This window comes from Geospiza fortis, unplaced genomic scaffold, assembly GCF_000277835.1.
Source record: "Geospiza fortis unplaced genomic scaffold, GeoFor_1.0 scaffold333, whole genome shotgun sequence".
NCBI classification, from domain to species: domain Eukaryota; kingdom Metazoa; phylum Chordata; class Aves; order Passeriformes; family Thraupidae; genus Geospiza; species Geospiza fortis.
The window spans coordinates 743,419-794,266 of NW_005054347.1; the positions used below are offsets into that span (position 1 = coordinate 743,419).

Sequence of the window (50,848 nt, forward strand, 5' to 3'; positions counted from 1 at the left end):
GGAATTGCTGCTACTCCTAGCCTAGCCCAAACAAGAGCTTCAACTTTGATCTTACACATGCCACAATTATTTTGGTAATTAACCTCTGGATGGTATCATAAATAGGAGATAGAGATAGAGAGAGCCCCACCAGTACATTAATAAGGTACAGGAAGTGAAAGTTTCAAGAACAGACACTGCCAAAGAGAATATAAAGATTTCCAAGTCATCCCTGAGTCTTCAATATATAGTTGACTTAAATGTCTGATGTGCAGCCCTTGACTCTTGTGATGAAGCCATGATTCCTCATCTTCTTCAGAAGGTAATTTTTTGAGTCTTTCCTACTTTTCCATTTAAAAACCCAAGGGGAAAAAAAAAGCTGTAAAAGTGTTTACAAACTGGCCTATCTTCAAGCTACTAAAAGTTGTCCCTTATATGCCTGAGGTTAAATATGTACTAAATATCTGTGGGATTAGGGATTCAGGGAACTGCTGAATAGCTATAAAATTGTTTTAGAACTTAGTGAAAAATGAGCTTTAACAACAAGGTGTAAAAGAACATTCTAGATCACGGCTTGCATTTTTGAAATAAGAGAAGATATTTCCCATTTGGATGTTATGATGCAATTATCTGATTTTTGAGCAAGGGTTTGACATTCTAAATCTGCATCATAAAGTCTCACTGTTACGGCTGAGAATTTGTTTTCATTTCTTTTCCATTCACATGTTTTTTAAGAAGGATTCTTACTTTAGCAAAAGGACTGCAGTATAAAATTTTAAATGTTCAGCTATTAGACTGTTTTGACAGCAAGTCACCTTTTATCTTTTATTTTTTCCATGGAGCTGCAGTTTGATGGCTGCAGAATTTTTCTCGGGACATCTCAGAAGTACCAGTGGAAAGAATTACTGGATTCTTCAAGGGCTTAATAAATAACTTGTGAATTCAGTTTTTAAATGGTGATCTATCTAAACCAAGTGCTCCAGCTGAGACAAATTACATCTTCTTAGCCTAGTGGTGAACATTCAAGATTAAATTTGAACTCCATTATAATTATCCAATATTTTAATCTGTAAAATTCATGCTCTATTAAACAGAGCCATTTTAATAATGAATAGTTGCAAAACAATATACAGAGTACCTAATGCCATAAGTTAATGAAAGGTATTTTTACCAATATAAAAAATTAAATGTCTGATAGATTTGTGTAGATACATCCATTACACAAGTTTAGATGCAATTGAAATGTATTTCTGTAGTCAATTATTAACAAAAAGAAAACTAACAAACAAGAACATCAAATAAACAAACAAAAACAAACACCACAACAAAAAAAAACAGTGATTTGTCTGTCTAGGGAGCTGGTTAAGACAGTTGAGGATATTGCTCCAAGCTAGTCTCCATTCCAGCACATCCTGATCTGCCATAGCAGGGTGGGTGAGCATTTCTTACCTACTTCACTGGAAAGACACCTTACTGCTTAAACAACCTGAAGATGATCTTAAAGGCTGTGGAAGCAAATTTAAACAAAGCCAACTAAATTTGCACAGTACCAGATAAGAAGCTTTCACACAATCCCCTTGCCAAGATCCAGTTAATAAGTGCAGTGATCTCCATCTGGCCATGTTATACCATGGCAGATGCTTCTAAGCAATTGCTTTTTGTAGCTCCTTTACAAACTTACACCAAAATACTGTAACTACAGCAGCTATAATTTATACATTCTATTTTCCCAGTGCAAATCTGCAGATAAACATTTAATTCAGATTAACTTTTTCCAGTTCTTGTCCAGTTTAGTTTAGTGCATTCAAAAACTACATTATTATAGAATCAAACTGTATACACAAACTTAGCCCAAAATAAGAAAAAGAATTAATAATAATTAAATACATTAATAAAAGTTTTTTAAAGGACAATTACAAGCTTTTCAGACAGTGATGATCTTGAGAATAGCAAAACCAGACACTGTTTGAAAATATCAACCTATCAATTCTTCCTCAGAACTGAAAATTATAATTACACTTGTAGGAAACAGAACTGTTTGAGCATCATCCTCCTTCTCCTATCAGCTTACAATACCAGATACAGATTTACTGCAGATGAAGGGATAGGAAGAGTAAAGGCCAAACTAAGGAGAAAATAGTGAAATTCAGTATATTTTTAATAACATAGCTGCAGGCTGAACAGCTCATAGTAGACAACAAGCAGTGAACATGTAAGAAATAATTATCGCAGCAAAAGTAGAATGCAGTATAAAAATAGGCAACATGTGGTTCTCCACATAATAGTGTTGTTGTTGAAAAGAAAAATGCTTCAGAAGAGCATTTCCCCTCAATGGAGTTGAATTCAAACTTTCAGAATACACAGATCACAGCTGCAGACCTGATCCAGCCAGAAAAATGAAATTAATCATTGCAATAATAACTACTATAATCTCCTTTACGGAGTTGATGAAGTTCCAAAAACTGGGGTCTGATAATATTTTAAATAATGCTATTTTTAAAACTTCTGCTTCACTTGTATTAACCAGTGGCTTGCTTTTTCCTTACTCAACCATGTAGCTGAGATTGTTTCCAGTCTCTCAATTATCGCATAAACAAAACGCAATTATTTATACTCTCATTAGGAGTTGTACCTCTGACATCCTGCTGTGAGGCTCCCAGCATTTCACACCCAGACCTGTGACACCCAGGCTGTGTTCCTGTGGTTACAGAGGTGTAGGAAGGCAGAGGGTGGATGGCTCTCTGTGCACAGAGAATGTTCCCCAACACAGGGGCAGAGGCAACAAAACTGCACACACAAACCCAGGAAACAGAGGAAAGGACCAAGCCAGGCCTAACCATGTGTGCTTCCATGGACTTTTCTGAGCCTGTGGAGCCTTCTGAGCTTCAAGAAGCATTTGGACAGTGCTCTCAGGGTCATGGTGTAATTCCTGGGGTGTCCTGTGTAGGGCCAGGAGATGGACTTCGTGATCCTCATGCGTCCATTCCAATTTAGCATGTTCTGTGATTCTATGACTTCTTAATCAAAGCATCAAGTATATTTTAATTTTAAAACACAGTCAAAAAAAAGGCTCTACTTCAGTGAATTAAGTTTGTAGTACATAAAACGAGGTTTTGCTACACTGTTCCCCAAGTTTTCTGTCAAAAGTCCTTCCACAATCACGGAAAGAATGAGACCCATCAGAAGGGATCCAAACTAACCAGCGAACGATGAGACTGGCTTCTTGTGGAGCCAGGATGAGTTCTGGGAAAGAAAACCTCCCCACACATGGGTTGCATAATAAAATCCATTCAAAGGAAAGGAATTCCTAGCAACGGATGGTATTAAGATTCAGACATTTGGAAAAGAGTATGAGGAGATGCAAATGGATCCATCTCCTTTTAGAGCACCCCTATCTCTCTTCCAACACTTGCTGAGGACAAGGCACAACCAGGAGAGTTGTGTCAGGGCCCTGTGCAGGCTGTGACCATGAAAGAACAAGTCGTGTTGAGGAAGCAGAGACCTTCACACATTGAGGAGCAGGAGGTGCAGTAGGTGAAGGCAGAGGTGACTGCTGGTCAGAGGAGAACAGCACATGAGGTGCACACTCTTTTACACAGGCTCAGTTTTCTGTCAGACACCAGCTTTGGTAAATTCTCCCAGAAGCTGCCCCAGCTCAAATTCCAGGACACATCAGTAATGTCCTGCCTTTGATGCAGCCAAGGTCCCTTGGAGCCCTGCCCTGAAGTTACTCCACATGTTATCTATCTAGTTTCGTAACCTGGAGGAGAAACAGCACTACTTTATCCTTGGCTAATCAAACAAACTAGTTCCAGAAGTGGTGGTCACCAGAAACAGACCTAGTGAGGAACAGCCAATGGTTCCTGTCTGATCAACAAACCTGTGAAAGGAGGAAATAAAAAGATGTAGGTATAACCACCTGCAGGGTTCTGAAGAAGGCACTTCTATTCCACCTCAGTCACATTTTAGGAAGACAAGCCTCTGTGGAGACTCAGCTGTACTCCCTAAAAATCATCAGATATACATGATATTCCCAAAAAAGCTTAGCAGCAGTGTTCAGTCAGGCTTCTCCCAGACCAAAGCCAGCCATCCTCCTTTGGCAGGCTGAAAATGCTGAACACATTCATGGAAATTCTTCCCTTCAAGTCAGCACACTGCAGCCCCAGATAGTGAGCCTTGTCCAGATGTGTGAAAATATGAAGTATTTGCTACAACAACATCATCCTTCTGCATCCTCAACAGTGCTTTATAAAAACTCTAGTTTTATACATGTTTTTTCAGCAGAGCTTAGGTATGAATTGTACTACACCAGGACAATATGCACACTGATTTGGGACTGGTTTCCAACAGGCCATGAAATTACCAGAAGTACTATAATTCATCTCAAAGAAGGTGAAATCTCGATCACAAACATTACTTTAAACTGAAAGTCTCTAGGCAGAAATTTTACTGAACCTTGAAGCTTTCATGGGCAAACCTGCACAGTCTTTGTGATCCAGGTCAGTTACAGGTATTTAAAGCTGAACCCAGGCTCTCTCAGCCCCACAGCAGCACTCTGCCTCTCCCAGTAGCTCTTGGACTAGATCAGGTTCCAGCAGCTCTGAGCTTTTCAGATTGCAACATGGTGGCTGAGAAAATGCCAAAAATCTCCCTTACGCCCTTGGCTGGAGTGAAATCATGTCATAAATATGAAGGTCTAGCTGATGTGCTACCCACTCAAAATGGCAAGAACAACAGTACATTTTTTAACTAGATTCCAATTAATTTCTCTAATTGGAGGAGAGATGGGCTCTCTGAAAGGAGAGGATCCATCTGAATCTCCTTATCCTGTTTTCTAGAAGTTGGGGTTTGCCCCATATATTTAATTAACATTTTGCCTAGGCTGCTCTTCCCCAGACAAGTTTAATCTTTTCCTACCACTCAGATGCATTTATCACCTAAGATAGCATCTGAGTTTTACAGCAGAATGTTGCAACATCACTGAGGTCACAGCTGATGGAAACCCCTGCTTGTTCATTGAAGGTCTCTGTGTTGGCCTCAGAGTATAAGTCCAGAAATGTATTTTAATTCTAAGTTTAAAGAATTTTAAAAATGCAGAGGTTATTCTGATAAAGCTGCCTCTCAAGAATAACTTGTTTACTTTCTTCAGCAATCTATTTTCTTCTCAAAGCAAACCTCAAGATTAAAGGAAGAGTAAAGTAAAATACAGTTTGGAATGAGTAGGTTTTACTAGGCTTTTTTCCTAAGATCTAAGGAAAAATTAGGAAAAAAATCTCAACACAGCAAGTTTAGTAATTTACCTTGCTCAGGATACTGACAGAGACCAGCCACCTCTGCTGTAACTTCTATATTATGTGAAGCCCAAAGTGCCATGACAATGGAATTTAACAACTGTTATGGTAGTGCAGTGACAGAAAGCCACTGCAAATATTCTTTAATTATTCTGATTTTTAAACTTTGAATTTTACAGTGTTATCTACTTGCTGCTGTCATTATTAGCCCATCTGAACAGCTTTTATACCCCTTTGTTAGAAATTTATTACAACTCATCCATCTGTCATTGCAATGGTCCCTGTGCTTTTTGAGAATTCTGCAGCATGGCCATTCTATAATTTTCAATACACAGTTACATTTTGGTCTGAGCATTTTAACATGAACTTGCTTTTCATATTTTATTGGGACTCGCAAAGCTTTCATCAGACTCATCTGAACGCAGTTTGAGGTCTAAAAAATGGACCAATCCTTGGGCTAGCACATCTTTTAGCTGTACACAGTAGGAGTGATTTGGAAGAAAGGGACAAACTTCCTTAGAGAAGCATGGTATAATCAGCCATAAGATAGTATTAAGCTATCATCATAACAAATAAACCAAGTTTTTTCTCCCTTTGAGATAGTCCAACAAGGACTGCAGTAGCCAAGGCTCAGAGCAGCCCACACTGGACTGCAGAGCACTGTCACTCTCTATGGGTTAAACAAGGCTGGAAATTCACTTAGTTCCTTGTACAGTGCCAGTCGTGGCTCCAAAGGCAAAGGGATGAGGAAGACTAGAAAGTCTGCTGACTACAGAGGTAGTGGACAAGAAAAGGAATAGTCCAGCCATGAATCTGGAGCACTGACTTTACCACAGCCCCAAGTTCTGATCCTTCCTGCAGTTCCTCCTCTGCTGGGTAACCCACAGCCCCAGGCAGGGCTCTTCCTCAGCACTGGGCTCTGACCGTGAATACCAGCACAGCTTTAAATCTCCACTCTCCTGCCCATCTCTGTCCTACAAGGAGCTCATTTCCCACAACACAGACTATGTCCCCAGAGGGAAGGAGGAAAGATTTTCCCTTGTGAATAGACTCCCTACAAGTTATCCTCTTGCTGAAAATATGTCCCTTTCTTCATTCCCAGACACCCCACATATGCAATTCAATTGGAAAAAAAAAAAAAGGCAACAACCTACTACATTTCACATTTCTGACCTGTTTTTTTCTTTAAAAAAATTAAAAAGCACATACTGCAGCTTTCAGGATTGGAGGATACTGTCAGTGTGACTGTCAGACACATGCACAGTTTTATATCCAAGTATTAGCCTATTTGAGGCTTTATCAGGAAACTACATGATAATTAATTGGCCACAATGTGGAGCTTTGAAACATGGGTTGGGCCATGTTACAAGAAGGAAAGCTGAGTTAGTTACTACTCCAGAGAGCTCTTAAGTCAGTAGGAGACTTTAGATCCTTATCCCTATAACATAAAATTGATTTCCCACAAGTTGTACATGAAGACTGCTCTGTGAAATTGGCAGACAGTATTTATGTGCTGCACTAATATTTTCCAGATGTAGATTTTGATATTTCAAAGTAAAAAAACCCAAAACCGAGCTAGTTTAGGGGATCCTCAAAGTAAACCTCAGTGCTGTTTATTTTCTCTCATCATTTTCCTTTTGGCAATGCTGACTTGAGCTCATAAACAACAGGGCTGTAACCCAAAGAATGCAGCAGGCCCTCAACCACAACCGAAAGCAAGAGGAGTGGAGCCCACTGAGCACCTGGCAAGGAAGTCCTTCATTAGCACCACTTGGAAAGTCTTACATGAGATCACTCACTCCTGGCCCTTAACAAAGAACATGAGGTGGTCCAGAGCAGAAAATGCACCCAAATCAAACACATGTGTTGGCACATACATTTACCCTCTGGTTTTAATAAAAAGGCAAAGAATTCATGTTGCGGTTGAGACAGGCACAATATACAGAGTCACACCACTTCAGAAGGCTGCAAACCTCTGCCCTCCTTGTTTTTTAACCCAAATTTTTATGTTCTTCATCTTACATGCTTTACCCCTGGGTGCCCTCTGTTCCCTTTGGTGGACCTGGGCACTCCATGGCTCATTGCTGTCAATGCTGCTCACCTGCTTCTCAAGCTGTACCCACTGGGGATGAGGCTCGGCCTCAGCCACACTCCCAGTCACCACACACTGTGCCCACAAATTTGTTCTTAAAACCATTCTAGAGTTGCCCTGTATTTTGGGTATAGTTGACCACTTGTGTTTGGTCGAATGGATTAGAACCGTGATAAAAACCTGTACCTCAGTCTTGTCCTAAAAAACCCACAGTTGATTTGGCATGACTGCCCTTTTAAAGTTAATGGCACTGCTTATGCTCCTATGCAAATAAAAGCAAGAAATAAATAATCATTTGCAGAGTCACTCTTTGCATAAATTAAACTACCCTTTCTTTTTTTAAAAAAGACAAGGATAATTTGAAGGAAGAAGCAGTTTGAAGTAAACCATAAACAGACAATGTCTAGAATTTCTTCCTCATAATCAGTTTGTAATTGAAAGCTTTACAAACAGGACAGTCTGCCTTTATTTTGAAGAAAATGCCAACTTCTCTTTAGTGCACGGCATATAATTCAGTGAAAGAAGATACCTTTGACAGTCTCAGATGCTTTCTTCTATCACTTCATCTTTGGTTGCGTTTTATTTGCGTTGAGTAACCACTTTCCATCCATTTGCTGAGGCCTTTTATTTCTCCTTTTACTCAGAGCTCAAATTCCCTGCCAGGAATGCAGCACACCACTCAGAAGTTATGCACCACTTTAAGTGTCCAGTGTTCAGTTCTAGCTGGGAAATTCCCACCATTCATTGAACTTATTAGTGCACATATGTTGTATAAAAAAAAAGTTACCATTTCTTCCAGGCTAACAAAACTTACATGATTCTAAGACCCTGGAATAGAAAGAAAGAATGCTGTAATTGCTTACAGCTTTTAAAAACAGCTCATCTGAAGTATTTGTAATTAATAACACCTCTCACTGGCCAGGGTTTTTTAAGAAAAAAAAGGTAATTTTTTCAATTACATTTTCTTAGAGGATATAGAGGACAAAACACAGTCACTCTAGTTGCAATTTTGTCTCCCTCAAACCTCCAATACAACCATTCTTCTGTGCCATGTTTCCGTTTTCTACTGTAACCACTATTATCACATGGATAATAAAACAATATTACTTGAAGTAATGGGGTAATTTTTTCAAGATGCTGCTTATTTGGACCAACAGACTGCAGTAAGGCCAGTTCCTCTATATGGTATGTGATGACTAGTTCTGTGCAATAATGAAATGATTCACTGTGACTCTCTTCCTGAAGCAGTTAAATAAATTAAAAAATAGAAAATAAATTTAAAACCCCGCTCATTTTCATGCATGTTTGTTTGCCAAAATAAACCTTTCTATGCCATAAATTATATTTTGCATTATCATATAATTTAAGACTATAAATCTGGCAAAGGGCATTGGCCATTTTTTGTAAATCCAGCCAAATCCTCCTGCTGAGAAATATTCTCTTACACCATCACACTCTGCAGCAGCATCAGCAGATCCAACCTCACACCTAAGCTCTTATCAGCTCTTTGCATTACAGCTGACCAGTGTCCATTTTGTTGGTAATACTATGAAAAAGCAGTAGAAATGCATACAGGGCCATTTAAAAAAAAAAAGACAAAAAACAAACAAACAAAAAAAACCTGTATGTAAGTCAGTTCAGCAAACAATAATTTCAAAATATAAAATGTAGCAATCTTAATAAGCAGCCCACTCCTGTAAAACTTGTGGTCTGTTAAAGCTTCAGGACATCACTAAAATTGCCACCCTAAAGATCCCAGCAGAGGCTCCACACTCCCAGTCGAAAGGGGTGTTTTGGTTTGTTTTAGTTTATGTTTGGTTCGGGGTTTTTTTGAAAGAAAATTGCCAATAATGGTACATTTTTATAATTACCAATTACCAAAATGTAGCATATTCCAGCTCCAATTAGGAATACTGTTGGCACAGTATTGTTGAATCCAGTCTGGGAAGTTATTTTTCATAAAAATACTTGAAACTTTATTTACCACTGCCTTACTCACTCAGTTGGCATCTATCGCATCAACTGCTGCAAAAGCAAGAGTAAAGCAGGACTGTCATCATCATCATCATCATCTTGGAAATTTCTGTACTGCTTCATCAATTTACTGTGAACAGCTAGTCACAAACCTACCTAAGAGTCAGATAAATACTGAACATCCCAGAAACAGCTGAGAGAACAGATTTAATTCTGAAGACTTTGTAAGGATGATAAAAAAAAGAGAATAGTACATATCAAATCTTACATCATGAAAGAAAAGAGTTACCAGATCCACAAACTGATGTTACTGTAGGAGCAAGGACACCCTGTATTCACTTGGTCTCTTCCACACAAAGAGTACACAGGAAACAGAGTAAATAACTGGTTTATAAGAATTTCTCACATTACACTGAAGTTAAAAAAAAAGTGGAAGAGATGAGAACAGTAGAGCAGTTTTGTGTGTCAGTTGTGCTGCTGGACAGCCGTGACTCACCCAGGACCCTCCAGGCTATTTACTGAGCAATCCATTGACCGCTGCTGATTTTCTTCTTGAGAGTCACTTATTTTCCTGTATGAAACAGGGAGGCAATTGTTCTTTTCACTGGCCAGTCTAACACACACACACACACACACACACTGGGCTCTGCTGGTGTTTTGCTGACGTGGCCCCCACGCCCTGGCACTGCTGTCCCAGCAGGGCTCTGCCAGCCCCCCAGCAGGAGCTCCCCGGGCTGTTCCCACCCCTGCCCGGCAGCTTTTCCCTCTCAGTTCCCCTCTCAGGCACCACAGAGGGGAATTACTGCAAAATTACTGCAGATGAGACCACAGAGCACAGCCACAGAGCCCTGCCAGCACTCCTGTGCTGCTGAGACAGCTCAGGCCAGGCTGGATGCTTCACATCCAGTGAGTGCCCACAGCTCAGCTGGCCAGATGTTTCATGATTGCTTCTGGATAAGCTCCCCAGTCAAACCTAAATAGCCAAAAAGAAGAAACCTTTTCTTTCCCTTGTTCTTCCTTTTTTATTCTTTAATAAGTAAAATGTCCTTTAACTGTGTATCCCTTTTCCTAACTGGCTTTCTAATTATGAAGGTAGCTGATTGTAGTGCATATTAACTGTGGGTGAAAGCATCCCATCTATTTTAACCAACTTGCTCCTCATATTCCTGCTCTGGAAATCTTAGTCAATCCTAGTCTTGTTGTTGATTATCAAATCATCTGATTTCCACCATTCCTGTGCCCAGAAAGAGGTTTCAGCCATTTCATCCTGCATGCTTTTCTTTTATTTATTTTGACTCAGCTGCTCTCCCACCTGCAATAACCTGTTCTGAAGCACTGGTGGCCCAGGTGTGAGGTGTGGAGAGAGCAGCGTTATTGCAGGGCAGTGCTCACCTTTGCAGCCCCAGTGGTCCTGCAGCTGCAGGTTTTGTGCCTCCCTGAGCCCTGACCCTTTGAGCCAGCTGCTCACCCATCACAGGATGTGTTTATCCAGCTGTGTGCTGGACATTTCATCCACAAGGATGCTGGGAGAGACAGTATTGAAAGCTTTACTTAAAAATGGACACATGGCAATTTATCCAGTTGAGAATTCACACTGTTAGTTTGTTACTTTGCATTCAATCTTCAGGACATGTGTTTTTAACACCAGTAGCAGAAATTAGCTGAGAGCACTGGAAGGAAATCAGCAGGGTAGATAAGAAAGAGGACAACACAGACACAAGCATTTTATGCTGGATATTACTGTAATTAACTTTTCTTTACTTCAGTTAGCTTTACTGGAAGGAACCCTGGACTTCATTCTGGTTAAACATCTGTTGTATCATAATTCTCTCCTTGTTAGGTGACAACAGGAGGTGGCCTACACACAGAGGTTGCAAACTCTCAAAAGTTAAGAAATGCCAGATTCAAGGTTGCCTAATACAGCTTCCGTATTGTGATACATGCTGTAACTATGCAACCGCATTTTTTTTTCCCCAGGCCCCATGCACATCACAGCACAGATAGTTCTTCTGTCAGAATTTCTTCAATAACATTTTTATACATATTTTTTCCAATATCTGACCTCGTGACTCCAAATATTTCATGAAATAACCTTTACTGGACTCTAAAAAGAAATGTCATTTTACAAAGACAGACACATTAAGAAAGAGGAAATATTAAACAAGAGACAGACCTGCAAAGCAATTTCACACATTTAAAGAAATAGGAATTTAAGCAAGTAAAGTAGGCAACTCAGAATTATAAAAAGAAAATATTTATTAAAGAACAGCAATGAAAACTTGAGTATTTGGGGACTTAAAAAATTAAAGTTAAAAACTATGCTGTTACTTAAGGTGTTTTATTCCAGCACATTTCTGGAAAATAAACCATGTTATCTTGTCTTTAAAAGAGATATATGAGAGCTGCTTTCCCAGTGCAATTCAGAGCTCAGAAGCAACATCAATAATTCTGTCTCTGGCCTGCTCTGAGCTCTGCTTCCTCTGCATTTTGTGAGATAAGAGACAAGTCTGAAGCATCAGGCAGGTTTCCCAAATGGCCCTGTGATAGAATAGAAACCATGCTGCCTTTGAGTTGGACTGGATTGTGAATTGGATTTTGAATTGTCTTTCTTTTTACCAGTGCTCAATGTAGCCATATCTTGAACAATGTTTTGTACCTTCAACATGTAAATCACAGCAGCCTTTCAAGAGACAGCCCAATTAAGCAGGAAGAGAGTCAATATCAGCATTTGTTGATCCAATGCTTCCAGCTGAGAGCAGCCCAGCTGGTCAAACACCGTAGGAAGTTGAGCCAGAGTGAGTGGGGATAAAGCAGCAAAGCATTTGTCTCCTGAAAATGCACATTAGATCCTGTCTCCACCCATCATTTTGAGATCCATCTTGCCCTTCCACTTAAAAAAAGCTTAGCAGAAGCAATTAAATACTATTATATTGAGCATTTATGGCCAAAAAATAACCCTTCAGAAAGTTATGCCACCTGCTGAGCTCTGATCTTTTTACTGGTCATGGAGGGTGAAGCAACAAAAGAAGTTTGTCTTCTCTGGAAGGTAAACAAATCATTTGCCTTACACAGCAGATGCTCCAAGGTAAATATATCTGCAGTTTTGCTTTCAGTTCTAAAACCTTTATATCTTATCAATAAATCAATGGAAATGAACAAAGCAAGAAAATGTAAGCTGGGAAATAACTTGGATGCATAGAATACAGCAATTTGTGGATATACTCTTCTTTAAAATAAATCAGAGGTAGTTTTGCCATTGCAGTACTGAATGCACAGGAAAAAATGAGAAGAAATCTTCTTGTAGTGAGTCAGCTCATCCACCATGTCCCTTTCTTTGCTCTTCAGGTAAGTAAAGTATATTTGCACACCTGACTAAATAGGAAGGTCTGATTTATTGACTTCATTGCTATCTGAATATATAGCACCATTAGAGGAGGAACTGAAGACAGTTATTAAAAGAAGAGCTATGATAAGACCAAGGAAGTTTCAGTGGTATAAACAGAGCCATTTTCTTTAGACTAGCAATTTTTTGTGCTGTATTTAAAGGATGTGACACTATGGTTCAGTATCATTGCCAAATTGGAATGATTATGCCTGTGAATCACCCATTTCAAAACATAATTCTTACTTACCTTGAAATGGAAAGAATGGAAAATCTAAACAAATAAAGGCATGTGGTTTCCTGGTGTTTGCTCCATAACGTGTAGTGCTTTGGTAATTAAAGGCATGGCAAATCACAGGAACACAGAATTTAACCCTGAGTCAAGTTTCAAATAGGCGTGTAGGGTGCAGTCTGCCAGCTGTAACCACTTAGGAGAGCAAAGATTCCTAACAGAATGCTTCCAAAATCACAACCTGATGCACTATTAATAATTCTACCAATTTGTTTTGCATGTTGTGGAGTTCTGCATGGATTTCAAGCACATAGGCAGAAGATGAGATACTCACTGTGAGCAGATCAGAGTATCTGCTCCCCTTGTACCAGGTATAGAAGGAAAAACCCCAAAAAACAACAATAACAAAAACAGTAGGGCTCGTAAGAAATGGGATAGCAAGAAAGAAATAGCTTTATTGGAGGAGAAATAAAGAGAACTCCCTCTAGGTGTGAAATGCCTGGCAGCAATGCCTCCTGCATGCTGACACATGTCTAGTTCAGAAAGTTCAGGATAATGCAAATGAGTGAGAATCATTAGTATTAAATATTAGTTCCTAAAGCAACATGGAATAATGCTGATCTTTCAGAGTTGCATTCAACTGTGCTTAGAGTATCAAATCAAATGTATTTCAAGTATTTATATATATTTTAGACATTAATTAGCCCATTCTAAATAAATTGCTCCAATTAAACGGTCCTTGACATTTATTTAGCATAACCATCTCTCTTCCAAATTTGCCACAGTGTCCTCTGTTTTGAGCAAGTTTCTCTAGTATCACTTCCATTTGAGCTCTGCAACAGCACAGCTTTATTTTAGTATCCACCTATTCTCTATATTCCAATAGAGAAACCAAGCAGAGAGGAGCACCAATGCATTAAGGAAGGGTGAAATACTCTGTACATCTGCATTCTGCCAGATAACCCACAGCAGCAGCAGCCTGTTCGTTCTCTATGACTTTGCAGTCAGGAAGAGCTCACAGACCAGCAATTAACTTTATTCACAAATCAGCTGTATGAAGCCTCATTTATATTGCCTCAAATCAAAAGCACAACAGTCCCACTGCTGTAGGTTTTTAAAATTTGAAAATAAAACTAGTAATTGCCTTTTTCATTATTCCCTCATGCTGGCTCAAGATACATGAGCAACATTAAACACATTAGCAGCTCTTGGTCTGATTAACTAACTCAAGGCAACAGAACCAAAGGAGTTATGGCCACCATCCCTTCTAGGACAAAAGCTAGAGTCCCAAAAGTGGACTTGAGAGCTCTCTGTTAAATTGATATAGTTTGGGTCTGCTAGAGAATTAATCCTTCATACAATGTTAGTGCACAGACCAACCACTGAACAATTTCTTTGCACAATAGAAGGATAAGACTGGATCATTACAATCCTCCAGTGTGATCCCTGGAATAAATTGTGCTATAAGACTTATGTATTCATCTTGTTTGAATTGGAGCATTTCCTTCCAAAAAGCATCCAGTTCAGATTTTAGAATGTCCAATAAGGGGAAATTTATTACAATCTTTATTAAATCATTCCACTGGCAAATCACTCACACTGTTTAAGATGTGCCTGCTTGGAATCTAAACTGCCTAGTCTTAAATTTAATTGCATGGCTCCCATTTTACCTCTTTCAGCCAGACAGGAGAGCTGCTGTTATCAAATCTATGCTGCACATAAGGGCAAACTGCTCCTTTTTATCTTCTCTTTAATAAACTTTGCTGAATCCTGCTGCAGAGAAAGGTTTCCAAATCTCAGAGTTCCTCTCTTACACCTCCCTGACTAAAAAACTTCCAGATCTGAATGTGGTATTCTGGTAACCTTTGTACCGTGGGTAATTACAGTTTGAACAATATTTCCTGCTCCTTTGTTCAGACAGGGAAGGAATCACCTTCATAACATTGCACTGGGAGCTCCCTCACCCCCAGAGCCCTTTTCTGAGTCATTGCTTCTCAAAACAGCTTTCCCTCACAGAAAATACATTCCCTGTTCAGTCCCCAGCAGCATGGGTTCAGCTCCAGCCATATCAAATAATGCCTGCCACGGGTTTATACACAAAGTCACAAGGGGATGGGACTGCTGGGAAACAGGTCCTGAGCTGTTTATTTTCCAGCATCAGTCTCATTACATGGTTATGACAATGGGAAGATGCCAGCAGCAGCTGAAGAACTCAATGTTACAACTCACTTTGAAAGGTTTTTGACCAATCACACAAGGCAAAAGCACGTTGACAGTAGCTCTATCCAACCACTATAAGCACAGGTACCTTTGGTTAAAACAATGCTTGCTTATTTTGAATACAATACCTGCTTGTAAGCCTGAAGATACAATGCACAGAGCTCCATTATTAAGCTTAGACCTCCCTAATATCTTGCTACTTATACTTTTCTGTAGCTTAGGGAGTTGTTCTAGCCAAGCACTAATATACAGACCATTGTTCTATTTGTCCTTACTTTTTACATCTCACAGAACATTTCTGCTGACCAATCTATGGCTACTGCTTAGCTCTAATCACAGTTTTTTCTGAGGCCTGCCTTCTGCAGCTTTCCCAAAACCCTCTGATTTTAAGGATTCCCACACCAAACACCAATTGTTTGGTGCCACACAGGGGCAAAACACAAGAATTTGGTGCCTGTGAAGGAGCAGCCCCATGCACATCAGCCCGGGCTGGGGGCACAGCTCACACTGGGCTGGGCAGGAGCTGCTCAGGGACACAGCCATGCCACCAGATACTCACATGGCTGCAGGAAACACAATTCCCAGTCCTTCTCTCACTCTTTGGTGGAGCCCCAGCAGAAGGGAAAGTTCAGAGGGCTCTCATGAGCACACAAGTGTAATTCAAACAGCATTTAGGACCATTGTTTTTCTGATACAAGATGATTTGGAATCTGCTGCAAAGTGTTTACTGAAGCTGATAGAAATAGGTAACTCAAGCTCAGCAATCTTTTTTCTCAATTACAATCTTAAAAATCTACTAGTTAATAAAAATGCATTTCTGCAAGAATGGGAAAAATTATGGGAGTGAGAAAAAGAATTTGGAAAGAAAATGCAGCATCTGCAGTAGAGACTCATTGGCATTTTTGTTAATTACTTACTAAATCTCAATTTATTTCAGTTTCAAATGTATTCTGATTATTGAATCAGCACATAGTCCTGATATATTTATGAAATAGCCAAATACCTAGCCCTTCCATTCAATTAACGGCCAGTATATTTGTCATTATAGATAAAGCTGCACAGCATGTTAATGTATTTATATGCTGTTTGGTGTATTAACGTTTCTTAAAAAAAAGAAGAGAAGAAAGAATTGAAAATAATAAAACAAGATTTATTGTCTTTAAACATTTAGGAAAGAGATATAAATGGGCTTAAGAAGTAATTGGAAATTCTACAGGATAAAAATGTCTGGAACATGAAGAGACTCTCAGTCTCCACTACCATTTAAATTAGCTTTTATATATTCATTGTTTTGTAGATATCCACAACATGATTTTAAGACCCGACAAACAAAGCCACTCTTCATGACTAATGGAAATCATTCTGTGGAAGACAAATACTCCTCCAATAATCATTTTAATGGTCTTTAAATTCTCTAAGTATTGCTCCTGAGAGAAAATATTTAAAATATTTTTAAATATTTTAAATCCTTCGTCTTTCAAATAATGTCCAGCTTTTACATATATAGTCTTGGGCTAAAAAATACCAGGGCTATACATATCTGTGAGTACTCCCTCCGAGGACAGAGGGTGATATCTATAGGAAACAGAACAGCTTGGCCTGGAAATGGTCACATCAAAATGAACAGCAGGACATTCATCCTCCCACAACAGAGCTTCCAGCGTGCCAGGAGCTGAGCAGCTGCTGAGCACCCTGCACCAGCATGCTGCTCACACTCAGGCACAGCCGGGCACACTCAGGCACACTTGCGCACACCCATGCACACCCGCTCACACCCATGCACACTCACACTCTTGCACATTTGCTCACACCCTTGCACACTCACACTCATTATCATTTCAGACAGGGTTCACTCCACACCTTAAGCCTGTTTCAGATATCTTTCCAAATAGCCGTTGCCTGTTAAGAATACAGGGAATTTCACTGGCGGTACACAGTAGTTACATGCATGCATTTTAAACGTTCTGCTGCCTTAACATTTATAATCCATTTATAACCTATTTTGCATTCATATTTCTAGAAATATGTTAATAATTTGGGAGTAAAAATTCATGTTTTATCTGTGTTTAGTAAAAGTTGCTTTGCCTCTGCTTCCTCCTGCTTGCCTCTGTGAGATTGTTAATAGACTATTCACTCCCTCACTGCCTGTTGCAGAATAATGAGTGTATAACAAGATTTCCTATAGAACAAGACCTTATAATGTAACCTCATGCTTTCAGGCTCACAACAGCCAAAACCACATTGTTTGGAACTCTCATTATGAATAAAAATGAAAAAAGTACTCAAAAGATCTGTGCAGATTGTGCAGATTAACCAAGTAGAGAAGACTTGAGACTTTTATTTTCTTCAGAAAAACAGATGTCATTGGCTTCTCAGTTTCATGAGCCATGCTGAAAACAGATTCAGGCAAAGAGGTAAAAAATTGTATTCTTGTGAGGATGAACTCCCAAAGAGTAAGTAAATGCACAGAGAAACTACAAGCAGGACTGATCTCAAGGAAAAGCAAGAAAGTGCAAATGAGGACACTGTGGAAAACACTGATGCTTCTTGCACTGAGCCTAGAGCTCAGGGGAAACATTCACACAGGGACATACCTTATTTTAGCCATTTTTGTACTTTTTCACACACACTTGTTGAAGAAAGAAGAAAGGCTTTTTTAAAAAAAAATTTATTTCCTTTTAATAATACTTTTTTATTCCTTTGCTCTGCCTGGTAGACAGACATTCCACTGCAAATAAAAGGACATAAAAATAAAAAAAAAAGAGAGGTGAGATCTCAGATCAAGGTTAAAATAAATGAGGAGAGTGGAGTCAGTGGAGAGACCAGCCAAGTGATAACTACAGATCAGTTCTAATGAGCTGAGATTTTTCCTGCAGGGTATGAGTTACTCTGTGAGTCAAAGGAATATTTTTAAGTGACAAATAAAATGCCACAGAGGAATTAATTTTGCATTGTTAACTACTGATTAGTCATACATATCACAATATGTGTCTGAGTGATGTCATCTTTTAAACTCCTATCCCACATGAACATAATTGGGAGATAATTGCAAGAAGCTGGTTGGAATTAATCCAAGGGAAGAAGCAGGAAGCAGAAACTGCTGAAAATCTTGTTTTAATCTTGAAAAGAGAAGTGTCATTCCACATTTTCCAGGACAAATCCTTCCCTGCCTCTCCACAGTCTCTGACAAAGCAGAGCTCATGTCTTTGTCCCCACATGCTTGTAGGCAAATACAAAACTTTTTTTCTTGTAAATCCTACCAAGAGTTGATCATACACATGACTTTGCCTATACTTAGCTAGTCCTTGCCTAGGTAAGATGCTTTTCAGGACAGATGCTTGAGCGTAGATTTAGATACTTCCTCAGACAGTGAAAACCTGCAATGAAAATCCAGGTTTATTAACTGCAGTCCATAAAGAATCCTTTTTCCAGACAAAGGAAATACATTCCTGTTCATAAATTGAAGTGTGTATAGAATTTTTTTTTTCTCCTTACTTAACCCTCTCAGCAGTCATAACCCCCTTCATTCACAGTGATGGGCTGGAGAAAGTAAACTTATTAAATTAATGAAATCTCCACTCTCTGTCTGCTTAAATGTATCACAGGACTTGTTTTCTATCTACCACAGTGACAGTATCAGGTAGAAATAATTCCAGTTTGTTTTTTAAGGCTTTTGAGCCAGTTGCCCTGGATTCTAAAGAACTTTCTGTGATGATTTTGAGGGTAATGTTTTGACAATTGTTTATGATGGATGAGGGTCCCTTGCAACAATTCTACACAAGTATTTCTCTTACCTGCCTGTTTGTTTGTGTTACCTGCTTCTGTTCCTGTGTAAATTAGCAAAGACCAATTTGGTAAAGCGGAAAGCCCAGGAGTCTTGGGTACGAGATCATGGGAGATAGAGCAGCATTGGGAAGAAAGATGGCAATCCTGCAAGGTTCACAATCCAACTGGTTCAAGGTTATTTATGATTTTATTCAGGTGTTCTTACTAATAGAAGATTAAAATCCTTCTGCAGTGAAACAATTCAATAAAAGGGGTTTAGTGCTATGAGTAAAACGACTGAATTATGCACATAACACTACTTGTCTCATACTAATCCTGGTGAGCTTATTATCTGTTAGGCTTTATTACTGGCTCTGGATAAGGGAATGAAGATATAGAGAACTTCTTAAACTCTTCTAAACTTGCTCTAGAAATGAAGTAAATAATATAGCAAGATGGTAATTCTGGTGGGTTTTTTTAATCAGTCAACTTCTATGCTACAAAGTCAAGGTGACTTTTGCCATTGCATTTGTTATGGTGGAAATATTAACAGACACCAGGCAGTCTATTACTCCCACATAAGGAACAACATCTGTAAAAAGAGTATGATAAGACCATTCTTTCAGACTCATAGGCAGGAAGATGAGGCCCCAGATACAAGATACAGCTGGAAAGAATGGAAGAATGAGCTGGAGTGCAAAGTCTGACAAAAGCTGAGCTGGCTGGAAAAGTGACTCCCTTATTGTTCAGTGTTGTTTGGCAAAGCTAACAGGCACAGAGAAGAATGTAAGCTGTAAGCAAACGAAACTGTCAAAGGCATCATTCTGACTTGGAGCAAAGTTGAAGAAAATAAAGCAGTTTGGAAACAATGAGGGAAGCAAATGCCCCCAACTCTCAAACCATCGGAATAAACCACGATTTTACACACTTCACTCATGCCATCAAAATTTCTTTTACAAATAACTCTGCAAAACTGTAAATATGCATTTAGGACCTTTTGCAAGCATTAACCATGTTCTTACTAAACCAGGCACTGACTCCAGACTTGTTCATCAAGTTATAAAGCTGGTATTTATGCGTTGAAAATTGTCGTCATTAAGAAGTGTTGCAAAGGGCTGATTATCACACATTCCACTTGCAAGCAATAAAGCAGCATGCTGGCAATTCCACTCTCATATTTCCAAATGCCATATTAAAAAAAGGCATAATAATGATTTGCTACAAATCTTGAAAAATATTCTTTTCCCTATAAATACTACTGAGACAGGCTATTTTCTTGCATATGTATTAATGCATTTAATTGAAAACCCAAGGCAGCTGTTACACTGCTATTCATTTTATTATAATCATAAAAATAATGGATGTTCAACACAGAGCTGAATACAGATTAATGCCAAAGCTATTTACTAATCCCTTTTCCCCTGATCATTCTAGAGACTAACCACAAATTTGAAAGGCCAGAAATACAGGAGAGCATTTTGTAGCAAGTTTAGCAGGGTACAAATCACAGGCATTTTTTAATTTACTAGGGACTAGAAATCTAGACAATGGAGAAAATAGTGTCCCAAGCAACAAGCAACAGTCTGCAGCATAACCCACAGACACCATTTTGTCTGCACCCTTTCTTCAGTCAAGCACAGCTAGCAGATGAACAGAGCTTACCTCTGCCCCCTCCTATGTCCTGGGCAACTCAGTGCCTACACCTAATTCTAGATGAAGACTACAACTTCTCTCACCTGTTCCTGGGGATAGGATGAAACCTTAGCAGCCTCCTTCCCCACATTCAAAAGTTGTGGTGATGGCTTTAAACACAGTTCAAAGATAGAAAAATTAGTGTAGCACACCAAATCCACACAAAAACCAACATCCATCTTTTAACACCAAAGGAAATGTCCAATAGCTGTGGATGGAAATTACTCTTCTTGACTTCCAGCAGCAGTAGCAAGCTCAGCATTCCAGAGACATCTCCTCCCCTGACACAGCTTCCATACATTTAGCACACAGAAGAAAAGCAAGAAAAGCCAACATTCAAAACCACCTACTCTGAAGAGAGACCTCGGGAGGGCTTTGGCATTGCATTTCAGTCAAAAAGGCAAGTTCCTGCATTCCAGTTTTAAAAAATTCTCTACCATCCTACCTGCCTTTTCCAAATCTGTCCACATTTGAATTCAAACTATGAGAGTTCAAAACACCTGGCAATTAAATACAGATAAAACAATTCTTGGGACCAAAAGGAACCTACTGGGGGATCACACCTCGTTTGCTGGTGCTCCAGCAACCATTTCATACAGCCTCTCTTCATAAGTTCTGCCCTAAAACCAGCCTGGTTTTTGTCCCCATACTCTTCCCTTGTACTGTTCCATTTGTGTTAGAAATCTTCCTTAGTGTTTCCAGACTGAAGGCAGCTTGTGGCCACACTTGTATTCTTGGCAGTGCAGTTGGCTGGCTTGAAAAACTCCTCTCTCCAAGATTCTTGCCATCCTAACTTTTTTTAGCTGTATTAAAGAACACAGGATCTTCAATCTGATGTTTAAAGGTTCTCATAATCATTTATTAGGCCTTTTTACCAAATCTGTCAAATGTTTAAACAACAGGGGAAGCCTGCACTGAGAACAGGGTTGAAAATAAAAATGTCACCATTGCTCTGGGTTGCATCATTACCTTCCAGTTTCTCCTGGTCTTCCTTCCTGTGATGCACACCAGTCACTTTTTCCCAGATGCAGCCCTCAGGTGGGTTAGTCATTCAATGAATGACTAGTGCATCAAGGTATTTTCCATGTAGCATCTCCAATTAAGAACTCCCCTCAGTCCTTAAAATTTGAAGTTATGACCTTTCATTTTAAAATATTGAACTATTAAAATACTATTGGTCAAGTTTTAAAGACAATCTTGTTGGACAATATTCCACTATTCTTTTTTGTCATGTGATCTTTCCCAGTTTGTGTCTTCAACAATTTCGTTAAGATAAGCCTATTTTTTTGTGCCATGGTCTTTTTTTTTTTGCCTCTTTAAAAAGAAATCATCCCCCAGGTCAATTCTTGAGAAAGTCTTCTGGTAAATTCACTAGCTGAATAGTGTGACAATTAGCACAGCTCAAGAAAAGAGCTGGTTCCCTCACAGGCGATGTATTATCTGTCTTGCACTTTATGAGCCAAACCACCAATCTGAGCTGAGTTTCATGAACCTTTCCCTCACAGCAATTCATTCCAACCAAGAACCCTGCCAAGAAAATTGCACATTCAGTTGGTACCACGGAATTCTAAAAGACAAATACTGCCATAGCTATATTCACTTATCCTTGACATTGAAGGGAATTAGCTTGTTCTTTACCAAAGGAGAAAGTAGTTATAGCATATTTATCTAGAGCTTCACCTCAATTCACAATGCTCCTATTCCTGGAAAGAGGTCATACTCATAACTCACTTTCTTTTCTGGTTTGCTTTATAGATAATGAAAACATATCAACTGTGAAACAACATGCACTTTTAGTTTGTTGACATAGAAAGGACAAGGTTAACCTCCACTTTTATAGTCCTGCAATTAGGATTTTGTCACTTTCAAATTTGTACATGCTAATGGGAAACATTCCATTGGGCATTTCAGGTATTGTTACCAACAGAGCTGAGATTTGTCATTCTGTTGATTGGTTTCTGTATCTGACATTAAAAATTTAGCTTACTTAGTTAGAGATGCTTCAAAAAAGGCTTACTGGTTTCAAAACTCAAGCTCAGCAAGTAAAATTATCTCTTAAAACACTCATTGGAAACAAAATCCACATTATAAAAATGAGAATGTTTGGAAAGTATGTGTGAAGGGTTTTAAAAGAGATTTCAATACTATGATATGAATGCCTGGAGACTGTGACTTGCAATGGATTTACCATGCTTGCTTTGCCATTTCAAGCCAGAGAGGGTTTAGATATATAAAGTACAACTTTGTGCCTTTACTGGAAGAGCTGTCAAGTGAAAGGATTACACAAATCGTTGTCAGGTCAGCTGTGTTACAAGCACAACTTGTAACACTAAGTCTGTCATTAAAAGCTTTTTCCACTAAACTAAGAGGTCTCCTCCCTCACTGTTCACCATTATTTCCTTGTTAAAAGCACAAAGTAAAGATTTAGGAAAACTTAAAAACCCAATCATTTCCGTAAGCAGAAACTTGCATTATTAGATATTGTGGTGCAATGTTTCTTCAGCTAGAACTCATCTAAAATTCAAATACCTTATTTCCTTCTTATAGTTAATTAATGCAGTTCATGCTAAAAAAAATTACAATAAAATATTTTATTATTAATCCCAAAAGAAGGCAATAATTTCTATACTACATTCATGAGCCCACATTCCTATCAAACATTAGCAGGGCAAGAGAGCTCCTTGGCAAACATGCCAAGAACCATAGCAGCAGTTCTGCTGACCAGAACCACTGGGGCCATGTACCCAACCTCCATACTGATCCTGTCAGGGATTTACATTGAACTGCCTCTAGTCTGACCTGCAGACTTCATTCAAAGAAAAGTAGACATTTATTTCTCCCTGATTTTGCCTCTCCTTCAAATACTCTAGTAAAATCAGTTTACAATAACTTGAAAATCTGCATTAGTTCTCAGGGGACTGGGAGAACCCCCCAAAATAATGATTCAGGTACAAAACCAACAGCTACATTTCTCTGAAAGAGCCCAAATATCACAATAGAGATTTAGGTAAGGAGTGCCATTAAAGAAAACTGAAAAAGCTGTTCCCAACCTCTCTGTTTACAAACAGCAGGAGAGATAAAGACAATATCAATATATCAGGAGATTGCTGCTGTTCAATCTACTGAAACTCTGTTGTTGTATTTAGACATTGTGTTCTATTTAATGACAATGCATGTTGCAATAGGTGGAAAAAAAAGATATTTTCTGTGCATTTATGCACTCTCAATCTATTTTAGTTGTCAGTGCCTGAATCTCACACATTAAACACACCTTTTCTGAGGACAAAGTCTGTACTGCAGGCTGCATACTTTTCATTCAAAGTGGTTACTATGTACAAGTATCATCGTGAAACATTGAGGATTTTCTCTTTGACTTCCAAGTCTGTAAATTTGTTCATATTTTCATAAACCAAACCAGAGATCTTTTAATGCATAACAACATCTAAATGCAAAATGCCTTACCAACATATTGAGTCAGAGAATTGGACAGGAAAACAATACTGAATATAAATTTCAGATGAAGCTCTTATTGCTAGAGTTGAGTTCTGAAATTCATGGCAAAGATGCCTTTTTTTCCAAAGGGGAAAGAGTCAAGGCTCTGATGTCTAATTGTTCTGAAATATCTTCTGGCAAAAAAAAATAGGAAAAATAAAAGCATAATATATCATCTTACTACAATACTCAGACTTTGGAAGAGACATTCTCAGAACTCTTTGTCAAAAACAATATTTAATTTGAAAAGTAGGATAAGTTCTCATTTAAAAGCAGGAAGAAAAAATCTAAAAAAATATTACAAATTAGCTTAAATTTAACATTAATATTGCACTTTCAAACTGACAAAAACCAAGGTTTTCAAAGCTTTATATTACATTTATCTCAAAAAAAAGAGAAATTAGACAAATTGTGATGAAAATTATATAAAGAAATAAGAGTATATGCATTATTCAAATCTGACTAGCAGACATGATTTTCCTAAATAGACTGATTATATTAATAGCTCTTTGAATAATAGCTGTATGAATAGGGTTGCATAAAATCAGGTTTAACTGAAGCATAATTTGGCATATTAAAGGTGTCACAAAAGATGTATCTGTAATTTGCAAAATTCGTTCCTTTAAAAGTGTAAAATATTCATCGCTCATCATATTTTTTAAATTATGAGCTCAGAACTTTATGAACACCAGCTTTCATTAAATCCCCTTGTTGCATCTAAAGACTACCTAATGACTCTGCAAAAATAGAAAAAAATAGAGCTGTGTATTCCATTGTCTTGAACATAACACTAAGTCTGGAAGCAAAGGCACAAATTGCATCTGTCTGCCAGCTCTCTGCTGGCTCTGCACCAAATTATAAAAGTAAGGAATCAGTCACTTTTAGAACAGCTGAGTTTGGGCTGAGTTACTGTTCTGGGCCATTCCACCTCAGATTTTGAGTGGATTATTCACCAGCATTTACCTCCATGTGCAGCACACACTAACAAGATGTTTATAGTCCCACTCTGATCAGCACTTAAATAGAATTAGAATTAGTTTGTCTAACTAACCTGGGAGACTTTTGTAGTGACATTTAATGACATTTTCACTGTGCAAAGCATTAGTGTCATTATTGGTTAGGTTTTATAAGCTGTATTTTATTAGTAAAAAAACATTAATTTGCTACACAAATCACTACAAAGAGAGAGAAGTATTTATCATGCTTTATAAGGCAGTGTGATTATCATTTGACAATTTATTCATGTATGGCTGGAAAATGTAAATAATCTACCAAATTAGGTAGTGGTACCTGTCTTATGTGCTAAAATAGTGAGTGCTTTGAGAATACTGAAAAAGGAAGATATATTGACATGCTTTATTGCAGTAAATGCTAGTAAAATTGCAATCTCTATTTAAATCTTAGGCCTGAAATAAATTCCACAAAAATAGGCCACTGTGACAAGAGGCAGCTCTCAGTAGAATGAGAGCTTCAGAGATTATATTTATCTTACTATTTTATCAGTGTAATGAGACAAATTATTCCCCGAGTATAAATTGATTGAACAACATTAATTTCTCAAAATAAAATGAATGGCCAAAACACAAGGGCTTATCTACTACAGGCAACATTTTGTGCATTATCCATAGTACTTTTTCTCTTTTTAAAAAGGAATTCTTCATTTTAATACATTTTATAACCAGTGCCATGCTGGTAACTAACAGTAGTGTACATAACCACTTCCAGAAAATCTGACATTTGAGTTTTTCGTTTTGAAACCAACAAGGAATTCTTGGCATTTCCTTTTTGCTTTTCACCTAGAAGTTTAAAGAACAAATTATATGGCCCACAACACTTTAACCCCTCATTACCATGAGTAAATCAGCTAAAGTAACCCTGTGCAAGGCAGAGTGTGCTCAACTGCAACAGAAGATTGTGGGCTCAGACTTGCAATTATTGAAAAAGAAGAAATGCTCAAATTCCTTTTGCAAAGTAATACATCCTTGAGGGCCCAAATGAGCAATGGGATGTACAAAATTTTACCATCTCCTTAGAGTTTCTTCAATTTTATTTTCAAGTTTTACAGAAATTTGCTGAAGTGGAGTTTAGAATCCTTCCTCAAGAGCCTAGTAATGAGAACAAGAACCTGTTCTCTCAATGGTACTTCAAAGTGTCATGGGTTTAGACAAAAAAAAAAAAACACTGACATAGAACATGTAAATTTATTGGCATAATCTTTATTTTAAAGAAATGTCTGCAATTCAGTGAAAGACATTTTCTTCAGGTAGTGATTTAGAAAAAACCTTTGTAGTAATTATTACTTTATATTCTTATGCAAATATAAAAATACTAAAAAGATATGACACCTTCCCAGGTCAGAACCCACATTCTCATTCAATTTCATTTGCAATAATCTCAGATTTATAAGTAAAAAATTAGTAGTCAAAATTAACATTTATGTACAATATAATTGGAAAACCTACCATCTAAGATTAGTTTGACATATTTTTCAGGGTCTAGGCATGCACTGTCATCCAAACTAAAATTCTTTGTGACTTTACAATAATATCTTTTGGGTTTGAACACCTTCAATATCTCTCTTGTGTTGTCATATTGAAAAAACACACAGACAAGAGGGGAACTCCATGGGATCTCAAGAAATCATTTAGCATATGCAAAGATCAATTAAGCACTTAGCAATACACTGTAGTCTCCAGTGCAGTCTCCAGACATTATTCAAATGCATTAATATTAATCAAAATTAACATTTATTTCTTTCTATGCAGCTCCTATTGCAATATTATGGCATCTGAATAAAGCAGCAGCTTCCTGGTTTAAGCATTTCTACTCTACTTATCTCAGTAATAACCCAGACAGACCATATTATGACTCAATTGCAAGCAAGCCTTTCTCATCCAAAGATCCTAGTTTTCATGTTTCAGAGGAAATTTTTCCCTGAATTTGGGTTCTAAAGAAACAGGGTAGCTTCTTCCCAGCTTTGCCTACAGTAAAAACAATGTCCAGGCCAAACTGTAAGAAAACATAAGGCTTTAGGTTAATACATAGGAACAGCAGAAAACCAGGGAACTGCAGCATGAAGCTAAGTAGTTTCTCGACAGCTTTATAAACCTCTCTAAAGAGATAAAATAATCCAAACTCCTAGTTCCGTATGTCTAACACTTTTCAGAACATTGGTATCAAAGTGTATGTACAATAAAAATTACCTAATTTTCATAGAATTTCTGTATAAATATATCACCTTGACACTCTCCTCACAGTGACTTCTATATGTAAATTAAATGTTTTTAATTGCAGTTGTCAGAAGTTTGGGTTTACCTTCATTTCTATTAGAAACCTTCCTTTGCAAAGGAAAATCTCAGGTCAGAATACTCTTGTGCAGAGCACTCTGAATTCACATCAATAAAATTATTAACATTCTGATGTATTTGCAAATCATTTTGTATTTCCAAACAGGGGTTGATAAACTGCACAGTTCTCATTCCAGTCGTCCTTGCTTAGCATCACCTATTGCTCCCCATACATCAAATACAAACTCATCTGGAAATGCAAAGTCTCCAAGAGTTTCATCCAAGGCCACTGCAAATTCATCTGGGTTTTTCTTGTCTCTTCCAGCTTCCACAATTGTTGCAGCTAAAAAGCAACAAAACAAAAGAATGTAAATATCACGAAAGTGACAGCTAACACATAGAGCCAAGATAGGGATGGATTGGATTTGGGATGTCTATTTTCAACAGCTGGTGAGGTCAGCTTAGGGAGATGCAAATTCTACCAGCTGAATTTAGGATTCAACGGGAAATTATGCACTTAAAGTTCATGCTTATGCCTCTAGAAAGTGAAAAAGTTATTTCTGAAAATCTCAGCCAGGTGGGTCAAATTGTGCCGAAGGAAGAGAAAGGCTTTGCTGCTGTGCACAATAAACTGGAGCCACCAAACACCAGGAAGATTTTGGTATCCAGGAGAATGAAAGCAAAGGAGTGATACAATGGAGTTAAACTGTGATACCTTGTATACCAGTATTGTCTAGCATTTTCTCTTCTTTACCACAAAAGTATCAGAATTTATCAAGCGTCAGAGCACACTTTTGAAATGGCTACACTGGGGCTGCTGCTTAGGATTGACTCCTTAGTTGCTGTGCTCATCTCTCAGCTTTTGCCACTGCAGTTTCTCAGACTCTAGGAGAACACAGAAGTCTATCCCAAACATTGGATGCTGACAACCCATGGATATTAGAGTGAATGAAAACCTCTCTTGATCATGACACCTGCACCTCCATAAAGGGTGAAAAGAGCCAGCACAGAAATTTCTCCTGGTTAAGCTGGGCCCAGAGAACCACAGGCAGCAAGCTACCATGGTTTGAGGGCAGAATGCTCTGTAAGACACATTCAGCACAAACAGCACTGCTGAATACAGTTTATTTTCTGAGCTGTATCTCTGCTGCACAGGCTCTCTTCACAGGAAAATGATGGTATAGCACAATAGATGAAACATGAAAGTCTGCTTCATTTTGTGATTACTTTACACCCCTGCCTTAACCTGCTAGGCGTCCTCCATCTTTTGTTAAACATCAAATACCTGCCACTTTCTTCACAAGCATATCAAATTCAAGTGTCAAAGTGAAGGATTTGATAGCTTCTAGCCTTTTCTTAGAGAAATGTCCAAATGTAAAAGACATAATATAGTGCCTGAGAAAGGGAAGGAAGCTTTGAAGCCACAGAAAACACCTTTACTGGGACAGTCTGCCATCTACCACCTGCATTGTATTGAATCAACACGGCAAAATCTCTCTGAGAAAAATTAAAATAAACATTCCCTGCTCTGAAGTTTTACTAAATTTAATTAATTTTATTTTGTTGACCTAAAACTCAGCTCAACTTTATTGACAGTTATTTCTGGCAAACAGCACTTGCTGTTGTGCAAACATGTAACAAGCTGTAAGCAAGCGTGAGCCATATTCCACACATTGTAAACGTCAACAACAGTAACTCTGAGGAAACTTGATGTTTTGGTTTTAACTGTGTTCAGCTGTGAGCTCCAAACACAATTACAGTGTGTCCAACTACACAAAGCTGTCCAAGGAAAATGCATGTAAATCTTGACAAACAAACTGCTGTGATGGAGACAGTTCCAGTATCCCCAGCTTCCCAGGCACCACTAGTGGTTCTCAAGGACCCTCAAGACCCTACCAGAGGAAACCCTATCCCTGTTGCACTGATTCTCTCTGTGTCCCCTGTGACGCTCCTCAGACTCTGAGTCAGTCAAGTCTGGATGGGAAATGGGCATTAAAGAGGGGACTCTTGTTCCTGGTAAGTGGAACACAAGGATTTGTTCTACAGCACCACCCTGTATTCCCTGACAATGGGGCACAAGAAGGCACTTACAGGGAAGCAAGCCTGGAGACAACGAGGTGAAGGGTATAACTGAAACTTCAGATTTCTGGATATGAAGCAGGATGTGAACTTACTTTTTATAGACACTGGGAGAAGGGTGGAGAGAAAAGAGCTGTGCAAGGTGGAGTAGGGTGGAGAGAAAAGAGCTGTGCAAGGTGGAGTAAGAACAAACACGTCAAGAGACTGTTACGTCAGATATTTAGAAATCAAAAGAGTAAGGATCTAGACAAGTGCTCAAGCAGGGTGGGAGCAGGAAGGCAGCCATTTTTAAGATAAATTGGCCAAGAGTTATGGAAGAACCATATGACACAGACAGCAGTAATAAAACAAGACAACAAGGCATTATATCACAGCCCAGCTGCCCTGGCTGGAGCTTCAGAATTGCACATAACAAACTGTCATTAACAGAAAGTGTAACTTCAAACACAACTTTCTTTAAAGATTGGCATTCCCAAATAACTAAATAGAATCTAAAAAACTGATTTATTATAGATTTACGAAACTTGAAAACAAAATCCACTAAAAACTTAGTAGATCAGCTTTCAACCCAATCAAGCAAGAATCAGATCATTGCCGTGCTAAAGCAGCCTCAAAAAACCCCGATTTTCATCTGTACTGAGTAAGCGTGACCAGCGCTGCAGGGCACATTTAATGCAGTATATTTACTGAAGCACACGGGCATCCCCAGATCTGCCGGGGCGCTTCGGCAGCGCGGTGCTGACCTCCAGCGCCGCCCGCCCGCACTGCCGGAGCATCCCCGAGCACAGCGGCTCCGCCACAGCGCCGAGCCCCCTGCACTGCCTTCCCGCGGGCCAGCTGCCCTGCCAGCCCCGGAGCTCAGCCCCCATTCCCTGCCTGATTCCCCAGGCAGCTGCCACAGCCGCGGGACGGCGCTCCCAGGGCGGAAGAACGCACGGTGACATGGGCGGAATTGATGCGGAATTCCCAGGGCAAATCAAAGCTCGCTGACGGCCAAGGCGTTCAGCAGATACTTGCCAGCTTGAAGGAAACTTTGCTCGTTCTCAGAAGGTGACAGCTTCGTGCCAAATTGTCTCCCCTCCCTTTTCCCCATGGTAATCACTTATAATCACTTATTGTGCAGCTCTTACAGGAATTTTGTTCCAATAGAATATTTTTCCACAGTCAAAAGAGCCTCAATTGTTCTCAGATTTTCCTTTTTTCAGTTCACTTCAGGCAATGTTAATGTCTGATTGATTTTTACATAAAATGTGAAAAGTTCACCAATCTTAAAAGTGGTGAAAGGAATTAGAAGTCTCATCAACTTTAACTGAGAAGTTAATGTCAAGCTTCCCAGAATATGAACAAAGTAATATGTTGGCTTTTCAAATACAGTTCCTTTAAAATAACCTCAATGATCTTTCACAAAATCCTTATTTTCATTTTTAATGGACACATGGAGCACAAGCCATGGAAGCTACCTTCTGCCTGCCATTGTTATTATCTACCTTACATAGTGGTTTTGCTACCTATATCCTATACTGTTAACTTCTGAAAAAGCTTTTTTCAGAAGTCCTGACAGGAGCCTCAATATTTATTTAGCTGTAATGCCATTAGAAGTTTTGCCTTCACAAAAAGGTAATAAATATTATTGTTCTGTCCTGTCACTCTAAAGCAGAAAATAAAGCATGTTATTGCAGTTTCCAGTATTTAATATTATTTGGTTTAAGTTTCATGTTGAACATTGTCAGATCTGGTACTCAATAACTATTAGAAATATTTCTGCTTGTTCCTTTTTCTTAAGTACTAATTCTTCTTGAAGTTTATTTTGTTTAACTGGACTTGCTGCCCTTCCTTTTATCAAAAAACTCCCATTATTCTTTCAGAGTAAATGAACAGCTGTAAACAATACACCCCTGGATGTATGCAATAAAATCCTTTGGGAAAGGAAGTCTGGTGACAGAAGAAGAAAACAACAGATTCAGGGAGAATATCACTTCAGTTAAAGCATTTAGAGATAAAAACATCTATTGAATATTGATGGGTTGGATTTGCGAGCCAAGAGAAAAAGCTTGGGTAACAAAAAAGGTTTAAACCTATTAAGATATTTTGACTAGATGGTAAGTTTGAAAAATGAAGTCAAAAATGGAGAAGTAGAGTCCATTTTTTTTTAAACAGAAAAGACAGAATATGCAAGGACATTTCAGCCTGATCTCAGTGATGGAAGGTTATGAAACAGACTATCTTGTGTATGATCACACTGCATGGACAGGACAAAAAGGGGGTCAGGCCCACCCAGCACGGGCTTAGGAAAGGCAGGTTCTGCCTGACCAACCTGATCTCCTTTTATGACCAGGTGAGCCACCCACAGGATGAGGGAAAGGCTGTGGATGTGCCCACCTGGAATTCAGCAAAGCCTTGGATACTGCTCCCCACACCTTTCTCCCAGAGAAGCTGGCAGCCCATGACTGCACCAGGGGATGTCCAGGTTGGACATTTCTTCACTGAAAGGGTGGTTAAGCATTGAATGGGCTGCACAGGGAAGTGGTGGAGTCACCACAGCTGGAAGTACCCAAGAAATGACTGGGTGTGATACTTAACCCATGTTTAGTTGGCATGGTGGTGTTTGGTCTCGGTGATATTGGAGCTCTTTTCCAACCCTAATGACACTGTGATACATCACGTCTGATAATGTTATAGAGAGCAACAGAATGGAAATAAACATCCAAAAGCAAAAAAAAACAGAACAAAGGCAACAAAATATTGATGGATGAAGCCAAAATGTGCTAAAAAAAATGTGGACAGGAAGCCCTTTTGCCATCATTTACCATCAGTAGCATTCTGGGATTAGATCCAGGCTTCCTCCCACCCAGAATTTTTGGGATTAAATACAGTGCATAACAATTCAAGTATTACTGATTAAAAAAAAAAAGCGCCAATACTTTAAACTAGCACTGTTTCCTGAGTAGCTCCTATTAATCAACTACTCAAATTCCTTTACCAGAAAGCACTCATAGAATTTATAATAATCTGAATTATCTCTCAGCTGTGTATTTATGTTTTAAAGAATACTGAAGTCAAGCCTTGGCCCAACTTCTAATATGCCCATAAAACGACTGAAGAATACATTTCCAGAGCCAACTGCCCCTTCTCTGGATTACATACAGTTTTCAGTACAAAGGGGTAAGGAAGTAAAAAGGTAAAAATACTTCCAAAAGCAGGTATGTAAATCTCAATAGCATTTAGATCTCTGAAAATAAAAATGAAAAACTGCCAGAAAAAAAGTGCATGCATTTTCTTTAACAATTTCCAAGTATTTTGGTCCAGCCCAGGGATTTGTGTGTAGATTTAGTCAGCCATTCTCGAAACTGTCAAGATACTTAACAAAGCAAAAATTAAGGGCTTTATCTCACCTTTAATTCTGTCTGTAATTTAACATTAGTTTTTCTTTCCTTTCTTTCTAACTTATGTCTTAAAACTGGGGCACTGTTTCAGAATTCAATCACACCATGGAAGTGTCATTTTAATGGAGATGAAAGAGTAACATTAACTGACATCCAAAGATTCTGACAAACAGAAGTGCACGGAAGTGAGCAATGATTGAGATCTTAATCACTTGTCAGCTGCACATTGAGATGACTTGCATTTTCAACTAATCTGGCTTGAGTAATGAGAGAAATTTTGAGCTAAGTGGTGATTGGCATTCTCTGAATGAATCTTTTCCTCATTTTTCATTTTCATGGGTGACTGATCACATCCAGTATGTGAAAAACTGACATGTGTTAATTGAACAGATTTGTGACAGGTGATTAGCTCTCCTTTCCTAAAGAATCCTAGAGCTGTTTAATTGTTTTAAAATTGTAAAGTTGGGGGATTTGAGTCATCAACACTGGTTGTTGACTCTTAGATTTGAACTTCAGGAAATGGCTTCAAAGGTGCAAACTAAAGCTACATGAACTCTACAGTCTTTGATTTCTGACAGCCTCTCTTGGTTTCACTACCTTCTGGGGAGGAAAAGAAGAGGTGAGGGACAAAACAACCACCCAGCTGGGAAGAAAAGAGCCTCTCTATGAACAAAGACCTCTTCCTTCTTTGAGTATTCTTTTAAGGCTTTTTTTTCAAGTTTCCAAACTACATAGTGAAAGATGAAGGGCATTAGATCTTTTGAGGGGAAAAAACATTCAAGGAATTCATGGGAAAACTCTACCAGGTGCTTGGCTATTAACTCAACCATATGTGTTGAAAGCTGAACTTCTCAGTCTAGTGTGCAAGAGCCATCCTGTTTACAGTACTGAGAGCCAAAAATACAGGGAACACCAGTTCCCACAGGGCTGCTCCCATGGACACCAGAAGCAGAGCACCCACAGCTGCTTATTCCTGTAGAGCAAGGAGCCTGAGGACCTTGGAAGTAACCTGCAAGGACAGGAGCTTCCAGAAGCCCAGGCTGAGCCAGGACTGCAACAGCTGCAGGACAAAAACAGCTCCCAGAGGGACAGCTGGCAGGGCACTCGAGCTTTGAAGCCTGAGCCAGACTGAGGCACAGAGGTTGCAGGAATGAGATGGGACATGGAATCCTCCCTAACCTAAACATGGCTCAGCAGCACACAGGCCTCCCAGGAGTGCACTGCATGGCAGCAGCATCACATATTGGAGTGGCTGGGAACAGAAATGTTGAGAACTTCTCGATTCCCGGGAATTGGAAAGTTTAGATAGAACCTACAAAAGAGAACTCGAGTTTTGGGCAGCTCTGCCCTCTCTTCTATGCCAGGAAGCCCACTTCTGCCTTAGACTGAAGAACAAACACTGTTTAACCTACATTTTTTCCTGTGAGAAAACTAGTGAATCTGCCAAACAGATGCTTGCTGGTAGGAGCACCCAACAAAGGCCTTTTTGCTATTGAGATAACCACCTTTTGTTCTCATTCCTCTGTGCTAACTGCTGCCCCTCCCACCCTGATGCTTCCCCCCTAGAGCTTCATGCCAGACCTATTTTCCCTTCTGCTTCGCCTTTTCCACTTTCTCTCATGAAAGGTTGCTTTTCAAGATCACTTTCCATTTAGCCAATTCTTTCCTTTTTCTTGGCTGGTTCTTTTAAGATATTACCATAATAATAAATACCTTCCTCTTTGTCTCAGTACCAGCAGCTCCACAAGATCCTAGGAGGATTACAGCAGCAACAGCAGGCTACAACAGCTAGACTGAAGCTTCTTCCCACACAAATAGAAATTCCTATTTAGTTGTTGTCAGAATAACAAAGAAAAGCAACAGCTGCAAGGACAAGTTTGGTGCATCTTTAAGGAACTTATGACACTGGGGTTACAGAGTTTCTTTCATTACAGATCAATGATTCTTACAACTAGTAAATATTCTGTAAGTTTTCTCATCTTCATCAGAACACAGGTTTTGGAGATTTTGATAAATTTGTGTAATTATTCTGTCAGTTGCCTTGCTAAATAGTTGCTTGTTCACTGATGAAGATCTCAGATTCAAACCTTAGCAATCAACTTTGATGGGTCTATGCCAAGGGGTAAAAAAGCAAATAAACATACATATCCTTAACAATTCTTAACCACGGCCCACACAAGAACCACTAGAAAATATATGCCAGAAAGAATACACTGGTGACAGTTATAGCAAACAACTAAAAAATTCATGCAACAGTGTATAGCTAATGTGCAGAAAGAATAGAGGATTTATTGAGTAATTACATCATAAGGATTAAAGTAGGAGGGTGATTCTTTTCTCAGAAAAACACATTTGTAGAAATACAGGCAAGTTTTTGAGACTGCAAGCTGGACAAATTTTGCTTCACTTACATCCAGAGACTAAAGTACTCAATAAATGTTAGACTACAGAAAATGAGAAATTATTTACTCTTGTAGTAATGTATCTGCTAAAAACTCACCTAATTCAATATCTCTTATGCCCATGTATGTTTCAAGAAGCTCATCCACTTTTTTAATTGCTTTTTCTTCAACTTCCGTTGGCTTTGTTGGAATAAAGGGAGAGAAGAGCAAAAGCATGACTATATCCATGCAGATTTCAAAATAACCAGCAATGTGCCAGTGATTACCCTTACTCCCATCTTGGCAACCTAGACTTACAAAATCTACAGATAAAACAAACTATTCCACTCTCTTTCTCTCTTCTCACAAATATGAGCTTTCCTCCTAATATCAAGCCACACAGCTCATGCATTCAAACTGAACAGGGGCCTTGTATCTCCTGACAACACGGATCTCCACCAAATCCAAATCAGCTTTAGAAGAGCCCAGAATTAATAATATTTATTCACCAAACACTAATCCTGGTTTTGCACAAATTCATGCCATTGTATCTAATTAGCTTCTCCTAACAACAGCCCTTACACCAACCCTGTACACTCCAGTGTCAGAAATGGAACAAATTCTTCACAACCATCCCACCTCTTCCCCCGCCCCGACGCCTTCCCTCTTTTAAGCCCCCCTTGGGGGGCTTAGATTAGACCCCTTGGTCTAATCTAAATTCATCCATGTAGTCCATGACATGTAAATCACATGTAAATCTAGGTTCTGTGCTTCCAGGTTCTTCAGCCCCATCCTATCCCTGCTAGCATCAACTTTAGTTGCTCTCTTTAGTCTCACAAGCTTTGTAACATCCCATTTTTCCTTCCTACTTATCAGCCTTGGGGAAGAATAAATCAGAAGCTGGTTAAACTACTGAGGGGCATTCCCGACCATACCATTTCCTCCACAGTAGCAGGGCCTTTGGCTCTCAGGCGAAGTGTTTCTCTCCCTTTGGAGATTTTAGCCTCTGACAGAGTTCTGCCTTTGGACCTTGGCTCCAGCTTTTCTAAAGACAAAACAAATCCAACAAAAATAAAATACAACCAAAACTACATATACAGTACAACAGAATATGAGGTATCTATTTTGGTTATTACAGTATCTTCACATTAGCCTAATTGACATCCAAAGTATGTAAAAATCTAATTATAAATCAACTATTCTAAGTATAGTTTTGCTGACAATTTCTTGTCTTCAAATTGTAGTATCTGCTCAACTGCACTGAGGCTAGAACAATTGACCAATATATCTAAGCAGGCCTATGGCATTCATTTTATATATGTACCTTGCGTAATTTTATTTCCCTATTCTACAGAGAAGCATTTATACCTTTAAATTAGATAGCAGCTGAAGTCACCGGCCAACTGCTGATTTATTCGGGTCTTTACAGACAGAACACATAGCAGGTTCAGCATTGCAACATTTCTATCTTTCACTGATGCAATGGTGCAAACACTGCTGCTAAGCAGGTGATGATGAGCCACACTGAGCTGGGTTAACAATCTGCTTATCAGCACTCACAGAGCTGGAGTGGCCAGAAGCAGATCTGCAGGTTTTCCACTGGTTTCACCAAAATTATTTCACAGCTGATAAATCTCTAAAAAAAGTATCTGGTTTACACGAAGTTTCCTTTACCTGATTTCAGCCTTTCTTGTTTCATCCTGGGTAAGGGCACCCCAGTTAGTAGATGGAGCACAGAATCATTTAAGATTTGGGTTTCTTGTTCCAGGATGCAATTTTACATTCAAGAGTGGCAAGGATTTAATTTACTTACTGACATGGGAATTACATAGTGAATCTGGAAAGTGCTAGAAGAGAGGAGACAATTCTGCAGAACTGCTTTCATTTGTCCTGTTTTCTCTAACAGATTATTCCTCTTAATAGCAAGCCTTTCTAATAAACTCTTCTTGAAGGTAATACTTTAACATACTATATTAATTTTGCTCAGATAGATTTCAGCTCATCATTCTTGCTTAAGTGGTCACAAATCTAGATTATTATGCTGAACAGTATGCTTGAAAAGTAAATTTTATTAGTTTTCATGATACAAATAGGTATGTCAAAGTCTCATATATATCCTTAGGATCAACACTTTTTCTTTATCCTTTTATTGCTTCAAGGACAGTTTAAAACATCCTTAAGATTGACATCATTTCTGCTGAACTTGTTTCAAAAAGTCATTCTTGATAAAAAAATCCCATATTTTTCAAATTCTGTCACCATTATCATCTTAGAACTCATGATTTGAGATAACCTTCATTTGCAGTACTTTAGACCAAAACACTCTGGCTATCACAGAAACTATTTTTCATGTTCACATAATTAAAATGCAGAGTTTGTGTTACGCTGCCTTTACTTTGTTTCTATTCATTTTTCACAAGTCACAGACACTTGTGACTGGTACAAATCTTTAGTTCTGTGCTACAAGCCTTGCCTAGGGGAGCTGAGACAGCCTGTGTGTACATGGTAGAAGGATGTCCAACCAGTAAATTATGCTTATTTCAAATTTCACTGAGAGGAAGAAAAATAAAACTAATTTCACACAGAGGTTTGTCTCTTTATTTCTGTACCCTCACCAAATTCTGTCGAAATTAACAGGAATTCAGCACCTATTTGTCAAGCAGGATCTGGATCTTGTCTGTCATCTCCTCTGGGGCTATCCTTAGTGCTTAAGCTGCAGCTTAAGCATTATCTTTGTGCCTGAAGCCTAACTGTACCTAAGGCTAAAGGCAGGACACTTTAACTTACTGAACACTGCAACTTGCAAGTTAATTTCTGTAAGGTAAAAAAATAAGGTGCATCTTCCAAAAATCTGTCCACAAAGCTCTGGTTGCCGCTTAAATCAATGACAGAAAAAAGGTATTGCCATGAAATTAGCGCATTTTCTCTTCTACGTCACAGGCAGACTAAAAGGTATCTTAGTCACCTGACTAAAGTAAAAACCACTAAATTATGGCTGAAGTAATCAATCAAATGCTGATTTACCCTACTCTTTACAAACAGACCATGTAACACTTCTAGCATTCTAACAAATTATAGGCCCATATTAAAAAGTGGCATTGCTCCATTACTAATTGTGATGGACAACATATGCAATTCTTTAGCATAATGTATAACATACACATTTACTTAACAGCAGCACCAGCTTACATACAAACACATTAGAGATCAACTCATAACTCCCACTCTTCACAGAAGCACCAAAAGCAAAAAAAAAAAAATCTCTGCATTTCTCTCATTTTCAATTTCTGCTACTATTCTGACACCAAGTGTCAAGACTGGTGTATGACAGTAGCTGTAAACTACTAACACATTAAAAAATTTGAAAAACAAACATTTAAAATTTTTGCTGCTGTAGTGAAGACAGTGATATTGAATTGACTGTCACTGCAGGTGTGCAGAAGGCCTCACACAAATTTATGATTTAGCATTATTTAAAAGTTTTTATTACAGGAAAATGCTACATGGTTTGGGGAGAGGATCCAAATAAATGAGATAATAAAAATTGTAACTCAGTCTCTGTTTTGACTGCCTGAGCAAAACTTCCCTTTTTTGTTTGTTTGTTTTATACATTGATAGAGTTAATATATACAAGAATTAGCAGTAGGTGCGCATTCCTCCTATTTGAGCAGCACTTCTCATAGCATGCACGTGGCAAGCAAAGACAGAGCTTTGCAATTCTGCTTTCTTCCAATTCTGAGTATACCTGCTGCATGGCTGGAGATCCACAAAAAGGCTGGGGAGGGGGAGAGGGAGAACAAGCAGGCAGCAAAGGAGGTGCTCAGGGGAATCCCAGACAGTGCTTGCTGCAGACTCCTTCTGCATCAGAGAGCACAGACCCCAGTAAAGGGTACAGAAATAGAAGTCTGACACACAGAACAGGGATTATGTATCAATAGAGGAAAAAAGGAGTTTTGAGGATCAGGACATTAGTGACGTGATCCATGCTTTAAAACTGTACCTATGAAACAATTCCTGTTCTAATTTTGCAACATCATGTAGTGGCAAAAGAGACTGACTAAGGCTCAAGTGAGGTAACCCACACCAGCATGACTGCTGGAGAAAGCAAGATGGAAGAAAATCCATTCATAAATCTTCCACTTCAAAGAAAAAAACTAAGTATCCTTTCTTGTAGTAGTTATGTTACCACAGGTGGACATCTGGCTGCATTCTGAAAAACAAACCCACAATGCAATGCAGTGATGGGATTTTACTATCAAGGTGTTCTACTGAACAAGGTGGACAGTCAGGTCACTCACCAAATGCTTTCAAAGGCTCTACCAACTCCAGCTTAAGCTTCTGACCTTTCTCCAGATCTTTTAGCATTTTGGCAACTTCATAATGCCGACACTCTGATACATTTTTCCCATTTATGGTCTCTATGTGATCACCCACGCAGACAGTTTTGGTTTGGTCCATAATGCTGCCTTCTTTGATTCGCTATTTTGAAAAAAAAAAACCATCACCAGAATTAGAAACATTTCTTTAAAGGTGATTGTTTTTAAGAGGTGACACCACCAAGTTTCAAGAATGTCAGTTAACAATATCAATATTACTGAGATTATTATTCCAGCAGTGTGTTTTGTCTATAAGATTATCATAAAACATATTTTTAAAAGCATTATTTTTCAAAGAAAGTATTTTAATAAGCATTGAATATACAATCAGACAGGGAAAAAAAGAATGTAACCACACTTTAGAAATAAAGAATTCTGAATAACCTACTATTTTTGTGCTTTAAAACTGATTACAGACATCTCAGTACTGTGAATGGTTATTCAAGTTTTTGGGGTTTTTCTATTTAATAGCTTGACAAGCACAGGAATGGAATTTTTCTCTTCTCAAGTTTAGTCCAGGGACTCAGTAAAAAATTACATACTGTAAAGGGCCGATCTTAATAAAACCCATCCTGAGTGCTGAAACTAATGCTCTCCTCATTAAGCTATACAGCTGTATATCAAAGGATATCTTCTGAAATAATAAAGAATAAGAAAATCTTTTAACTGCCATCTCATGGAAAACACAAATAGCCTAAAGGTCATAACAGAAGTTACAGTTGTTATGAAGTGTAATTTAAAAAGTATGGGGAAAAACCTTTAAAATATCTCTATGATTTACCACACTTTAAATTTCAGTGATTCTGTTTATTGTTACATACTGCCATATTGGTTCATACATCACTTAAGCCATTATTATATGGCTATTGAATAGACAAGCCATGACATAGTAAAATACCTTTTATTTTGCAGATACAAATTTCATTCTAACATGTTCCTGAAGAACGATCTTTTCAACAAAGACTGACGTGGTTCAGCTCAGTGTGTGTGACATAACAGTGAGACAAGGCAGATAAACACCTACCACCTCCCACTGTAGCAGCCAGCCTGGCTGTGCAATCCTCCAGGAGCCGCTCCTGTCCCTGTGCAGGGCTGAGCCCACACATGAGCCTCCATCTGAGAGTCAGTGGGAAGTGTGAGAGTGCTCACCGCCATACACTGCACTGCCATCATTTGAAGCTTCAGGCTGAGTTTATTAACTCTTTCTAGCCCTAAACAGAAGCCTCGTGGTGAATGCAGATGTGGGTATTGTACACACCAAAAACCAAATGTGCCAAATGCGTTCCTGTTACCAGGACTCAAAACCTGTCCCACCCAGCTTCAATCAATTTTTAGTCTACATGTTGAATATTAATTTAGCTTTTCTTCTTAGCACTTGGATCCCAACACTAAAACTGTTTAAATAATATTCACTGGCTGTTATTTGTGTCACTTTTTATCATCACTCCAAGTTAATTGACTGAGACAGTTGAGCTACACTGTTACAGTAATTAAGATGCAATTGTCTGTATTGCAAGTGCTCTACAGTCCATTGAGAAGCTATGAGGATCTATATTTCCTATGCAATGCCTACTCATTTGATAATGTCTCCTTGTACACCACTCAGTCATACTTCTACTGCTGTTCTTTGAATGCTAATTTGACTCCATAATACTTTTTTCCCACCTGCCTCTGTACCCTAAAAGCAAATTTGTGACAGCAGAACGAACCAGGTTTTGTTCTTAGTAAGGCAAAACGAGATTAAATTTCATAGGAAAAAGCCCTGCAGTTCAGTGTCAGGTTTAAAATTAATTGGGTTACCACATCAAACCTAGAAACTTCTGTGTTATTCAAAATGCAGTAAAATAACTACAAACCCATAGCAACCTTCAACCAATCAGTAAATTTAGTATTAATTTTTAATTAAGAATGGGACATAGTTACACATTTTTTATTAAAATATATGTATATAAACAAAAGAATTCTATATAACTTTAGAGACAGTCTCTGCTTAGTCATTTACCTAGACAATTAAGAAAAAAAAAAGATGCAGCTTTTACTTTTGTGTATATATATATACGTGTTTTCTATGCTGATTTAAAAGATCCATTAGCTAAATCTACAACAACAACAAAGTATGCTCCTAGAAACTCCTTAAAACTAATGCATTCTCATGAAGACCACATCATTCTCATTACATGCTTAATATTAGACCAGTACAAGGAAAAACAATATATATTTGCTCAGATGACTTTTACACAATTTACTGGAAGTTACAGCTCGTCTGGCTAATGTTGTGAGGGTTTTCCAGTGTGCTCCAATTGTGCAGTAGTCTGTGTGAGGGCTGTTCTCTCTGCCTGTTACCAAGCAAGCACAAAGGGAGTGTCACTGCACAGGGCTGCACTCGTGAACGCTGCTCACTGAAGCATTGCTTCAATGCCTTCCTTTAAAATGCCACATAAGCAGCAGCATGACTCAATGTTATGGGCCTATAGATGCCACCACTAGAAATTCACAGTTCTTTATGTCTAGAAACATAAAAGTTATGCTATCATTTTGCCAAAATGCTTAGTGAAACCTTCACTGCATCTTGACTTTCACAAACATGACCTCAGTCACATTTTTCCACAACAAAGACAAGCAAACTGATTTCTAAACCATGTCTTGTTTTATAGCCACGGTAGCTAAGGAATTAACAGAAAATACAACCTCTCCATACAAAAGCTCTGTTTACAGTGAGAACAACGATTGGGGCAGCAGTAATCAAAAATAATTGCTAATGCCTCACTAATAATGGGTAACTGGAGTATATTAGAGCAAAGAATCTCAAAAAGGCAGAAAATGTGATTAAGGTTCCTAATACCTAGCCTAGCAAGAAGGGCAGCATCATTTCATAAGCCTCTACTTGTCTCAAAACATACTGCCTCTAGGTCATATAGAAGAGGAGAAGGAAAGCAATGATGATTAATATACTGAGTATGCTACTGCCCATACTTGCTACTCAAGCTCATTGTGGTAAATTGTGTTAATCCACATCCTTGAAATTCACCCTATCTAAGGCAACAATACTGGAAAGCTGAAAAACCACTGTACTTGCCCCTACTCTTGTACAGCACAAAGGCTTCTGCCCTGGGAACAGCCAAAGACTGAAAGAACATGATCTCATTATCACATGAGCGACAGAAGTTCTATAAGCATCTAATAAATGACATCAGAAAATCAGTTTAAAACAGGAGGGGGCAGATGCAAGCAGTATGTAACACCTACCATCTCAGGGTAGCTCAGGAGATACAATGGTCTCATTGTAAAGCTGATACACGTTACAGAAGCAATGAATAAATGAACTGATTTTGAATGACATGCAGTACAGATTAGCTGAACTAATTTTGAATTATGTACCTAAAGAAAAGCAACTTTATTCTTTACTTACCATATATATGATAATGAAAGATTTTATAGTTCTAAAGGATCATGAAACCAATAATTAACCAATTATAGTAACAGGAGCTTCTATAGAACAAAGTATTTCACTGGTAATTAAGTTTACCTTTATAAAGGCACAGCCAGTTCCATTGTCTGTAATGGTAAGTCCCAGCATATCATCAGTTTTAAGAATTTCCACTTCTTTTCGCTGTCCTTTCACATGGGCAAATATGAAATCTTCAAGGCCAATTTGTGCACCTAAGAGCTTGTCCATATCAACTTTATGAGTGTTCAAAGTGCAAAACATGATCTGTGCAGAGGGAAAGCAAACACATTAACAGTGCATTAGGCTTGGTGAGCTTGATAGGAAGCCAAAATGAGAGCACAGTTCAGGCCCCTGTGACAGGTCCATAGCTTAAGTGATCCCCCTTCTTCTCCAGCTATACCAGGAGAAGGAATAGTCTCCATCCACACACAACAGAAAGCATCAGTAGCTCAAAGTGCAGGTGAGAGCTGGCAGGGAACATAGCAAAGAGACCTCCCCGTGTGAGCAGCCTCTCAAGGCACACCAGCCCTGAGAGAGGCATCTTGACCTGCTACAGCTTGTACCAGAGGTCAGAGTAAGCAAACTGAAGAGCCTTTTGCCTCATCACTCACCCACCTCAAATTCCACCTGATCAAAGATCACTAGGGACTACTTTAGAACTTGATTAGATGAAAGCAGTTTAATGGAAAGAAAAAAAAAAAACAAAAAGAGAGCTTATCAAAACAAAAGTCATGAGAGAGCATGAAATGGTTTATATTGCCCCAAGTGTTCCCTCATTAGCTCAGAGCACATTGTCTCCAGTGGGCTTGCTTAGTTCCTACTCTTCCCCAGCACGAGCTGGGGTCATCCCTATTCAGTAAAAGCAAGGCTTAATAAAAAGGTCAAATTGCTTCTTTATAAATCAGCTTTTCTGAGGGACTTCCCTTCAGCCCTGGATATCAGGCAGTCCTTTTTCTCCCTACACTTATGCCAGCTCTTCAGCAGGGACGTTTCTCGTCCTGGGCATAGGCAGAGTGAGAGCAATCCATCTGTACTGCCTGGGAACAGAGATGCTTCTGCCCACCACGGAGCTGCATGAAGGAATCTGGCCAAGCCCAGCACACCCATCCCAGCTGCAGTAATGACAGCTGCCCAAGCCTTTCCAAGCTGCAGCAGGAGAGGAGTGAGGGCCAAGGGAAGCCCAGCTCCTCCTGGGCAGCACGGAGAGCACAGAGCAGCAGCCAAACCAGAGACACTCTGTGCTCCAAGAGAAACTTGGGGAATCCCTAAAATCTACTTCAGTGAGGCAAAGACATGGGGTTTCCACACCAGAACACTACACATGCCCCCTTTTCTTTCCTTCTGACATCACTGGATGAAAGCAGAAAAATTGAAATGAAAGTCACCAACCTTTTTACATTGATTCCAGGTCAAATGAAGAGTGGATACTTTTACTAATTTATTTCACAGAGAGCATTCAAGTTTCTGGAGCATTCTAGGATTTAGATTCTGTAACTATGGGGGTTTTAATCTTACAAGACTGAAAGTTAATAGAGAGATTGTGTTTCTTGACAGAGGTCTTGTTTAGTTGCTGTTTTTAAAAACAAAACAAACAAAAACCCCCCAGCAAACAGCCTTACTTCAATGGCTACTTGCTTATCTCATCTAATCCATCAAACATCCACTGCAATCTAACACCTTATTTAACAATGAAAGTCGTAACAGCACACCCTTAACAGACATTAGTTTTATTTGCTCCGGTTTTCAGTTAAACAATACTCTAGATATAACAACACCTAGAGAAATTAATCTGGTTTTAAGTGGAAAATTGAATATTATAATAATAATGATAATGATAATAATAATCTCTAATGACAAGCTATTTTTTAAACCAAAATATTAAAACAGACAATATCAAGTTCACATACACATTTTCAGCTCTCTCAAGCTACATAACTTTGCCAGTTTAAAATGGTAACTGAGTTCTCTGTTCATTGTTCCTGTGATGAATAACAAGCACTGTCTTTACATTTTAGACATTAGCATCCTTCATCTGACCTTGTCCAACAGACAATCTAGCAAACACTGTCACACCTTTGAATAGATAAAATTGGCAACAGAGCAGAAATGTGATATTTAGAAACTTGATCCAGAGTTTCTCTTTATAGATCTTCATCTGGATGGCATTCCTACTACAGCCTATAAGTCTGCAGAATTTTTTGTGAGTCAGTTCTGTGTTAGCCACAAGGCTGAGAGAGCATCAGCTAGTCAAAAATAAAACTTAAATCATTCTTCATCCTTTTTAGTGAACAACTGCTTTTTCTCAGAAGAGATATATGCAAAGAGTAATGTACTAAAGATGTATCTACCCAGAAAGATATACCACTACACCATCTACCAGTTAAAGCATAGTTTTATTTGTACACAACTGAGACCTATTGATTCAAAAATGGTATTTTTCATAGATTTTATATAAGTTTATTATTGGTACCTAAGGCCAGATTATATACTTGAATACTTAAACAACAGGTTTCCACTCAATCAAACTTTTGCATATTTTAATAGTAATTCTCCTATTCAAAAATGAAACAAGAAAAAAATTCAATGTACAATTCTCATGGTTAAGTCTTTTCTGTCCTTACCCTAAACCTTTATAGACATTTTGTCTCTAACTCAGTATACCAGTGCTGTGAATATTTCATGCCAACTTTAGCAAGATATTATAAATCAGAACTGTTACATCAGTCACAAGGTATCTAGGATACCTCCTTCACCAAGAGTTATCTTCTGCAGCACTCAGAAGAAGGAAATTCCACGTCGCTGGACACTAGGGACTTATGCACAACTTTATAAAACAGATTTGTCCAATAAGATTACTAACAGATTATTCCCTGCACCCATATTTTCAATTGGAAGAGACCACATTAGCCAACAAAACCAGTGCTATATAAAGAAATATAAATATGTGTTATATAAGGAAATGGTATTAGCTAAGAAAAAGAGGGTTACATGGTGTGTTATATAAACTATATATGCAGTACCATATTGCATGTTCTGTACATTAATTGTACTCTCATCTTCCATATTGAGCTGACACCTTGAGAACTCAAAAAGGAGTTTGTTGATAGATTACATACTCAGAAGCTATTGAAAATGTATTAAAAATCTCAGATAACTTTACAGAGACCATAATCACTTTCTGTTTAAGGGGTAGGGAACTGGGAATTTTAATTCTGAGCAAGATGTAACACCCACTGACATATTTCCCTATATATGTAGATGTCACCATATAATGAAATCATCAGTGCATTTTCTAGGTATTACTCACCTTATCTTCCCCAAGGAAAATTGGGAGCCTTGACCAGCTTCAGCAACAGGAAGAGAGTAACCAGCTCCTCCAAGTTCTAGTGAGCTTTTGGTACTGTCAGGTATTCAGCCTGGTCAATATATTCAAAGGCTTATAAAATAAGCATTCAGTGTTTTGCTGTTTGTTTTGGGATTTGGTTGGGTTTTTTTTCTTTCGGTTTTTGGTCCTTTTATACACAAGCATTACAGTGTAATACAGCGTACACAAGTAATTACAGCGTAAATTTTTCCATCCAATTATTTCCATACTAAAATTTCAAATACGTTCAATGAAAGTATTGGAAAAGACACAGCAAGCATCACATGCAATATGGGTGTGACATTTAAGCACTGCTTAAGAAAACAGCAAGCAAACAATTCTTGCCATAGGGTTGGGAGGAGGTGTTTTGTAGGGAGTGTTAAGTTTGCTCATTTAAAGTATTCAATCTGTAGGCGTGATTGTGAGCAATTTCTTTCAACAGATAAGCTTAACAATAAAACTTTCAACATTTTGGTGATGAGGATTTCACAAGCTAACCCTTTTCTCTAAAACACACTTCAGATTTTTTATTATTAAAAGGGCAGTTTTGTTCAGAAAGACAAGTTTCAGCAGTGGCTTATTTGTCAGCAGTCTTTCATAAAAGTTTAAACTGAACAGGTTTAAATCAAATACTTCTATGAAAGTTTAATGTGGCACAGCCTCACCATATACTTGACTGTTTAGCATGAGGAGGCAAGGCCTGCGCAACTACAGCCCACACAAAGCTCAGCAGCTGAACTCCTGCTACTGGAAGAGAAAAAGGGAGCTGCAATTCTGCCCTTCCTGCTGCCAGAAAGGTCTGAATTACTCTTGTGATACAAAATTCCTTCCACTGTGAAAGAAACCCCAACCTCCAAGGGCTCTGGACAGGCACAGCCATCCATCATTAAGTTTAGTTCACCAGCCCCACCACATTTCACCTTTCAAAGCAAACAAAATAATCAAAAGGCAAATTGCAAGTAGGCAAACCAGAAGTCCTCACGCAGTTTCTATGGGTTACCATTCCCTTCTCGTCTGATCAAGAAATAGCCCTGCTACAGCTGGACTTTAATATCCACGTTCTCAGTGCCTGATTAGCTACTCTGAATACTTTAAAGCCCTACCATGTGCTCTCACAGGAGCACACCACCACCAAATGCCTTAACAGACCCACATTGTCCTTCAGTCAGTGCTCATTTACTTATCATACAGGCTGCACTCAGCACTTCCACCCTCGTGGGAAACATTCCCTGCTACATTCCCAATAGTCAGAGTGGAGTAGTAATCTTAAAAGGCCAAAGCTACACATAAATACTTTTTCCAACTATTTTTCCTACTTCAACCTCCATAGAAAAAATAAGGGAAGATATTTCTATTATTTATGCAAACAGAAACATACACGTAACTGTGCGTGGGTTGTGTTGTTAGTTAAGAGCTGCATCTATCTTTTTTTTAGCTCTGTGCTTTCTTGTTGAAAGCTTGTTGAAGTAATCAAGTTAAATGTGATGTACCTCAAACAACACTCATAATAATGATGCTGGAAATTACAAAACTTACTTTTTTTAATGTAAGTTTTGTAATGTAATGTTTAGTCAGGGGTTTTGCTCTCCTTTGCCCAGGGGGGTGGGAATTGAAGCTTCTCTTTACAAGACTCTTCACCAGTATTTAAAATTTGAAACTTCAACATTCACGGACTGGGAGTAGCCAAAGGTACACAGGAGATAAAACAACATTATCGACCATTAGCCCCCAACATCACGCCCTGGCAAGGCCTGAGATACCTGGTCTTGGAAAAGACTGATAAGAGAACTGAAGAATGAGGACAAATTAGCATCGAAGGCAAAGGGATCAATCGAATCAATCGAAGGAAATAGGAGATCGAATACTAAGCATCGCCTAATTTAAGACCAGTGAACAAGAATTTCTTTGGGTTTGTCTGTTTTTTTGATTTTTTTTCTTGGGGTTTTGGTGTCAATGACACAAGCAATGTATTGCTAGAAACCACATTCACTCCTCCTCCCCGGGGAAAGAACAGTCACCTTGGACAGAGAAAAGCAGAAATGCTGGATGTGGTAAAAGTCAGAGAGGTAGGCAGAAAGTGAGGCTTCTGCCCACCCCTCAGCTCAAAAATACCTACAAGGGAGGAGTACAGGAAAAGACTCAGAAAGTGGCTGTTACGTCTCACTCCTTCATAGACACCCAGCAAACATACATCCCCTTTGAAGCTACACCCATCCTGTCCCCATCCTCCCCTACTCATGATCCAGGTCTGCACAGAAGTTTCTGTCAGTGTCTGTCCAACAAATACTGTGTTTTATATAAACTTGTGTCACTGTTGGCAGTCAATCACAGAACCTGGAATGGATTCTCCAGCAGAAACTGAACTCAGCTGGTCCCGGGAGGTGTGATCCAAAGAGGAAAAGAAGTGCTGTAAGCATGTGGAGTCAAGAGAAGTGACAGATTACAAGTACAGCTCATTCAGAATCGTATTAAAACACTTAGGCGGGAATTTATCCAAGAATCCATACTGCTGCCTGCCCTGCGGTAACCTCACATACCATATTAAATGTATTCACTTCTGCAAAAGGCATCTGAATGCTGTCTGCACAGAGCTGAGCTCTTCCCCTCCACTCCCCCCCAGTATTTTCCAGCCCGGCCACTGCAGGGTGGAGATCCCTGCGATAGGACCTGTTTCCAAAGGCTGTCACGTGTGGGTATCACACTGCCTGCAGGCTTCAGCAGAGCTGGGTCACTGAAACTTTCCTAGACAGGTAACACCTACAAACGGCATTTGACTACCTGAGCATACCGTTCGCTGAGATGGAGCTTCTGGCATTATTCTTTACACCAGACTATCCGTTCAAAAGCAGTTTTAATGAATAAATACTACAATTTAAAATAGATTCTAATAAATTCCCATTTCTTGGCTGTTCACTGATCTATCCTGTCTCTATGCAAAAATCTGTTGCATGACTCTCTGGTCTGAATTCTTTACTCTGTTATGCCACCTGTACACCAGGAAATATTTTTGTTCACTATTTTCACATCATACAACTTTCTTAAAGCCAACTGAATTTCTGGAGTAGAAGATTTTAAGTTCAGTGCCTCCAGCAATAATTCTCCATCCATTTTTAGCAATAAGCCGCATTAAAAAAAGTAAAGGAATGGAACACTAGGGAGTGAAAGAGAATAAGAAAATTCTCCAGTCTGGCACATGGCTGGCAATATATGCCCATGATATGTGGTGCTTCCTCTAAAACTTCTCAGGGTGTCAGATTATACATCTAGCAGGAGAAACAGGAGCACACCATTCATACAAAATTAAATTTCTCTGTGAAAGCTGTTCTTTCTCAAGTCAGTGGAGCCAAAAGTTCAACAGTGAAAGGAAGAAAACTAAAATAGAAGACAATCTGGTGATTATGAGAACTTGAGAATACAAGGTACAACTGAGATGGAACAGAACAAAGGGGAAACAGCAGCTCAGGATGAAAAGAAAACAAAGGAGCAGAAGGTCAGAAAGCAGCTGAGAAGGTCTGGGACACTGATGAATTGCCTCTTAATTACTTAATGCAACAGTGACTGATTAAACTGTATTCACTGCTACTGGCACTTTCCCTTTACAATTTACTATTTGAAATGCTATGTCAGGCCACACCAAACTCAGAACAAAGCCTGTAGTAGTAGTAGTCCTTACAACTTTTTCAAAAGTCATCTACAAAGAAGAAAACAAGTAAAGCTGTACAGCCACACGTAGGCATAATGAAATGTTAGCCCTCTGTTTCAACTTGCCACTCGGAGGTTAAGGTTCAAAGAACCACATAGGAAGAACTTGATATGGCCACTACCTTTTAACTAAGAGAAAACAATGCATTTACAAACACAAATGAATCATTATCCAAACAAATGTTTAGAACATGGCTCAGAAAAAAAAAAGATCAAAAAGGCAGCAGAGCTTAAAAAGGAATCCTGTTACAGACTTGAATTTAACTCCATTTGAACAGTGAACACTTTAAAAATAATTACCTGATAAAGCAGAAAACTTTCCAAACATCACTTTCGGCCGAAATTTTAAAATGCAGTATGATTCAGGGCATTTTTACCACATGCCCTCCCCATTCATTCTGGGTATTTAGCCTCATAAATCTGTTGTCCCTTTTTTAACTAGAATGAAGCAGTGCCTAAAAGCTGTCTCAAACAGCAGCTGGCAACAGGTTAACCGAGACGCTGGAGTTTTGGTCAAGAGGATCATTGCTTTTACCATGGAAGAGTTAAATGCAGCCACACTTACACCTTTACCCGCACGGTAACGCTCATTTGGTGTAGCCAAGGGAGGTTTTTCCCCCCAAGCAGTGCAAAGCAGGCACGTCCACACGAGCCCGTGCAGAGCACGGGGCAGGGCGGTGGAACAGCCCCGGCGCCCGCTGGCGCCCCC

General features: G+C 38.8%; 1 protein-coding gene across 1 annotated transcript; it reads right to left on the reverse strand.

Annotated features, from left to right (window-relative positions):
• Nucleotides 1-26,315: 26,315 nt before the first annotated feature.
• GIPC2 (GIPC PDZ domain containing family member 2) lies at nucleotides 26,316-43,356 on the reverse strand. Its single transcript, XM_031058707.1, has 5 exons — nucleotides 43,152-43,356; nucleotides 39,548-39,728; nucleotides 36,185-36,294; nucleotides 35,369-35,450; nucleotides 26,316-27,749 (listed from the first exon to the last, which is right to left on the reverse strand). Exons 1-5 carry the CDS (start codon nucleotides 43,332-43,334, stop codon nucleotides 27,595-27,597), a joined length of 711 nt encoding a protein of 236 aa, XP_030914567.1. The 5' UTR covers nucleotides 43,335-43,356; the 3' UTR covers nucleotides 26,316-27,594.
• Between the last annotated feature and the right edge of the window lie 7,492 nt (nucleotides 43,357-50,848).

Coding starts and splice junctions, on each gene's coding strand:
- GIPC2 (XM_031058707.1), bottom strand. CDS start 43,334: ATGTTTTGCACTTTGAACACTCATAAAGTTGATATGGACAAGCTCTTA. Junction 36,295..39,547: donor AGAGCCTTTGAAAGCATTTG/GTGAGTGACCTG, acceptor TTTTGTCTTTAG/AAAAGCTGGAGCCAAGGTCC. Junction 35,451..36,184: donor CTGCTACTGTGGAGGAAATG/GTATGGTCGGGA, acceptor ATTCCAACAAAG/CCAACGGAAGTTGAAGAAAA.